The sequence below is a fragment of the Euphorbia lathyris genome, chromosome 3, assembly GCF_963576675.1.
Source record: "Euphorbia lathyris chromosome 3, ddEupLath1.1, whole genome shotgun sequence".
Classification (NCBI taxonomy): domain Eukaryota; kingdom Viridiplantae; phylum Streptophyta; class Magnoliopsida; order Malpighiales; family Euphorbiaceae; genus Euphorbia; species Euphorbia lathyris.
In genome coordinates, this window is record NC_088912.1 from 12,629,658 (window position 1) to 12,701,746 (window position 72,089).

General features: G+C 34.9%; 1 protein-coding gene and 1 long non-coding RNA gene across 4 annotated transcripts; one reads left to right on the forward strand and one right to left on the reverse strand.

Annotated features, from left to right (window-relative positions):
- Positions 1-33,402: 33,402 nt before the first annotated feature.
- Positions 33,403-35,596, reverse strand: LOC136223995 (uncharacterized). The gene is made up of 3 exons (XR_010686246.1): positions 35,234-35,596; positions 34,899-35,025; positions 33,403-33,870 (listed from the first exon to the last, which is right to left on the reverse strand). It is a non-coding gene; the product is annotated as an uncharacterized lncRNA (long non-coding RNA).
- Positions 33,864-56,719, forward strand: LOC136223994 (histone H2B-like). Of its 3 annotated transcripts, XR_010686245.1 has the most exons (3): positions 33,864-34,114; positions 38,350-38,464; positions 42,439-42,712. XR_010686245.1 is itself a non-coding variant. In XM_066012196.1 (2 exons), exon 2 carries the CDS (start codon positions 56,082-56,084, stop codon positions 56,514-56,516), a length of 435 nt encoding a protein of 144 aa, XP_065868268.1. In that variant the 5' UTR covers positions 33,864-34,114; positions 56,065-56,081; the 3' UTR covers positions 56,517-56,719. The 3 variants fall into 3 exon arrangements, 1 of the variants encoding a protein (XP_065868268.1); XR_010686244.1 differs by lacking the exon at positions 42,439-42,712 and having other exon boundaries at positions 38,350-38,870; XM_066012196.1 differs by lacking the exons at positions 38,350-38,464; positions 42,439-42,712 and adding an exon at positions 56,065-56,719.
- Positions 56,720-72,089: the final 15,370 nt, after the last annotated feature.

A 72,089-nucleotide genomic window follows, 5' to 3' on the forward strand; every position in this document is an offset into this window, starting at 1 on the left:
TGTAAGAAATAGATAAAAAGAGTGTATGGGTATTGAAAAATTAGATATAAATGCCAAATTTGCACTTAACCTTTTGGTTAAATAAAAATTTAGCTCTAACTTATGAAATTGTCAAAATTTAAGACTAAAGTTCCTGAGAAAGATCAATATTAGCTTTACGTTAAAGATTGACAGACCTTCTAAACACCAATTATGGTTAAGATATTTAATGTGTTACTAATACATTATAAAAAATATGTTAAACAAGATAACAACTAAGTCCACCACAAACATGTTAATCACAATTGTGAATATGTCTACTCTTTTGTTGTGTTACAAATATAATTGCAAATAACGAAAAGCGTATGAGAGTGTTTCAATTTATCAACAAACTTGTTTGGAATGTGTGATATGACAATTAAATAGTAGTCAAACCAGCTTTTTCAAATGTTTAGTAACTTAAAGGTAAAATTGATCTCGTTTGGAAATTTTATGATTAAATTTGATCTATTTCATAAGTTAAGGCCAAATTTGCAATTTTAAAAGAAATGTTAGGATCAAATTTCATCATTATCTTACAAAATTACAATTAAACCTAAGTGTTGATAAAGGAAATACATAAAAATCTATTAAATTAAATAAAAGAAGTTACTAAATTTTGAAATATATAAACAAAATTATTCATGTACAAAAACCGTAGCAAATAAAAGTTAATTACAAAAATGCCCTTTCAAATCTCATATATAAACAAAAGGATTGATGAACAAAAACCCTAGCATCCCAAATTTCATATATCCCCAACATCTCTCCATCAACATTCTCTTCTTTTATTAAGAAAGTCCCTTTTATTTTCTATCTCGGTCAATCACACTGATCTTTAGCAGTAATCTGATGAACTGTTGCTTTTCAATTATAGAAGAGTTGTTCCTTTTACTATGTTTTTGCAGGAAATGTTCGTATACTCTCTCCCGTTACTTGTTTAAATTTGTGTCCTTGCTTAGAGAGAGATATGTAAGGATATGGCTATTGAGTTCTTTACTAATTCGGATAGGCACAGAAGACACTTGGCTGATTCTGGAGCTTGCAGTAGATGCAGAGGCCATGTTGAGACTTTGTGCCATGCTCTTAGAGATTGCTCTAATAGTAAAGAGGTTTGGAGGAAAATTCTCCCACACCATATTTTCTCTTCCTTCATGGCACATTCTGAGGTCGACTGGTTCTCTAATGGTGTTAGAGGAAAGTTGCTTCCATACATGGAGCATGGTGACATTTTCTTTGCTATTATCTGTCACCAAGTTTGGAAATGGAGAAACGAGGAGATTTTTGGAGATAAAACTGTTTTTATGACAAACTTAGCTGATTTCTTCTCGAAAAAACTTTTCTCTATTATCGATAGTTTCAAAGGAGAGTCCCTTTCCAGAGCCTCTCAGTGTTGTGATCTCCATCTCGTGGGATGGAGCAGGCTAAGAGAGGGGGTTGTGAAGCTGAATACTGATGGTTCCTGCCTCAGTAACGGTAAGATTGCGGCTGGAGGTGTGCTTAGAGATGTAGGGGGCGCCTGGCTTTCTGGGTTCTCCCAGAATTTAGGGTTGGGTTCTTCCTTTTCTATAGAGCTCTGGGCTATTCTTACTGGAATAAATCTTGCTAAAAGGCTGGGTGTTAAGAGGCTCTCTGTGGAGTCTGATAATTTGGAAGCAATCAAAATGATTTCTTAGAATCATTCTATGGGTCTTAACAGTCGCAACCTCATCAAAGCTATTAAAAGGCTTTGCTCCTCCTTTGAGTTCGTAGAGTTCAGACACATTTTTAGAGAGCAGAATCGTGTTGCTGATCGCTTGGCGGCAGCGGGCCATGAAGGGACGTTAGGCGTTACTACCCTTCCTGTTTCCCCTAGTTTCATCTCTCCTCTTCTCTTATAAGATAGGATTGGGGTTAGCTTCCCTAGGCTAATTCATGGGTAGTTTGTTGTTGTTCGTTTTTCTTTTCCTTTTCTACCAAAAAAATAAAATTTATTTGTCACTTTATATGTTATATCATATTGGATTTTTTCCTAGACTAATGTTGTTTCTTGAGATATTCCCGTAAGACTTGGTTAAACTTATTTCCAGGAATAATGTTCGTTCCCCCATGAAGAAACAAGTGTATAAAGAATAAAAAAACGCAAGAATTGTGCAAGGCCATGAATACTAACAAATAACTCTCTTTATTCCGTCAGCCATGATAGTTTAAAGGCTAAGTTACAAACTTAGCCCAACTTATGGACATTTAGATATCCATTACAAGATTTCTTACCAAAATAAACACTATAATTTTGGAGTTTAATTTTCTACTCATTTAACTTTAGAAACTTATTATTTTGATTACAAAGAAAAAAATCTTCAAATGGTATTTTCTTGGAAGGGTGACAACAATTTCTTGATCAGTTGGACAATTGAACTTCTTCGAAATGGCCTTAAAAATGGACAAAAATTTCATAAAAGCACAATGATATATTGTTAATTACATACGATGATGCACAATATGTGAAATATGAGAGAAAATTGCCAAGAACGTAACAGTAACAACGGTGGGAGATAACAGAAATATGGAAGAGTGGAATGAAAATGGTGATTGATGATCAGATTATCGGATTTTGCATATTACTGTCATGCTGAAACAAGTAGAGGTAACTATTCTATCCGATTTTGTTGACATAGTTGCAGATTTTGTTACTTAATTTTCGACTTTTTTGGGTTGGTATCATGTTATGGTATCTTGTACATAATTGCCACCACTGGCAAAGCAAAGTTAATGTCTTAGCATTAATATAATTTAGGAGAGCACTAACAAGATGATTTTAACAATGATTTGTAGTTCATGAATTTGTTTTATTCAGTCATGTATGCTTGTGATGTATGAGTATTGCAATTTCTTCCATTTTGGTTGTCTTTCAATCCTTTTGCAAATGGTTCTTTCTGAAAATAATTTGAATCTTTGTATTATGAATTGGGATCAAATAAAAGAATGTCGATTATTTTTGGAATGTAGAGATCAATGTTGGAATTTAGAGATCAAAGTTGAAAATGTTGTTTTGTGCAATTTTGATTGAGAGTTCATATGGAGATATAATATTGTTATTGATGCAGACATCTTTTCGACAAATTCCAAGTCCAGGTTAAGGAAGTAGCAAGGTAACAAATTTCGTCAGGTATGTGGGGAAATGATTCAGAAGAGGAGGAAGACACACTTAAAGTTCTAGTATATCTTTTTCTTTTAAGTGTATCAACCTGGGCGGATCTCCCTTGAAGGATCTCCTTTGAAGGATCTCCTCTGATGGATCTCTTCGGCGGACCTCTTCGGCGGATCTCCTATGAAGGATCTCTTCGATAGATCTCTTCGGCGGATCTCCTCTGATGGATCTCTTCGGCGGACCTCTTCGGCAGATCTCCTTTTGAAGGATCTCTTCGATAGATCTCTTCGGCGGATCTCCTCTGATGGATCTCTTCGACGGACCTCTTCGGCGGATCTCCTTTGATGGATCTTTTCGGCGGATCTCCCTTGAAGGATCTCCTTTGATGGATCCCTTCGGCAGATCTCCTTTGAATGATCTCTTCGATGGATCTCTCCGATGGATCTCCTTCGACGGATCTCCTTTGAGGGATCTCTTCGATGGATCTCTCCGATGGATCTCCTTCGATGGATCTCCTTTGACGGATCTCCTTTGATGGATCTCCTTTGATGGATCTCTTCAGCGGATCTCCTTTGAAGGATCTCTTCGATGGATCTCTCCGATGGATCTCCTTTGACGGATCTCCTTTGAAGGATCTCTTCGATGGATCTCTTCGACGGATCTCTTCGACGGATCTGCTTCTGGGTACCTATCCGATGTGTCTCCTCATGTGTATCCTTTGGGGTTACTTGCTTACCAAGGAGGCTTGGGATTACTTACCCACTAAGGAGAATAGGGGATTACTTGCTCACCAAGGGGGGACAAGTCTAACACCAGCCTGTCCACTATATTTACTGTTTTGCCATTAATAATTGTTGTTTTGTCATTAGCCCTTATTTACTAGTTTGCCACTTGTTTTCCATTATCCCACCTTACCCCTTTAGGGTTTATCCATTTAGTTATAAGTGAACACCCTTTATTGTAATTTCATCTTTAGGTCTTGGATGATATAAATTCATCCTTTCCATTGTAAGAAAGACAACTTTTTATCAATCAAATTATATCTTCTCTTTGAGAGTGTTTTTAGGGTTCATCCCTCTTAACAATGGGGATTTCTAATTCCTTCAAGTTTAGCTTGTAAATCTGGGGGTTTCACGGCTCCTTCAAGTTTAGCTTGAGAATATCTTTGGTAGTTTACGATTGAAAACTATCGCCCGTTACCCGATCTGTATCAGTTATGCTAGGAGTATGTGATTGATTTTCTTAGTAACAACTTGCATGTTATTTGGTTTTTTCTAGGAAATGTTCGAAAACAATATTTTGGAAAATTTACATTTTGGTTCTATTGTATTTTTCAAATAATAATTCAAGTCTTTTGTATTTTAAGAATAAAAATGTTGTTTTCTGATATTTCCATAAATTCTCAAAAGTTATTCATTTAAATGAAAGAGTCCTTAATTAATCAATTTCTATAACAACATTGAAAAAGAAAAAAAAAAGTTGATTTGTGTTAAACATACCACATTGCTCAATTGCCAAATCACATGGTTCCTTAAATATTTGAGGCAATCATAACCATTCAAGATTCCTTTTGGGGTTGGTTACAATTTGAACAAGAAAATTTGGAGAAACAAATTATGGGTCTTTTATTAATAGAAATTAACAACCAAAGTTGACAAAGCTATAGGAAGATGATCAACCATATGCTTAATTTGTAGACATGAGAGTCCAGTCTGTATAAAAAACTAAGATACCAAGGTTACACATATTAATAAGTAATGCATTTTCTCCATATCTAGATTTTTAAATATGGATGAAACATAGATCTTTATGGAAATGTATATATAGCTGTGTAGGGGAAGATCAATTTCATGTCCATCAAAAACTCTTTGTGCATGATTGTGAGCAACTATTGGCGCAGCCTTCCACTTCATCCAAATCTGAACAAACATATAAATAAATATAAGTTTAGATAGGGATGAAACCAAAAATTCACACGAAAAAGAGACGTTCTAAACTGGTTTCATACTGTTTTGAGGGGGGCGGACTAAAACTTCCATGACCCCATAATTGGGAGAAAATTAAGAAAATTATATTTACCACAAAAAATACAGTCCCTAAATATTAAACATTTTACTTTCATAATTTCTCAAATCTGTGATAAATTGAACATGGCAACATATAACTCTAATCCCAAAAAAATATATGTATTTCTTACTAAACTTTTGACAATAGACACTGATTATTTGGTTATAATTCCATCACTTACTTATATGCTGATGTGGTACCAGCATTTGAACAAACCGGGTACCATAGTAGAAATTATGAAAAAGGTTGTAACCAAACCAATAAATTAATGGAGATATAAGAAACCAAAAGAGAAGAAAGAGATAAATATTTACTATAGTTGTCTTGGGTGATAAGTTTGGAGCAGAGTGTGGAAGCACAACCAGAGGTGCAAAACCGTTGGTTATCATTAGCAGTGGTTCCAGTCGCCCAGATTATGCACTTAGCAGTACAACTTGCAGGGTAAACGGCTGACCATGGCGGAATAGTACATTTAATTAAACAACCCTCCATGCATTTATGAAAACTCATTGCTTCTGATTTGCCAAATAATGACCCAATTACCACTACCATAATCAAAATTGTAGCTATTTTGTTTTCCATCTTTTTCCCCTGCAACTAAAAAAACCCGAGTGTATTTGAAAGAGAGAGGATTAAAGTTTGTAGGTAGTATTGGATGCATGACATGGTTTTGATGAGTTATATTTATAGGTAGCAGTATGCATGCATATAAGCATATATATGTGGAAATAATGCTTATATGGTACTTTAAATATAAGTGATCTCACCCTATATATATATATGGTGAGATCCAGTGAGACAAGTGGTTCTGGTGTGGCAAGGAGTGTGACATAAAAAAACTACGTCGTTTTGATGATAATTGAAAAGGGTAAGGTGACAAATTTGTAAATAAAATGGCAATGAGCAAATTGTTTTATTTCTTTTCGTTAAAATACATTTTCCTGATCTCTCTAACCTCATTTTTCTAAAAGTTTTATACTATTAGACTCGTCTAAATTAGACGGTCATTTTGAGATCCTCAGGTAAAAAAAATTCCGCTGAACGGAATCCGGGTGGTCGTTTTCCGGCGAGAAAAAAAGTGTCCTGAAAATTCTCAAAAGATTTTAGAAAAAACAAAACACTATTCTGAAAAACTTTAATTCTTGGGTCGAAGCCGGGTTTCTTACGGTTAAGTTCCAATAAAAAGTTTTTCTTAATTTTATCTATTTTACATACTTCAACAATTTGTTGTGTTAAAATCATAATGAGCCAAAAATTAAAGTTTCTTAAAATGATGTTTTACATGATTTGAAATTTTTTGAGCACGTTTTTGGTCTTACCTTTCAGCACTATGTGTTGGAAAAACCAGCACATATTGTTGGACGCCAGCACGTTGTTCTAAATTAGTGTAAAAATTATTCTAATTAATGTACCAATTGTTCCAAATCAGCGTATCAATTGTTCCAACAAATAATTATATGGTTCTAACAGAATTCTTAAATTATTCCAACAGAATACTTATATTGTTCCAACAGTGTACGAAATTGTTCCAAATCAGTGTACCATTTGTTCCAACATAATACTTATATTGTTCTAACCGAATAAATAAGTGTATCAATTGTTCCAACAAAATAGTTATATTGTTCCATCATAATACTTATATTGTTCCAACATAATAAATCTGTTTACCAATTCTTCCAAATCAATTTTATTATTTATCGTCTTCAATTTTATTTTTGTTTTTTAGTATTTAATATAGTATCTTCAAATTTATATTAGTTATATTATTTAGAAAATAATTTTAATCCTTAAAATTTATTGAAAATAAAAAAATTACCCTTAAAAATCAATAATTCATTTTCCTTAATTTTATCCATTTTACATATTTCAATAATTTATTGAGACTAAACTGCAAGGAACCTAATTTCGACACAAGAATTAAAGTTTTTCAGAATAATGTTTTACATTTTTTGGAGTTTTTTGAGAATTTTCTGGCCACTTTTGTTTTCTGGCCAGAAAATGCACACCTAATCGCCGTATTCCGTTGGTTTGGAACTAAACCGTAAAGAATCTCACTTTGAGTTAAGAATTAAATTTTTTTTTTACCCGAGCTTCTGGGATCTTAAAATGACCGTCTAATTAAGACGAGTCCAACGATATAAAAGTTTTTGAAAAATGAGGTTGGGAAAGTCGGGAAAATGCATTTTAATGAAAAGAAATAAAAAAAATTTCTCTTTCCTTTTATTTACAAATTTGTCACATTTCCCTACTTAATTACAAAATTGGTCATTGTCACACCATAAGAAATCTGTCAGACCCTCAATAATAGTAAAAATAAATCCCATGTGCAATAATGGTAAGAAAATTGTATAAAATAGAATATATATATATATATATATATATAGTAGTTAAGTAATAAAATGATTTTATTTCCTTTAAAGTAACTGAAGGATTTAGTATAAAAATAAGTTAGAAGAAGAGAAATTGATATGAATAGAGGCATTTAAGTGTAACTAACAGTGAACAAATGAGAGTTTTTGAAATATTTATTCTAATATGAATTATTATGGTTATAGTCCAAAGGTTGTGATGGGTGAAATAGTTTCTGCTCCTTTGTGTTGCAACAGTGATGGACCAAGATGCTCAGCTGATTCTGATTGCACAATCTATTGTTCTGACTGCACAAGTGGATTTTGCAAGCATTTCCAAAATCAAAAGGCTTACTGTCACTGCAATTGTTGATCAATTCATGAATCATCTATGTGATTTTACATTACTTATGTGTTTCATCTCTCATCATTAGCCTATTAAATAAAGATTAGGGTATTTTTTGTGTCGTTTTAACTTGTGATTTTGTTTTATTTTATTTCTTTAATAATATAAGGGTCCGGTTATTTTAAAAGTGTTTGAGCATGTCAATCTAATTTAAATGTTCATCACTTTAATTTTCTACTCTCAGTTTTCACTAAAAAAATATGATATTTCTAATATATGTAGATTTTCATAAGATATAATATTGTAGGAAATAGATAAGGGTTACCGAAAAAAACCGATTGGAATTTAAGAACAGAAATCGAACTGTGCCGTGACGGAGGCCACTGCCTTGAAAGCGATTTCGGCAGACCGAGGTGCAATCTGTAATTCCGGTCGCTCCCCAAGGTTAACACAGAAACCTTCGAACTTGTGCAGTCAAAGTCGAAGATGATGGAACAGCAAAAGCGTATTTTTAATTGCCGAGAAAGTTTGATTGAAGAGATAAAAAGGAAAAACTGTGTCTTCAAAGCTGGAGATAAATAAGGAAATTCGGGCCCAGTCTAGTCGGGACGGGCGGGCGTCGCGCGAACGAACGAGCGAGCGCGCGCGTGTGGTATATTTGCTAAAAACCACTTAACACAATTTAAAGGATTCTAAAGCCCAATTCTATATATACCCACTCAAAGTGTTGTATGTTTCCCATGTGGGATTGTAAAAGTGCTCTTGAGAGCAAAGTGCTTAAAGACAAATATACCCCACACTTTCAAAGCCATTTTTCTAACAATCCCCCACAAATGGCTTTATAAAAAACGATTTTAAAATAATACAAAGAAAATAATTTTCTGGGCAAATAAAAGGAGTAGGATAAGGTTATGAAAACTTAAGTATCAATGTCTTTCGATTGAATTGATACGTAGTGAGATGAGGCAACAGAGTGACGTTTTAAAAGTGAATTGCTCTTGAACTTCTAAAACTTCATCTAAGACCCCCACAACACGTAAATAACCTTAAAAAACTTTTGCTGTTCCGCGATAAAACATTACAATGCTTTTGAAGGTCATGCGTACACCTTGTGTCTCATGAGTGCTCTAGAAAGACTGCCTAAGTCTTTCATAGAAGGCGGCCCACCTCCACACTCAAATATGTGATCTCAATTTGAGATCATTAAGAGTTTCTCGTAACTCAACCTTCAAAACACATCCATCAAGTCCATGATCATGAACCACCATTTAATCGGGCTATGGATAACACACGCACTATTATTTGCCATAGGAATGGGAGAAGTATAGTGCATAGCAAGGACAATATGGCTTCGTTTGACCACGAATGGTTTCCACCATATTTCCTTTATTCAACAGGTTTTAGTCCCATTCCCCTCGACGACTCAAGTACAACTCTTCTAGGTAACCCTTTGGTAAAAGGATCTGCTAGATTATTTTCCGACCTCACATAGTCTAAGGCAATTACACCATTCTTCAAGAGTTGTTTCAAAATTCCATGTCTAATGCGAATATGTCTTCTCTTTCCATTGTAGACACTATTCTTCGCAGTACCGATAGCTGCATGTGAATCATAATGCATTGAAATGGGTGCAGAAGAATTCCCCCACAATGGAACATCTGCTACTAGAGCCCTCAACCATTCTACTTCTTGACTAGCCAATTCAAGAGGTATAAATTCTGATTCCATGGTTGATCAAGCAATACAGGTTTGCTTGGATGATTTCCAAGACACTGCACCACCACCTAGAGCAAACACATAGCCACTGGTGGAACTCACCTTATCATTGTTAGATACCCAATTTGCATCAGTATATCCTTCTAAAACAGCAGGAAATTTAGTAAAGTGCAAACAATAATTCATGGTACCTTTTAAGTGTTTCAGTAAGCGATAAAGTGCACTCCAGTGTTCATCATTTGGACAGTGAGTATATCTACTCAATCTACTAACAGCATAGGTTATGTCAGGTCTAGTATGGTTCATTAGGAACATTACACTACCTATGATCTTAGCGTATTCCTATTGGGAGACACTATTTCCTCCCTTATTACTTGTTAAATTTACACTTGGATCATAAGGAGTTCTAGCTGGAACTACATCAAAACTGTTAAATTTTTTCAACAGTTTTTCAACATAATGTGACTGTCCTAATGAGAACCCATTTTCTGTCTTAGTAATTTTTATGCCAAGAATTACATCCGCTTCTCCCATGTCTTTCATGTCAAAGTGAGAAGATAGAAAGGATTTTGTGTCATTAACCATATCTAAGCTTGTCCCTAAGATAAGCATGTCATCTACATATAGGCATATAATCACATAATTCGAATCACAAGACTTAGAATAGACACATGTATCCGATCCATTAACCACATACCCATTGGAAAGTAAAACACTATTAAATTTTTCATACCATTGCTTGGGTGCTTGTTTCAACCCATAGAGTGACTTTCTCAATTTGCACACTTTGTCCTCGTGTCCAGGTATGATGTGTCCTTTTGGTTGGTGTACATAGATCTCCTCTTCTAAATCCCCATTTAGAAATGTCGTCTTTACATCCATTTGATGTATCACCAGGTTATGAATTGCTGCAATTGCAATCAGAACTCTAATAGTAGAGATTTTAGTAACAGGAGAATAAGTATCAAAATAGTCAATTCCTTTCTTTTTACTATAACCCACTACAACTAATCTAGCCTTAAATTTTTCTATGGATCCGGTAGGCCTCAATTTTCGTTTAAATATCCATTTACACCTTATAGGTCTAGAGCCTTTTGGCAGATCAACTAATTCCCATGTATGGTTGGCCATAATGGAATCTATTTCACTCTTAATAGCTTCTTTCCAAAAATCAGCATCTATAGAAGTGACAGCTTCTTTATATGTTTTTGGGTCTTCTTCTATTAGATAGGCAGACATAATCTCATCAGTAATGTTATCTGGATTTTCTAATAGAAAGGCTGAAATGAAATCTAGTCCAAAGCTATTTTCTATTCTTCTTCTTTTGCTTCTCCTAGGTTCAAAAGCAACATCATTTTCATTCTCATCATGAGGTAGAGATGAAGTACACGCAATTGGAGTAGGAATAGGTAATGAAGTAGACAGCTTCTTTATATGTTTTTGGGTCTTCTTCTATTAGATAGGCAGACATAATCTCATCAGTAATGTTATCTGGATTTTCTAATAGAAAGGCTGAAATGAAATCTAGTCCAAAGCTATTTTCTATTCTTCTTCTTTTGCTTCTCCTAGGTTCAAAAGCAACATCATTTTCATTCTCATCATGAGGTAGAGATGAAGTAGACGCAATTGGAGTAGGAATAGGTAATGAAGTAGAAGCACTAGTTGCATCACACTGTTTGTCTTTCTTTAGGGGAAAGACGTTTTCAAAAAACACTACATCTCTAGATTCACATATGCTATAGTCGTTCAGATTCATGAACCTATAAGCGGCACTATTTGAGGCATAACCAATGAAAACACAATCAAAGGTCTTGGGTCCTATGTTTGGTTTTCTAAAGCATGGAAATGCAACTTTAGCAAGACAACCTCAAACTCTCAAAAAATTCAAATTGGGTGCAAAACCCTTCGACAGTTCATAAGGAGTTTTATCTAACTTTTTATGAGGAACCCTATTCAGAATATAACATGCAGATAAGACAGCTTCCCCCCACATGTTATCAGATAACCCACATGGCATTCATCATCTCTTTGAGAGTTCTATTTTTCCTTTCAGCTATACCGTTTTGTTGAGGTGTATACGGTGCACTAGTCTCATGTACAATGCCATTATTCTCACAAAAGGACTTAAGGAAAAAGGTTCCATACTCACCTCCCCTATCGGACCTAAGCCTTTTTATTTTCTTATCTAATTGATTTTCTACCTCTGATTTAAACTTAATAAACATATGCTCAGCCTCATCTTTTGATTTCAATAAATACACTTTGGTATATCTAGAGAAGTCATAAACAAAGGTAATGTAATATCTTTTGCCACCTTTGCTAACAAAATTTTTAAAATCAGCCAAATCAGAGTGAATTAAACCAAGTAGTTCTGCACTTCTACTGTCAACACGTAAGAAAGGTTTCTTTGCAAATTTTGCTTCCACACATATAGAGCATTTGGAATTAATTTCAGAATTAGTGACATTTATAACATGCATATTTCTCAATTTTTTTAATGGAAGCAAAATTTACATGTCCTAATCTACCATGCCACAAATCAATGGATTCACTCAAGTAAACTGAAGCAGATGTAGTTGCATTAATTCCAATAGAATTCACATGGACAGTGTTCAAAATAAAGAGGCCATCAGCTAGGTACCCTTTTTCCACAAAAGTCCCATTCCTAGTGAGAATAACCTTATCAGCCTCAAAAATAATTTTTAAACCAGCCTTATTTAGCAAGCTACCAGAAATAAGATTTCTACGAAATAACCCAGTCCGTTTTGTTTTCAACCAGATTAGCTTCAACCACAACAACAGCAATAATTTCTTCATTTTCATTGCCCAGAAAGTTTGATTGAAGAGATAAAAAGGAAAAACTGTGTCTTCAAAGCTGGAGATAAATAAGGTTCTGTTTTTTACTAATTAAAATGTTGAAGAAAAATTCAGAGAAGTTAAAACGGATAAAAAATAAAATAAAATTCGGGCCCAGTCCCGTCGGGACGGGCGGGCGTCGCGCGGACGAGCGAGCGCGCGCGTGTGTATATTTGCTAAAAACCACTTAACACAATTTAAAGGCTTCTAAAGCCCAATTCTATATATACCCACTCAAAGGGTTGTATGTTTCCCATGTGGGATTGTAAAAGTGCTCTTGAGAGCAAAGTGCTTAAAGACAAATATACCCCACACTTTCAAAGCCATTTTTATTCAACACCAAAGCCATTTTTCTAACAAATATTTCTAATTATACATTTATTTTCATACTGTAGATAAAAAATTTTTTTGGTAACAACAGATTATATATTTTGGATCAGATTTGGGTACCGAGATATAGGATTTCCAAGACATATTTCTAAAATGCATCAGTGTCGCCCCATTGCATAATGGAAAAGAAATATTTGTTTAACTTTATTTTTAATATTTTTTATTAGTTATTTTTTTAATTCCACATGCAATTTCTATCAAAAAAAAAAGTCCACATCATTTAATCCATATGTCATTTTTTTAGCATTTGCCACGTGTCCTGACCAAATACATGGTAACTTCCATGTGAGAAACGGAATTAAAGGCAATTAACTTTCCATTCAATTTGGGTAAACTTATAATTAGAATAGAACGAGAGCTACATGTGATTGCTTAATGTGTTATTTAGCCTATGCCAATTTACATTTTTATCATTTGGTCTCTGACTTATTATTCGGCCATATTTGACCCTGAACTATTACAATTGGTGAAATTTCATATATTTTGAATGAATACTTTGACACATCATACGTTTTAAAGTTTATTTATCACATAGTATTTTTTATGTGAAAATACTTAATTAGATTTAAAAGAATAAAAAATAAAAACAAATATGTAAACTAAAAGTCTAACTGTTAAAATAGTGTCACTTATTAATATAATACCATTTTTATTAAGTTTCATTTCAAATTGGACTTAAAGCACTTTTTGGCTCTTGACCTATCCAAAATTTATGCATTTGGCCCCTGATCTATTATTTGGTCACATTTGGCCCATGACCTATCAAATTAGATAAAATTCAACCCATATTGAATGGAAAATTAACTTTCTTGGAAAATTAACAGCAGTCACCAATACAAAAACCACACATGACACATAAATAAAATTAATTTTCAACTAGAGATGACAACAGTAACTATTTTACACAGTAAAAAAATCCTAAAAACTTTTTCTAGTGTTCCGATAGAGTGAAAATAATTTTATTTATGTGTCATGTGTCATTTTTGTATTGGTTACTGCTGTTAATTTTCCAACACAGTTAATTTTTCATTCAATATGGGTTGGATTTTATCTAATTTAATATGTTAGGGGCCAAATATGACCAAATAATAGGTCAGAGGCCAAATGCATAAATTTTAGATAGGTCAAGGGCCAAAAAGTGCTTTAAGCCTTTCAAATTGTGTGAATTGGGATAAGCAAAGACCAAGTGTAACTAAATAATAAATTGAAAGCGAAATAACAAAATATTGATAGGTTCGAGGGTGGTTTAAATCAAATATAACTAATATGTAAGGATGAAATGCATGAATGCTTTATACCTTACAAAATGATTAACTCAATATTAGGAGGTGAAAGAGCAAAGACTTGAGGAAGACTTAAAGGATCTTTCATCTATTGGTAACTTCTTACAAGATTTTTCTATGGGTTATTCATTGTCAGCCTATATTCTCATTTAGCCATGAGAATTTGAATAGCTTAAGCAATCTCATTATTGAAATCCCTTCGAGGTTCATTTCCACCAAAATCCTAACCTGAAATGTTAATTACTTAATTTCAAACCCGAAATCATCTGAACTTACTATGAGCTATGACACCAAACCAACTAAAGTAAATTCAACAAAAAACCAACATTTACCGATCTAAGTGCATAGGTCCCAGTATTGAAATTCAAATGAGCATTGTAATTAAATTTAGCTTATTCTTAAACTATGATAAACATAAGCAGTTATGATAAAGGATGAGCAAGACATGTGAGGAAACTAAAAGTCTTCTAAGTTATTTTTAGTGTTGTGACAATGCAAAAAATGAAAACTTTATGAAGTGGTATGATTAGGGAAAATCTCTAGTCTAGCCCAATCCCCTATGCTAAGTTATGATTAAAATTTTGATATAACCCTGTTATTTAAGGGGCAATTCTTAATTTCTCTAATAATTTGTGCTAAGTTATTTAACTAGCAGTGACAATGAGCTAAGACATATTAGAATATACATTTATCTGTTATTCATTTTGTATTCTTAATATAATCAGTTCTTTATCTATAGCCTAGAAGATAGGTTAGTTGTTACATGGTATCAGAGCCTAATCTATCTTCTTCCCTCCCTCAATCCGATCTCCCTTTTCTCTCTCTCCTCACTGCCGCCCACAAACCCTAATTCTGCCGCCGCCCACCATTACTGCCGCACAACCTAGCTGCCGCAACCCCAACTCACCACCAAATACAAACACACCGAACACCAAAAATTCCAACACAAATTCACCCAATGTCGATACACATATCACCACTCATCCCTCCCTCAACGTCTCTAATATTTCCACCTTCATCAAAATCACCCTGGATATTGAAAAGGGTCACTACCCAACCTGGGCCGCCTTGTTCAAACTCCATACTAAGGCTTTTCAGGTCTTAGACCACATCATTCCTACCTCCGATCCCGTTGATGATTCTCTTCAAAACACAAATCCTGAACTCTGGTCTCGAATTGATGTTGTAGTCCTCTAATGGATTTATAGCAAAATTTCAATTGATCTCTTCACACTGTTATTGAAGTTGATTCCTCCGCAGCCATAGCCTGGAACCGTCTACAGGACATATTCTCAGACAATAAGCCCTCCCATGCTCTTTTCCTCCAACAAGAATTCTCCAAAACCAAACTGGACAATTTTTCTGATATCTCCTCTTACTGTCAGCACCTCAAATTGCTTTCTGATCAACTATCCAATGTCGATTGCCCTGTTACTAATGATCAGATTGTTCTTCAACTCATCTCGGGCCTAACCGATGCCTATGATACAATTGGAACTCAGATTCGCCATGGGGACCCTCTTCCTCCCTTTCACAAAGCCAGGTCCATGTTAATTCTTGAAGAAACAGCCAAGTCCCGCAAAAATTCACCGTCAACAGAACCAATTACACTGATAGCCTCCTCCGTCGACCCTGCTGTCGCACCATCGCATCAACATACGGCAAGGCCTGCGCATCACCGTGCACCCTCGTCGTACCGTCGGTAGACACGGCGGGCGCTATTACCGAGGCACCATTATCGCCCATCGCCGCCGTACCACTACCGTCCCGCTGTCCCTCCACTATGGGCATACACCTACCCTTGGGCGACTCCTCCATGTCCATATCTTACATCCGACAGGCCATCATCTCAATTCGGAATTCTTAGACCTCGCCCTCAAATGCCGCAAGCACACCTCCACATGGAATCACCGTCATACATGCCCACTGATATTGCAGAAGCTATGCACACCATGACTATTGCACCACCCTCTGATCAATGGCACATGGACACAGGAGCGACAGCTCACATGACAGCCAACAAAGGTACACTCACTTCTTATTTTAATTCGAGCCTTAATGAGAATATAATTGTTGGTAATGGTCATTGTATGCTTGTTTGTGGATCTGGTATGCCTGTTTATTGGTTCTATATCTTTGTAGGATGGAATCCCTACAGATACTTTGGGATGCCCTCCTGGACGGAATACATATAAATTAATGGGATGCTTGATGTTCAAAGTGGATTGACCCATTCTGTAGAAATTGGCTGACCGAGACTAGGAGGGAAACTTAGCACCAAACCCGGCTTTCTTTGCTAATTTTTAAATTCATGAATTTCAATTGAGTTTCTAATGTGGATTTTGCTCGAAATTTGAAAAGATTGACCCAAGAATCTACAAATAGGAATCCATTACTCCTATCCTTAGATCTATTTCAAAAGCTGCTTTTGAACTTGGTGATTATTGTAGAATTATGGAGAGAGGAGATCGATGTTTGGGAACTTAATTGCAAAAAACCTTTTCAAATTCCTGCATGTTTTATTTCAATTATCGATCCATAGTGGTGAGCTGCATGAGTTCAACAGGTTCCACTTTTCCGAGTACTTTCTGACTTCATTTAACTCGCTGAAATCAAAATCTTAGTAAAAGCAATTGAAGGAAAATTCTATATATGCAGAATTTAATGCATATTTATACCTTCAAACTAGTTTATTTTAAAATAAATTCATATTTGTTATTCTAGTCTTTGGTTAAATTTTTTAATTTATATATATTAATTAATCATATAAAGAATATACCATTACTTTAGTTATTGTTTTTGTCCAAGTAAAAAAATCAAATATGTTAAATTTGTTCAAAAAATCTTTTAAATAATGTTTTTTTTATGGAATTTAAAATATTGTTTTAGTAATAGTCAAATTAAAAGAATGAGTCATTTTGATAAGCACATAGTATGCTGCCACTATGTTTTATAAGTTTGACAAATGAAGGTAACGTGTCACTTTCCTCTTATTTGATAGCAAACGACTTACACCTACAAATTCAAGACATTGATATCTCAAATTTGTATCTACCGGATTTAGGGGTTTTGAGGGGCGGCTTTTTGTTAAGTCACATGTCTTCTTGGTAGGTTCATTTGAAGTAGTCTTTGCTGTTAACAATAAGTTCCTAGAAAATAGAAATAAGTTAGAGTTTGATTCTATCTGTTTTGGTCTTTCCTATAATCACGTTTCCTGTAAATGTGGGATACGTTAGTTTCTCTTTTTGGATTTCTGTTCATTGTAAAGCTATTTAAAGCTTCCTCAGTTTACATTCTAAATAACAAATACTCTTTGCATTGTGTTGCAATTTGTCTATTCTGTTCAATATTTATCATTTGGTATCAGAGCCTGAACAGGCCTGATTGAGAGAGAAGAGTGTGAGAGAAACACGAGAGAAGAGTGTGAAGAGATGGCAGAAAGCAACAATAATAATGGTTTTGTGCAACCAGCTATCCCAAAATTTGATGGCTTCCATGAACATTGGGCAAAATTGATGGAGAATTTCCTTCGAGCAAAGGAATTCTGGAGCCTAGTAGAAGACGGAATAACAGAGATTCCAGCAGGAAGAGAGCCATCAGAAGCAGAGACTAAAGTTATTGAAGAACAGCAATTGAAAGATAAGAAGGTGAAGAATTATCTCTCTCAAGCCATTGACAGAGAAATTATGGAAACCATTCTGAACGATGATACATCCAAGCAGATTTGGGACTCGATGAAGCAGAAATTTAAAGGGTCAACAAGGGTTAAAATAGCACAACTTCAAACCCTAAAAACTGAATTCGAAATTCTGAAGATGAAAGAAGGGGAAAGTGTCAATGCCTATTTTGGAAGAACACTCTCAATTGCCAAGAGGATGAAATCATGTGGTGAAAGTGTCAAAGAAGCTGATATCACAGGAAAGATTCTTCGATCCTTAGTTCCAAAATTCAACTACGTGGTATGTTCAATTGAAGAATCAAATAGTATGAAACTAACCATTACCAAGTAAGTTATATATTTTTTTAATTTTAATAAAAAAATTTATTGGTTGAGAGATAATAAGTTATGGTCTTGAAATTTATTTTTTACATTTACAACTATTAATAAGTTTTTTTATATAAAGGAGTCGGCACTATTGGGGCTATTCTCATACTAGTGACTTGGTAAACTTTTTTAGTCATGCTCTGTCTTATAACCGTTTTGTGATTTGATTAGGATTGGGTAATACCGTATACTCGCGGGTATATCACCCGTTCCCATCCATAGTCTTAATAATAATATCCTTACATTGAGTTAAGGGTCAAAACGTCCCTATAGTTGGCAGCCAGAATTGATTTGGTCAAAATTAAAACATAGACATCAACTCAACCCTCATATTTTTAAATTTCAACCAATTGAATAGGATTAAATCAGTTTGAATACCAAAAAATTTAAAAAATCTGGCTCACTTTGTTAAAATTTGTTAATTTAAGGATTGAATTGATACCTAAACTTAAATTTGCACTAAATTAACCCTCATCCCAAGTTTAACCAATTTGATTCTCAATTCTCCTTACATTTAATATTTGTTTGTTTTTTTATAAATACATTTGATATTTGTTGAAATATTGACTAATAAGATAAGTACAGTAGGGTTTATATAATTCCTTTTATCTTCACATAGGTTTAATTGTACTTTTTTTAATACCCTCTAAAACCCAACTTGCAAAATACCCCAGTCCGATAACTTTTATTTGCTTAGTTATTCTAATTTGTAAGTTTTGTAGATAATCCAAATTATTTCAAGCCGTCTGTTTATCGCAATATATATATATATATATATATATATGGGAGGGATCAAGTGAGAACCCTCCCCTAAGTGAGAACTCACCTTAGGTGAGAACCACCCAAAACTACGTAGTTTTGAGTAGGAAAATTAAGAAAAAATGTTGCTGCTTATTAGGGGTTTCAAACCTACGACCTATTCATCTACACTCCATATTGTTTATCACTGAGCCAATTGCTCTTTTTGTATATTATTTCGCGTGCTGATTAATATACCATCTCCCTTTTAGCTTCTATTGTTTTTTTTTTGTTTAATATTTGACACATGCACTTATTAATATCGATTAAATATGCATAATAATGAATTATTAATAGAAAAAAGGAAATGTGCATAATAATGAATTATTAATAGAAAAAAAGAGAAATGTGCATAATAATGAATTATTAATAAAAAAAATCTAAGAACATGCTCTAATTTCTTATTTATTTAATTCCTTTATATTTTTGTAATTTATGTTACATAAGAAAATATATTTTTTAAAACATACGTTAGGACATATATTTTAACTTTTAAAACACGAACTATGAAGTTTAGAACGTACGACATATTTTTTAGAACATACGTTATGTTTTTTAGAACATGTGTTATGTTTTTTCGAACATGAGTTATAAATTATATTATAGAACAAATGAAAAAACGATCCAGATATCTACTGATTTTTTAGAACATTATACTTAATTTTTAGAACACAAACTATATATTTTTTAAAACATACGTTATAACATATATTTTAACTTTTAAAACACGAACTATGAAGTTAGAACGTACGACATATTTTTTAGAACATACGTTACGTTTTTTAGAACACGTGTTATGTTTTTTCGAACATGAGTTATAAATTATATTATAGAACAAGTGAAAAAACGATCGAAATATCTACTGATTTTTTTAGAACATTATACTTAATTTTTGGAACACAAACTATATATTTTTTAAAACAAACGTTAGAACATATATTTTAACTTTTAAAACACGAACTATGAAGTTTAGAACGTACGACATTTTTTAGAACATACGTTATGTTTTTTAGAACATACGTTATGTTTTTTAGAACACGTGTTATGTTTTTTCGAACATGAGTTATAAATTATATTATAGAACAAATGAAAAAACGATCGAGATATCTACTGATTTTTTTAGAACATTATACTTAATTTTTGGTACACAAAATATAAACTTTAGAACATGCGTTATGTTTTTTAGAACATACATTATGTTATTTAGAATATGAGTGTTATAAATTATATTATAGAACAAATGTAAAAATGGTCCATATATTTACTATTTTTTTAAACATTATACTTAATTTTTAGAACACAAATTATAAAGTTTAGAATATATGTAACAATATTTAGAACATCGTCCTTAACATTTTAAAATATAAATTACAAAAATATAGAGGAATTAAATAAATAAGAAATTAGAGCATGTTTTTGCATTTTTTTTCTATTAATAATTCATTATTATGCATATTTATTTTTTTATTAATAATTTATTATTATGCACATTTAATTGATATAATAAGTGCATGCATCAAATATTAAACAATGGAAGCTAAAAGGGTCATAATATATTAATCAGCGCGACACATAATACACAAGAAAGACAATTGGCTCAGTGGTAAGTAGTGTGGAGTATAGATGCAAGGTCCTAGGTTCGATCCCCTAGATAGCAGTGTTTTTTTTTAAATTTCCTTACCCAAAACTACGTAGTTTTGGGTGGTTCTCACCTAAGGTGAGTTCTCACCTAGGAAAGGGTTGTCACAAGAGCCCTCTCCTATATATATATATATATAATAATAATTTTCCTTCAACAGTGTTATCAATTTTTTTGCTAACATGGAAAATAATGTTACAATTTTATGATAAAAATAATTATATAATCCTTAAAATATGGGTAAATTTCATCAAAGGTTTATAATGTTTATAATGTTACAATTTTAATGTTCAACAGGTTCCACTTTTCCGAGTACTTTCTGACTTCATTTAACTCGCTGAAATCAAAATCTTGGTAAAAGCAATTGAAGGAAAATTTTATATATGCAGAATTTAATGCATATTTATACCTTCAAACTAGTTTATTTTAAAATAAATTCATATTTGTTATTATAGTCTTTGGTTAAATTTTTTAATTTATATATATTAATTAATCATATAAAGAATATATCATTATTTTAGTTATTGTTTTTGTCCAAGTAAAAAAAATCGAATAGATTAAATTTGTACAAAAAATCTTTTAAATAATGTTTTTTTATGGAATTTAAAATATTGTTTTAGTAATAGTTAAATTAAAAGAATGAGTCATTTTGATAAGCACATACTATGCTGCCACTACGTTTTATAAGTTTGACACATGAAGGTAACGTGTCACTTTCCTCTTATTTGATAGCAAACGGCTTACACCTACAAATTCAAGACATTGATATCTCAAATTTGTATCGACCGGATTTAGGGGTTTTGAGGGGCGGCTTTTTGTTAAGTCACGTGTCTTCTTGTTAGGTTTCTTTGAAGTAGTCTTTGCTGTTAACAATAAGTTCCTAGAAGATAGGAATAAGTTAGAGTTTGATTCTATCTGTTTTGGTCTTTCCTATAATTACGTTTCCTGTATATGTGGGATACGTTAGTTTCTCTTTTTGGATTTCTCTTCATTGTAAAGCTATTTAAAGCTTCCTCAGTTTACATTCTAAATAACAAATACTCTTTGCATTGTGTTGCAATTTGTCTATTGTGTTCAATATTTATCATTTGGTATCAGAGCCTGAACAGGCCTGATTGAGAGAGAAGAGTGTGAGAGAAACACGAGAGAATAGTGTGAAGAGATGGCAGAAAGCAACAATAATAATTGTTTTGTGCAACCAGCTATCCCAAAATTTGATGGCTTCCATGAACATTGGGCAAAATTGATGGAGAATTTCCTTCGAGCAAAGGAATTCTGGAGCCTAGTAGAAGACAGAATAACAGAGATTCCAACAGGAAGAGAGCCATCAGAAGCAGAGACTAAAGTTATTGCAGAACAACAATTGAAAGATAATAAGGTGAAGAATTATCTCTATCAAGCCATTGACAGAGAAATTATGGAAACCATTCTGAACGATGATACATCCAAGCAGATTTGGGACTCGATGAAGCAGAAATTTAAAGGGTCAACAAGGGTTAAAAGAGCACAACTTCAAACCCTAAAAACTGAATTCGAAATTCTGAAGATGAAAGAAGGGGAAAGTGTCAATGCCTATTTTGGAAGAACACTCTCAATTGCCAAGAGGATGAAATCATGTGGTGAAAGTCTCAAAGAAGCTGATATCACAGGAAAGATTCTTCGATCCTTAGTTCCAAAATTCAACTATGTGGTATGTTCAATTCAAGAATGAAATAATGTTGATGTTTTAACTGTGGATGAACTCTAAAGCAGCCTTTTAATTCACGAACAAAGGATGAAAGGATCTGTAGAAGAAGATCAAGTATTGAAAGTTACACATGAAGATCGAAGTGGACGAGGCAGAGGCACGTTTAGAGGTCGAGGAAGAGGCAGAGGCGGATCATTCTTTGACAAATCTGCTATTGAATGCTATAAATGTCACAATTTGGGACATTTTCAGTATGAATGTCAAAATTCAGAGAAACGGGCTCACTATGCCAAGATCGATGATGAAGATGAGATGTTGTTAATGGCACAAGTTGATCTCAAACAAGACAAAAGGAAAGGGATCTGGTTTCTTGATTCTGGATGTTCGAACCACATGTCAGGAAACAAAGAGTGGTTCACACGACTTGATGAAGTTTTTAAGCATTCTGTTAAATTTGGAATGATTCCAAGCTGATGGTGATGGGGAAAGGGAGTATCAAGCTCGAAGTTGGAGGCCAAATCCAAATTGTGAGTGATGTTTTTTATGTACCTGAATTGCGTAATAACCTGCTGAGTATAGGTCAATTACAAGAATGAGGAATCACCATTCTTATCAAACATGGAGTGTGCAAGTTATGTCATCCGACCCGTTGTGTTATTATGAAAAGTGAAATGACAGCAAACAAAATGTTTGTAGTTATTGCAAACATTCTCATGAAATCACCTTCTTGCTTTAATGCACAAATTGAAAAATCGAGTGAAATTTGGCATCAAAGATCTAGCATTGCTGCACAACAAAGAGATGGTTCGAGGGCTACCAAACATCAAAACCCCAACAAAAAAATGTACAAGTTGCATGATGGGAAAACAACACAGAGTAGCCATTTCAAAGAAGAGTAGTTGGAGAGCCATAAAGAAATTACAGCTCATACACTCAGACATTTGTGGTCCTATTTCGCCTGCCTCCTACAGTCAAAAGAGGTACATATTAACATTCATAGATGACTTTAGTCGAAAGATGTGGGTTTATTTTCTGAACGAAAAAGAGTGAAGCTTTTGTGACTTTCAAAAATTTCAAAATAATGGTGGAGAAAGAGTGTGGTCTATCAATGTGCAACTTAAGAACATATAGAGGAGGAGAATTCAACTCCAAAGAATTTTCAGAATTTTGCAAAACACAAGGCATAAGAAGACAGCTTACTACAGCGTATACGCCTCAGCAAAATGGAGTTGCGGAGCGTAAAAACTGTACAATCCTCAATATGGTGAGATGCTTGCTTGAAGAAAAACAAATGCCCAAAATGCTTTGGCCAGATGCTACAAAGTGGACATGTCACATTCTCAATCGGAGTCCCGTTGCCTCTGTGAAAAATAAAACTCCAGAGGAATGTTGGAGCGATTTGAAACCTAACATTGAATATTTAAGGGTCTTTGGCTGCATTGAAAATGTACATGTACTTGATGCTAAGAGATTGAAGTTAGACGCAAAAAGTCAGAAATTAGTCCTGATCGGCTACAGTGTGGAGTCCAAAGGATATAAGCTGATTAATCCTTTCACAAAGAAAGTAACCATCAGTAGAGATGTCATCTTTGAAGAAGATGAAAGATGGGATTGGGAAAAAACAAAAGAGGAGACTACTGATGTACTTGATTGGGGAGAAGAATATGAAGAAGCCCACAATCAAGGAGATGAAAGTGAAGAATAAGCAGATTTAGATGAAGAAAATACAGCAGATGTGGATGAACATCACCTCCAATGACGTAAAAAATTCAAGCTCCAACAGTGATGTTCCAAATTCAGCAAGTTCCAGCTCTAACTCACTAAATTCCAGCCCTAATAATACCTCTAATTCATCTTTCTCAATCAGAGAACGAAGAGCTCCTGCCTACTTAGAAGATTACACAAGTGGAGAAGGATTCTCTGAAGATGAGGTACAAAACTTTGCTCTATGTATATCTGCTGATCCCATTTTCTATGAACAAGCAGCAAAATTGAAGAAATGGAGGGATGCAATGGATCTTGAAATCGAAGCAATAAAGAAAAATCAAACTTGGGAACTTGTAAAGGCTCATTTGGAAGTGAAGGTGATAGGTGTCAAGTGGGTGTATCGAACCAAGCTGAACGAAAATGGAGAGATTGACAAAAGTAAAGCACGCCTCGTGGCCAAAGGGTATGCTCAAGAAAAGGGAATTGACGACAATGAGGTCTTTGCACCAGTAGCACGATAGGATATTATTCGCATGGTAATTGCAGTAGCAGCAAAAAATGGTTGGAAGTTGTTTCAACTAGACGTTAAAAGCGCATTTCTGCACGGAGAACTCAAAGAAGACGTCTACGTTGCTCAGCCACAAGGCTATGAAGTTAAGGGAGAGGAGAACAAAGTATACAAACTAAACAAAGCTCTTTATGGCTTAAAGCAAGCTCCAAGGGCGTGGTTTAGTAGAATTGAAGGATACTTCGTCAAAGAAGGGTTCGAAAGAAGCTGCTGTGATCCTACCTTTTAAAACAGGAGAACAACAAGATTCTAATTATAAGTCTCTATGTTGATGATCTTGTTTTTACAGGCAATGATTTGATTATGATACAAAATTTCAAAAACTCTATGAAGAATGAGTTCGAGATGACTGATCTAGGAGAAATCAAGTATTTCTTGGGAGTGGAAGTTCATCAAGGAGTAAATGGCATTTTCATCAGCTAGAAGAAATATGCCAGTGAAATGCTTGAAAAATTCGGGATGAAAAGGTGCAATGGAGTCAGAAATCCAATTGTTCCAGGAAACAAACTATCAAAGGAGGAGGAAGGCACTCAAGTAAATGGAACCTTATTCAAGCAGATCGTTGGAAGCTTGCTATATATGACTGTCACAAGACCAGATTTGATGTACAGTGTATGTCTTATAAGCAGATTTATGTCAAAACCAATGGAAATACATATGTTAGCAACTAAGAGAATCTTGAGATACATTCAAAGTACTGCTGATTTTGGCATTGTTTACAAACGAGGCTGCACAACTGAGTTAATGGCATCTACAGACAGTGATTATGCTGGTGATATAGATGATCGAAAGAGTACATCAGGGTATGTGTTCGTATTAAGTGGAGGAGCTGTAGCTTGGGCATCAAAGAAGCAACCTGTAGTGAGTTTGTCAACTACAGAGGCAGAATATATCGCTGCTGCCTCATGTGCGTGTCAATGTGTCTGGATGCAGAGAATTCTGAAACAAATTGAAGGTACAAAAATTGACTATGTGAAGGTTCTCTGTGACAATTCTTCTACTATTAAACTTGCAAAGAATCCGATACTTCATGGGAGAAGCAAACATATTGATGTAAGATTTCATTTCTTAAGAAATCTTGTAAATGATGGGTCAATTAAAATGGAATATTGTGGCACGAATGAGCAAGTTGCAGATATCATGACAAAACCTTTAAAGCTTGATCAATTTGAGAAGCTTAGAGAAGCACTTGGTGTTCGAAGCAGCTTGGGTATAAACTAACTTGTTGTAAGCAAGTTTAGTTTAGGGGAGAGTTTTGTTAAGTCACGTGTCTTCTTGTTAGATTTCTTTGAAGTAGTCTTTGCTGTTAACAATAAGCTCCTAGAAAATAGGAATAAGTTAGAGTTTGATTCTATCTGTTTTGGTCTTTCCTGTAATCATGTTTCCTGTATATGTGGGATATGTTAGTTTCTCTTTTTGGATTTCTGTTCATTGTAAAGCTATTTAAAGCTTCCTCAGTTTACATTCTAAATAACAAATACTTTTTGCATTGTGTTGCAATTTGTCTATTGTGTTCAATATTTATCACTTTTCTCGCCTGGGAACAACGAAGCATGGATCGATGGTAAATACATTGATATCTCAAGATGGAAAATGACACTACAAAAAATCACCACTTGCGCCACGATTAAAATCGTGGCACTAGTGTAATATTTCTGTGGCTATACTATTTAGCCACGGAAATTCAAACTAGATACTCTTGTGGCACAAGTGAGCGTGGCTAGGTAGTTGCCACGGAAAAATAATAGTTGTGGCATAAATTGATTTTTATGCCATAGAAAAATCCGTGGCTAGTCATATCCTTTTGCCACAAGCCAAATCGTGGTAAAAATAAAATACCCATGGCAAGATATAGCGACCCGTGGCAATCAACCCACCTAGCCACAAGCATAATCGTGGTAAAAATATAACAGTTTTTGCTAGGAACATTAGTTAGCCACGAGCATAACCGTGGCAAAAACAAATCATGGCAAGCTTGATAAATATTAATAATTTATATTTAATTAACTTTTAATTTCTTTAATTATTATTATTACTAGTCAAAGTTTAGTGTAATACAACAAAACATTTCATTGATATCCCAAATTTGAAAACTATCATCTTAACACTTAATTTATGTTGTTTGGCCACCTATACGTAGGACCAAATTACAAAGAAAATGAAATAGAATATGAGAAAATGGTACCAACGGGTAATTGTATAGAATTGTTTTACAATTTTCCAAAAACACTTCCAAAGATCAACAATAATATAATTATTATAAGCCACTTAAACCATGGAGTTCCAGCATGGTACTTTAAAACAGAGTGATTTAAGAAAGCTGTTTGTCCATCCGAGCAGCAACATGAACTGCCTGCAGAGAAATTAAAATTTAGATATCTGTTTGTCCAATACGAGCAGCAACATGAACAGCCTGCAGAGAAATTAAAATCTGAATGATGCATTTTTAGCATTAGATGACTGAAAATAAGCAAAACTAGGAAAATATGACCGCATATATGAATAATAATAATAATATTAAAATAAAATTATTATTAAGGTTGAATATTTGATAAGAAAGGCTTATCATAATGAGTGAAATAAAATCCAAGTTACAAGAGTCAAAAGTGCTTAAAATTACTATCTTGCTCCTCAGAACCAAATTAAAATACATTTCACTACATCAATTGAAGTATATCCAATCAGGTCAAGGGAGTTGATTTTCATTCCAGGGAAAATTGTTAATTCTTCTCAATTCTCATCATTCCAAAAGTTCAATTCATCATTAGACTCATTCCAATACACATAGAGGATTGAAATCGAGTCCTAATGGCTATATGTACAATTCAAATTTCTGAAAGTTTTATAATGTAAATAGATTTCAGAGAAACCCACCTCTTTGACTCCATAACATGGTTCAAGTAATTAATTCTAAGTCGCAATTGAAAGATCATTTCTGCAAAATTATTAAAAAGCATACTTTTAACACAAACCTAACCAAGTCGAACAAAAAAGAAAGAAAGCATAGGAAAAACACAATCGCACAAATTAGGGTTTTCAGTAGACCTGCAAATAACGCATAAGTATGTATCTAATAATAACATTTATACAAATAAACAATAAAATAGCTCAACTTTTGTTTGATTTGAGAACTAGAGAAACTCCGATTTTGAGGAGAAGAGTATAAAGGGCAACAATCTCATGCACAAGGGAGCTTACCAATTCTTGTTCCAGTCGATCGTGGGGTTCGTCCAATTGACTAGAGTGTGACAATAGAGGTGGACGACCATGGTTTCTAGAGCTAATTCGAGTAAGGGAATGATTTCCTTCCGGAGCTAATCAAAGAGAGAGACGAGAGAGAGAGAGAGAGAGTTTCGTATAGGAGAGAGATGGTCTGCAATATTTTATTTTCTCTTTTCTTTTAACACTACAAAGTATTTTTGATTTCTTTATTAGGGTAAAGTGGCTTTTGTTTTGGTGGGAATTTATCCCGCCCAAAATATTTAGCACTTATAATGAGCGTAATGTTAAAAAATTTAGTAAAGTTAAGTTTTTTATAATTAATAAGGGTTAATACACATCTTTGCCCTTGTGTTTTCTCGGAAAAACAGATTTGCCCTTAAATCAAATAAACCCACAAAACTATCCCTGAATTTTCCATTAACCTGCAATTATACCCTAATCTGACAGAGCTGCTAAACGGCGATGACATCAAACCTTCTTATCTCCAGAAAAACTTCAGATAAGAACAACCAATCACAAACAGAAAAAAATATGCACATTCAATTTCGATTAAAAGCAAGTTAGAAGAACAGATTGGTCAAAATTCATTTTCATAAAAGTTCAATCAACCTAATAAAATGGCGTCTAAACCTCCTAATTAATCCAAAAGCAATAGCAATAGAAAAAAATAAGAAACCAAATGAATTTTGATTGTCGTCATCCAATTTTTTGGAGACAAGAAGGTTTGATGTCATCCCCGTTTAGCAGCTCCGTCAGATTAGGGTATAATTGCAGGTTTATGGAAAATTCAGGGATAGTTTTGTGGGTTTATTTGATTTAAGGGTAAATCTGTTTTTCCACGAAAATACATTGGCAAATATATGTATTAACCGTAATTAATAATGACCTGCTTTTATTTCCACTCATTAAAATTACAGAAAATATACTTTTAATGATAGGTTTTTTCACCACTCATTATTTTTTGCTCATTATTGTTTGTTTTTCTTGTAGTGCTATCAATAGCATCACAACACCAAAGTCTAAAATCTATGGAAACTTGATCATTTCTGCTTATACAGCAACTTATCAAAAGAAATAGACTCAGTAAATTTCTCGACACTATGAGTCGTGCTCTCTTCGAACCTTCCACCCCAAAGTTTGGTCTCCTTAGTTTCAATTTGAGGTTGAGAGGAGCCACATTGGGTGCATTGTTGAAAAATGAGGCACCACATTTAATTATTCAACTACTTGGTTAATAATGGGTTCATTACATGGCTATAAATAGCCATGTAATATACTTCTCATAGTATTAAAAATTGTGGAAAAAAGAGAGAAAGGGAGTTAATAGAGAGAGGAAATGGAGAAAATGAGCAAGCAGTTGAGGGAATTTTTCTTGCTTGTTAAAAAAAATGAAATTCTTCAATGTGGTCATTGCAAAAAACATGGTCATGATGAGAAAATCTGCTGGCACAAGGGAAAGCCTAAATGTTTCAAGTGTAAGAAGTTTAGGAATTGCAGGAACAAGAAAGAAGAAAGTATCAATTTGGCACATCATGTTGAGAAAGAAGAATTTGTTTAATTTGGAGAGAAGTGCTGTTGAAGGTTGATAAGAAGTGCATTAACAATTCGATTCGGTGAGAAGTGCTCCGAGAAGTTGTTTGCGGAGAGAAGTGCTCTGTTTACAAGGTGATGATGGGAAAGTACATCATATATTAAAAAAAATGAAAGTTTTAAATTAATAGTTAAGGGGAAGATTGTTGAAAAAATGAAGCATTAATTTAAAATAAACAAAAAAACAAAAAGATAAATGAAAAAAATAATAAAAGAAAAATAAAAGTCTAAATTGGGTGCATTTATTGTTGAAAAACGAGGCACCACATTTAATTATTCAACTACTTGGTTGAATAATAATGGGTCATTACATGGCTATAAATAGCCATGTAATATACTTCTCATAGTATCAAAAATTGTGTGAAAAAAGAGAGAAAGGGAGTTAATAGAGAGAGGAATAATGTAGAGTGAGAGAGGCATAATTGTGCCTTGAGAGTTTGTGAGAGTTTATTTTAAAGGGTAGTCTAATTATTTTGGGGAGAGATAAAAATAGTAAAGATAATTATTTTGGGTATTTTTGGGAAACACCGACTGCTACTATTTTTGTTTTATCTCATTGTAACTCTAGAAAGTTTCTAGAGAACACCCTCTTGTAAACCTCATAAATTCAATAAAATTGAAATTTATTGCTTCTGCTAAATTGTCGTAATCTAGAAAAATTCCCAACAACCTGTAATAATGCATAAAGCTTCAAACTTTTCCTAGGCAATAGTGTTTGGAGGGCAACAAACAAAGGATTGAAGGGAATTTAATTTGGTTTGGGTAGAGAGGGAGGCCGTCCGATATGGGTATGGAGAAGATGATAGCATAAGAGAGTGTGATTTCATTGGGTTGCCATGGAGACGGCAGCGGAGAGGGGAGTGTCTAGTAGCACGGTTAGCTTCTTATTTTCTAGAGGAGGAAGAAAATACCGATCCTAGTTGTCTTGCCCCAAATTCCTACTTTATTTATTTTTTTGGTAAATTTACATTTTTTATTTTTCTATTTACTCTCTTTTTCTTTATATATTTTACCATTTAAGATGAGGTATGTATGCCTGTCATTATTTACATGTACAATTTAGGTTTTTTTGTCTTATGCAATATTTTAATATAATCATGTGTTTAGACTAAAATTCAGTAACTTCCATTGACTATTTTGGCAATTTTTGTTAATTTTAATCTATGACATTCAGATTTTAAGAGTGCAGTAAAAAAAATGGTGCTTTTCCGACTTGGGGTTTAAAAACTTATAAATAGGGATTTGAGGTTTGCGAAGTTTGCACTTAAATAATCTATGAGTCGAATTTCAACTAAACAATAATTGTGGTTCAGTTAATTTATAAAGTTAGACTTTATATATGGTGTAATTTGCAATGTCAATTTTTTTAATTACTCAAAATTGCACATTTTCTCGATAAATATAGTAATTACAATAATTTTTTACAAAATGTTCAATTTTGTGAAATGCAGAAAGTACAAACATATATTTATAAACTTTTTAATCAGATTATTGTTTTTACAAATCAATCAAACCGCAAATAAAAATTTACTGGTTTAATTTTTGCTCAAACTATTTTATCTTATAAGTAGTAATATTTGCTTAAAATTATTAGTATATGAACTCTATGCTTCTTCCATTTTTATATATGTTGGTGAACTATAGTGACTTTTCTAGAAATATACTTTAAGGGTGCATTTGGTACGTTGTAATGCAATGTAATGTAATCAATGTTGTAATGTAATCAAATGTGTAATCATCTATTTTGAAAAATACATTATAATATTCTTATCTCTTGTTAATATTAAGATTTTAGTTCTTCTATCTATTTTTTTAGATTTTTAACAGTTATATTTGGCATAAAGAGACAGGCAGAAACTAATATAATAACATGATCATTTTGTATCTACTATGGGCATGCTGAAAACTAAGATATATTCCATTAAAAATCTAAAAAAACTAGACAAAAAGAGCAAATGGTTAATATGAACAAAATCATAAACACCTTATAATATGTTTTTGAAAATAAAAAAACAAAAATATATATTAGGAACTAATAAATTATTTACCTTATATATTATTTGAAGTAAAAAACCAAATTGGGAAGCTTGGAGAATGATAATGATGTCATCCTCAATTAAAAAAAATTGATGTCATGAATTATCATTATTCGCTAAGAAATAATGCGACCATCAATCCCACATGTCTACTTTGTCTTACAGGAGGCTATATGCATAAGGGTAACATAGTAATTTTCTGTGTATTGTTGTATGTTATTAAGTTAAACCCATGTGCTTTAACATGTCACTTTTGTAAGGGTCACACAAGGGTTGTTTATCTAGACCATTCCATTTGGCTTTTCCAGAGGAAAATCGGGGTGCCTTTATTGGATGCCCTGAAATGTCGGTTTTACCTTTTGTTTTCATTAAATTTACATTTTGAGGATTGAATTTATTTATTGCTTGCACTTAAAATATGAATAAAAATCAATAAAAATGGTTTAAATCACTAAAGAAAGTCTTAATAGATTCTTTGTTCCTAAGGATGACAATTAGCAAAGTATTTGTGGATATATAGTATCAATCTTAAACTCTTACCTGTTTATTTTTTACCTGCCCATATCCGTCTCATTACCCTAACGAGTATACGCTTTACATATTGGTTCCATTTAATTCGTCGGTACCCTTGCCGGTTAAGAATAAAAAAAATAAAACAAAAAAATTACAAATTTAACAAAATATAAATTTAATAAATCACTCATCTAAAAATTGAACATGTTAAACCTTAATTAATAAGAATAAAAGAGTTTGGTGGTATCACACAATTGTTGAAGAATAAAATGTTGAGCTTCAAATCTCACATCTTATATATAAAAAAACAATAATATTTTTAAATATACCAAAAGAGTTATGATGGATACCGTGTACCGGGTACCTAGAGGCATTCTCATACTCGTCCCATTACCCTAACAGGTAGCGATTGTCTCATACCTTTTTATATAGTGTATGGATAGTCCGATTAGGATTAGGTAGTGTCGGGTACTCATGGGTACAGTACCAGTTGCCATCCCTACTAGTTTCCTATACTTGTAAAAAAACTTTATTTTCCCATATACTTTTAAAATATCTTATTTAGCTTTTGCATTTTTTTGAAGTGATCTATTAATTCATTGAAATCTGCGTGGCAAAGTAATGACAAATTTTGAAAAAGTAAAATTGTGTACGCTTTAAGAAAAGTGAGAAGGGCAAATAGATTACTTTAAGAAAATTCAAGAGGCTAATAGGTACGTTTAAGAGAGTTAACATATCACTTTAAACAAGTTCGGAAGGTAAATGGAAGCTTTCAAAATGAAAGAGGCAATTGAGTTTTTTGGACAAATAAAAATGGGCAAAGATGTATTAAGCCATAAGCAAAGATATAATTATATAAGGTACAAATTTAGGTCTATGGTTACTAGAGAGAGTTTATTGAGATTCCACATACATAGTAGTCCAATCTTAATATCTAACTTTCAATAAATGGTGCAATATCAAACCTTGATAAAAAAAAATATGAGTTTTTTCTGTGTAATTTCAAGTTTTGATCACCATTTTGTCCGGGGTAAATTTTTATTTTTTATAATTTTATCCTTTTAGCCAATTTATTTCATAAATATTCACATTGCATGTATGTACTAGATATACCGATATTTCGCTATATTTAGTACCTATATTTTGTTATAAATTGTTCTTAATTACATTTTACAAAAAGGAAAATTATATTCGTATAGTTCGTAAAATTAGCTAAATGTTTATATCATAAAGATAAAATCAATTATTAATTTTTAAAAAAATGTTACTTATGTGTTTAACTAGGTATGTTTGAAATAATATTGTATTTTATTTTACAGGGTTATATTAAAAATGTAGACATGTGTAGACTAGTTATAATAATTAATTTTTGGTTGTGAACCCTTGATCAAGTAATAAAAACATAATTGAGTTTCAAAATAAAATAGAGGAAAACAAAAAGAATAAAAAGGAAATAGAAAAATATGATTTTTATTAATAAATTTCAGCAATTACAAATGAAATCCCAACCGGCCCCAAACCCATTCTAATAGGCCCTTAAGATCCAGGATCCATACAACCAATAAACACATCACAAATACAACCTAAAATACAATAAAATGAATAGATCTTGGTGGGCAAACAGATGCCACACCACGTTGCTTGGCCACCACTTGGCCACTGAATAAGCTTTGTTGTACAAATTAATAGAGAGCCACGCCACTAGAACGAATCTGTTGGCTCTCTATTAGAGCCAAGAACAGACAGCAAAAGGGGACTTCGAGGGGGAACTTCAGGTTCTTTCCTCTGGATCTGGACCTCTTCACTTCTTATTAAACTGCAACAGGAGGATTTTTGGACACTTCTCCAATGTAGACCTTCCTATTTTTCTTCTTCATCTTCATCATCTTTACTTCTTAAAACTTCAAAACCCTGTCAAACGAAGGCGTTTTCAACATCAATAAGCAAGGCCAGTAATAACGAAGGAGAGAATTCAGCCAGAATTATCAAATAAAAAACAATATCAGCAATAACCAGGCAGAGAATCCAACCGGATTCATCAAACAGAAAAAACAATAGAAAGAAGAAGGCGGGGAACACAAGCGGTCCTTGAGTAAAAAAGGGGTCACAGACAAAAGAAACAAGGGACGGACTGCGTTTGTTCTCTTGTCTTCAGGTAAAATTTCTTCTTTTATATACAAATCTAAGTCTCTGTAACATTAGTCCATCACCTATCACTAAGAAAACACATGGTAGAGGAGCTTTGGGGAGTGCCTATGCTATAGGGATAAACCGACTTTTCTATCATTTCATTTGTATTGTCCTCTGAGGATTTTTGGGGAGTTCCTATGCTATAGGAACAAACCAACTTCGCTCAGAAGGTCTTTAAATCATCTGTATTGTCATTAAGAAACACAGTATAGAGGATTTTGGGGAGTCCCTATGCTATAGGGACAAACTAAGTTTTCTCTTTTAGGAGGACGGTAAATGAATGGAAGGATATGCTATATTCTTTCGCATCATTTTAAGTCCTCCAACTGTGCATTCAAAACACCAACAATACATTTTACAGATTCATGTCTTATCTAATATGAAATGAAAACTTTTAGCTACTGATGTAATCCTGAACCAAATGTTAACTATCTATTTTACACTTACAACTCAAATCCCCTCACCATATTCGGACTTAAGGAAAGTCAAAAAATACCCCTAATGAATCATATATGAGCCACAGAAATTTAGCATATTAATTACTAATTTCCATTGCAAAAATATCATCCCACAAAAGCATACAGAAGTGTGCAAGCAATCTGCCACAGTCAAATTTCCAAGCCTAAAACTATCCCAATGGTAAACATAAAATTCTATTTAAATATCATCCTGCTGTCAATTTGCTTTCACAGACGAACAAAGGACTTAATATCCCAAATTGTATGCTTTAAATTAGATGGAAAAGGAACCGTATCAAACAGACGGTAGCACTTGAAATCAGCGAGTCATCTAGAGAACGATGCGCGAGCCATTCAAATGGTGACCGCAATCAGGCCCTTTGGGTTTTTCTTTTCAGTTGATGAATCTGTCCAGGTCCTAGCATTCACAAAAAGAAAGCTAGATTAAAAGAAATGAAATCAAATAAACAAATAGAAATCAACCATGAAAATCACTAACAACGAAACAGATTCTTAAAACACAACCAAATCTAAGCGAATTCTAGGAAAAGAAAAAAGAGAAATCAGAAAGCATAAGAGGAAATAAAGAACAGGGATATAGAAATCGGACAGATAGGAACTTATACCTCTGGGAACCACGGTTGATTTCCGAGGAGCCTGCATGTTCAGATCATAAGAGTACCAGGCACCGATTTAAACGAGAGAGAGAGAGAGAGTAGAACGGCGACCACTAGGAGGGGTAGGCGTCGTTAGAATCACCATCACCGTTCAAGAGGAACCCACTGTTAATCCGCGCCGTCGCCGTCCAAAGAGCAGACGCCATGGGTAAGAGCTCTAGGTTTTTCGGCCCTGGATGAAGAAGAAAAGTGGCTGGAAAATAGGAAGGAGAGTTATAATTTGGGGGTTAGGTTTAAAAGATTAAGGTGAATCCTATATGAGAAAATGAGACTCAAAATGTTAGGCAAGTGGGCTTTGGATTGAATTAAATTTAGTCCACGAATTCGTTTAAGTTTATTACTTGATCCTTTTTTTTAAATAATTTGTTTGGGACAAACTAGTAGTTGCAGCAGAAAATGAAATTTTTTTTTATATAGCTCAATTAATGGTTGGATAAAATTATAAAAATGATGAAAGCTAAAAAAACAAATCAAATAAAGGTTTTGAAATTGTTAAGAAATTTAAAATCGATCCAAATTAATAACAAAAACGGCTCAATTCATACGTCTATGCTATAGGGGTATGAAAGCGGTTAAAATCAAATTATCGAAATGAGACGACTTACTTTATACGTCTATGTTATAGGGGTATAAAGTCGGTCAAAATAAATAAATAATTTAGAACGGTTCAATTCGTACCTCTATGTCATAGAGGTATGAAATGAACCAAAATAAAATTAAACGACTCAATTCATACGTCTATGCTATAGGGGTATGAAAGCGGTCAAAATCAAGTTAATTAAAATAAAACGGCTCAATCCATACCTTTATGTTATAGAGGTATGGAACCGGTCAAAATTAAAATTAAAATTAATGAAATGGCTCCGATTTATACGCCTATGCTATTGGGGTATGAAAGTAGTCAAAATGTAACTAACTCAAATTAAATGGTCCAAACCCATACGCCTTTATTATAAAAATATATATATAAAAGAGAAATGAATCGAATAAATCAAATAAGTTTAATGCCAAAAAAATCACATCTTTTAGTACCAATTTTGGGCGGGGTAGGGTGATTACTCAAAGTTTTCTTCCCTACACGTAACCGACAAACGAACTTAAAATCTCTATTTCGCAGACCCCCTTATCCATTAAAATATATCTAATTCCGGCGTCCAATCACGCCTTAATTTTGATTGGTGGCGACTCTAAAAACTAGTCTAAAAAACGTAAAATTATTAACTAGTTAAATTTTAACGCCCCGGCGCACGCGCCCGGAAAAATCCCGGTTGCGACACTCATGATTGTCATTTCCTACTTTCTAATTGACCCCACTGTTTGGTGTCTTTCTCTCCTCGTTCAGCGAATAGGGTTGCACATGCTGTTGCACGACATACCCTTTCCAATGCTAATGAGTTTGATTCTTTTATTATTCCAAGCTGGCTAACAGCTGCCATTTCTAAGGATCTCGATCCTTTTAATTAGTAAGTTGAAGTATTTTCCTCAAAAAATAAAATTCACTTTCCATTACTTTTTAGTCTCAACAGCAATGTGAAAGGAACATTCTATTTTCGCATGCACGTGCAAAAATTAAATAGGACCAATTTTAAATAAAGAGAGTCGAAGAGTTTAAATTATTCTCGAATTAAGGCCAAAAATATTTTAAATACAAGAAAAATTGTGACTGAGCTTACTCTTTTTGTTGGAGAACTTCTACGGCTGAATTGAGTGTAGGTAATTGAGTAGTGTAATAAAGGACAAGATGAAGAATATAGATTTGGTTAGCTATTTATTATTAATTAATGAACATAAAACTAAAGGAAGCACACAAACACCGAGCAAATATACCGTAAATGCTGAGACACTGAGCAAATATACGGTAAATGCTGAGACCTTCTTTATTGTTAAAATCACACAAACTCTTAGCAAACATACAGAAAATGCTGATACCTTATTTATAATTACAATCACAGCCTTTTTAGCTAGAACTGAAGCATTTTTAGAGCACTGGCAGCAACTTTTCCACAGCTTTTTCAACAAAGATTTCCCCAAATCTTTCTTGTCCAACTGTTCTTCCAGATCATTTGCAGAGCAAGATTGAAATATCTGGTTTAACTTGTGCAACAGTCAATACATTGTATTTAGTACCGTTAGCATATTCCAATGTGACTGGTGTTTTAAAATTTCCACTGGTACCAGATAGTTGGATTTGTGTAGAAAGAGCAGCCCATGAGTTTTCGAGACTAATAGTGTCGCTTTTCGGCTTATACCCCTCTACTAAGCCATTCTCTATCTGTCTCTGTATGTATTTGAATCTTCCAGCTTCTGCAACCATTTGTATAACAATAAGAAGACTGTTTTTAAAAGCAGGGGTAACCGCACCATTGAAGCTATAAAGTGTATCAATTGCTTTTCTTAATGGTCCGATTCCTAGTCCAACTGTCGATCTATCTCCCAAAATGTTATAATTGGTACTGACTGTTAGTTTTTGTGGCTTTGTTCCATGAAAGAGGAGACTTGTTGCATCAGAAGGAGCATCACTTAAGAAGAAGGAATTGCTGCCGGATTTAAACCCAATCACATATACATTAACAACAGTTATTGCTAATGTAACATTGAACTTGGATTCGTAATTTATCAGATTTACCAGAAGATACTGATTAGCTTTTGTGATTTCTGTTGACTTTCGCAGTATTGGGATATCATGGCTTTTAGAGCCACTGTCTAACTCTCTTCGTAAAGAGGACATTAAGTCCCTGTAGCTTCCATCACTGGCAAGATGGGTAGTAAATGTAACACTTGGGTAGTTAATTGGTGTTTGCAGTAAAACTGGGCTAGTGAAAACTGTTGATACAATTTTAATGAACTATGAAATTTCATTAAACTAAATATCGATAAAATCTCAATCAAATTGAAGAAGAGCTATACCCAACTTCTGTTGCAGCATTTTGCAATAATGGGGAAGCCATAGATTTTTAAATCTATAGAGGTTTTTTCTTATTCAGTCAGGATATATAGAGATCTACATGTGTTTTGATTTTATAAAAATAAAAATGAATACCAAATTTACCTTTATAAATTTGCAGCTTAATGAACACCACTATTCAAGACCAACCATGATCACTCTCTCTCTCTCAAAATAGCAAAATGGTTTCGATATCTTCTACGAATGTTGATGATGTTGATGATGTCAATAAGGAGGTATGACACTTATATAAACTTATAAGAGAATCTAATACATGGTGGTGATTTCATAAATTTCTGTGCCCAAATTTTACCTTGATTTTACAGTTTACATATGCACTCACCAAATTACATTCAAAGTGGGTATATAAAAAATCATGTGTTATCTAAGTAATACATTTTTGTATGTCAATTTTAGTTTTACTTTTTACTTGGAATGTAAATCCAATGATGAGACATTCTTAATATTTCGGATGACAATTGGTTTTTTGGACCAAGTTCAAAGGATTTATAAAATACTCGTACAAGGGAGGGGCAATTTTACCCTTAACGTCTAAAATAGGGCAATTTTATCCATAACATTAAGAGTCAATAGCAATTTTACTACTGAATTTAGCAAATTGGATCAAGTTCAAACATTATTATTAGACATATTTGTTCATTATTCTGCACCAATGTAAGTTGATTCTAAAAAAAAGATTTAATGTTTTTGTAATTTAATAATACAATTGAAGATGAATATTTTGGAATTTGGTAAAATATTTGAATTTTTTTTTGTCTAACTCGTACAAAATACAATTTATTTTTAAAATTTTTATTTAAAAAAATCATTGTTTAATCATATATTTGTGATCTGTTGCTAATGAGTGATAAAATAACGAACACGTTTAAGTGTAGATGACAAGATTTATGACCGAGAAAATAATTTGATAAATAATTTTTTCAATTGACCCAACTTGTCAAAGTTAGGAGTAAAATTACTCTTTGCTTTCAACCTTAAGGGGCAAATTGCATCATTTTAGATGTTATGAGTAAAATTGCTCTTACTATAAACGTTAGGAGTGTTTTTAAACCCTATCCCTTTTATAAATTTTCAAAGCAAAAGTTCTGAAATCTAATTAACAAAAAGGAGCTGCGACCTTCCTAATTGAGAGGTTAGGCCAATACTTCCTACGTCCTCGAACACTACCAAATAATATTTCACGAAGCAAATATTACAATAGAGAAAAGAAGAGAAAACAACTAAGTCTGAATTTCATTTGTGAAAATTTCATATTTCTTAATTAGTGACTAAGACTGTACTGCACATTAAAGTAATGATATCACAAAAATATTTATGTTTTATAATAGTGTCTGAAATTCACCCAAATTATCAACTTTAGGGGTAAAATCGTCCGATGAATATCTTCCAAGTGGCTCACGGTCTCGGCAACATAACCCTCGGGTGCATTTGCGTCAACGTTTTCATCTTGACCCCCATTCTGATTTTCATCAGACTCCGGTATGGGTAGTTCTCGACCTGTATTTTTCCTTGGTGGCATCTTAAACAACATATGGTATTAGAAAAGTTTGGAAATAAATTGCCAAAACAGAATATCAAAGCCAAAAATACCATAAAAAAACACTTAGTAAATAAAATCGGTATTCACAAAAAGTTATTAAAATTTTGGTAAAACTTAAGAAACCGTAGTTTTGGTACTAATAAAAAAAACGTTTTTAGGTCCCACTGGGCGTGCCAAAAATTGTTGGCGATATTTTTGAAATATCCCAATTTTCAACCTTGATACGCGTTTGCGGGGATTAAAAATGGTAAAAATAATACGGGCGTGCCAGAGAAGCTAATTCTCAAAGGGTAAAATGGTAATTGAATAAAGTAAATAAATAAAATGCGCCTAAATTACTTGAATTCTAAACAAAAAGCGATTGACGACCGTTACAAGGACTGAAAATAAAAACAACGGTCTTGGGTCCCGACGTTACTTGAGAGGTCGGTCGGAAAAACAATTTTTTAAGATAAGTACTAAAATAAAGATAATAAAACAACACAAAGATATAAATTTTTTAATTTTCTTTTATATTTTTATTGATTTTGTAAATATTTTTCAAGGTTTTTTTTTGTATTACAAATAATAATAAAGCATGAAAATTACAACTTAAAAAGAAATAATAACTTTAAAGATAGAAACGCAAATAAATCACAAAAACAAATATGTACGGGATGAAATAAAATTAACCGATCTCTTTGATGTCATTGGGATGCGTGAAATTGAGGATTAGAACTCTGGAAAATCGGCTCGAGAGCTGTTGCGTTGTCCGGGTAATACTGGGCGAATTCGGAGCAGTTCGGAGAGTTCAGGGACTTAGACAGAAATTTACCACCAAGCTAATAAATCAGCAGTACTTTGTGGACCAAAAACAGTGATTTCTTAGGACTTTCTGGCTCAATTTCGGGAGCTGTTGCGTTGTCCGGGTAGTGCTGGGCGAATTTGAAGTAATTCGGAGAGTTCAGGGACTTGAGCAGAAATTTACCACCAAGTCAACAACAAAATGGGACTAAATTGATGCTTTTGTGGGACTTTAGGACTCAATTTCGGGAGCTGTAGAGGTCGGATTATAGCGAGACGAAGGCTAATATCTAAAGTTAGTGTGCGAAGGAAGGATTTAGAACTGGAATTTCACAAAAAGATCGACTAAATTAGTCGGAATAAATTATTGAAAATTGGACGACAGAATAATTGTATGATGGTTGAAAAAACCAAAAGCTTGATTCTGTTTCGTGGAGGGTACTTTAGAGGCGATTTAGAAGGCTATAGGATGTCGTTTTTTACGAAATAAAAATTGAGAGTTGAAGAATTGATGTAAATAAAGACATTAAAATTAATTTGGGCTAAAACGATCGACTAACGAACTCTAAATAAAATTTGGAAAACAGCTCACCAGAAAGGTTGTTTGATGAATTTTTCAATGATGAAAAACCCAAAAGCTTGTTTCTGGGTCTTTTTAAGAATGACTCGAAAATGGGGTTTCGGTGATCTTGGTTTCACGGGAAATGCTTGAAGCTTTGAAGAACTTAACAATGGCAAAATTTGGTTTAGACTAAGAAAGCTTGAACCGAGGATTGGGTAATGATTTTACTGACGAGATTGCAAAAAAACGATTTGATTAAACTAAGAGAATTTTGGATTTGAAGTTTCTGAAAATTGAAAGCTTTTCTGAGGAACTGAAGATTAAAGAACTAATTCTGGGAATTGCGACCTTGTTTAGACTAATTAGATGCTAAAGAACGATTTCTACGAATCTAAGGATTGATAAAGATGCCGACTTTGGCAGAGAATTTGAGAGAAAAATTTGAGTTGTCTGTGTTTGATTGATTTTTGAGTGGGGTTGATTGATTTTTGAGTGGGGGTTGGAATTAAAGATTTGAGCTCTATTTATAGGATTTTGAGCAACAAATCCCATGTTAGTGGCCCTTATTTTTCTCAAACATGATCCCACTACCTTCCCATGAGTTAGAGAAAGAAAATGGGTGAGTGGGGAGTTGGAAATATGGAGGTAATGCCGTTGAATATGTCCTGGTATGTGAAGACAAGTTCAAACCCGTTTTTCTGCACTACTTCTCTTTGAAAAATTCTACTGGCTTCGTTTTAGCTCCGTTTTGCTCCGTTTTTGACATTCCGGAAAGCTAACATCCCGAGCTTTCTGAAACAAATAATAGTTGTCTGATATCTTGCTGTTTCGGAGTCCGTTTTCATCGTTGAAGTTGCTGGACGGGTTACTGAAAAAATGGTGCAAATTTACCCCTGATTTTTATTACTTCTTTTTCTTTTCTTTTTATTTCTATTTTCTTTTTATAATAATCTTTTGATATTATTTTCTATTTTTATCACATTTTTATTTGATTGCAAAATGAATTTAATTAAAATAAAATAACTATAGACTAAAAATTATAACCTATGCTAAAATACAAAAATTTAATTAGCCCCCAACAATTGCCCCCCTATTTTATGTGTAAAAGATTTGAAAATGAATTTTGCACATAAAATAAGTCTTTTATTTATTTTTATTTTTCTTTACCCGTCAGTACCGATTTGTTGAAGCTGAAATTTGTTTAACTCCGTCTATGAATTCGCGACTTCACTTCCATTGTTAATAAACTTCTTTGAGCTACTGACTGGCGGAAATAAATTGAATTGTCACTTCTTTTTCACAAGAATCATGATTGGGTAATATCCGTCTTGAACCTCTTGAGCTTGGAGTTGAGAATCCATTTGATGATATGGATATATCGTACATGACGGAACCTGCCCCCCGATGTCTTCGAGCTTGGATGCTATCAGTGTTGCACATGTTGTTGTCTCGTATTTGATGGGGACAAAACTGAGCGAGTGGACGGTGGATCAGGTGAAAAAGGCTACACCGAGCTTCTTTGTAGCGATTGCTTTTTTTTATCTCTCACAACTTTTTTTATTCTTTTTTTTTTGACATGTAAATGGACTTTTATTGTTTTTCTTTATTTTTATTTTTCTTTTCGTTTATGTCTTTTGTCATTTCATTTTTTTTACGCTTCTATTTTTTTTTTTTTTAGAATACTTTATTATCTCTAAGCATGCTAAAAAATATCAATGATGCTAATTAACAGCTTAAAAGAAAAACTAAAATGTAAAATGATGCAAAAATAAAACAAAACAAAAAATAAAAGGCACCTCGTACCTTATCGCATCCTTATATTTTCTATAGCGGCTGATGCCACCGCTTTGTCCTTCGGATGTGACAGAATCATTGAACCTTTTCGATGAGAGGCTCATTGCCAATCGGCCTACGGTAAGGCACAATGGTGTTTGACTTTTTCTTGCCTTTGGTCTTGATTTTGATTGGGCCAATGCTATCTTCGTATAATTGAGACTCCACCATATCCAAATGTGTCTCAAATGGTTTTTCATTTGCCTTAATCACCTCGATGTCGTTTCCTTTCCAACGTAATAAAAGTTGGTGCAAGGATGACGGAATACACGAGTTGGAGTGGATCTAATCTCGTCCAAGCAATGCTTGGTAACTCGTCGTTGAATTGACTATAAAGAATGCCGAAGTTGTGGTCTGATTACCGACGGTAAGTTGCACAGGTAAAACACCATAGGTTTTAGCAATTTCGCCAGTAAAAGCCGAGACAGAAATTTCTAAGGTCATTATATCGCCTACGGATTTCCCGAGAGCTAGTGCCATCTTTAATGACATAATATTAACGGCTGATCCATTATCAACTAGAACTCTCGATAAAGGCTTGCCATCAACGTGTGCTTTGACGTATAATGGCTTAATGTGTCGTGTCATCTTTAGAGTGGGTTTGTCAAAATAAACCCGCTTCATCCGATCTTCCGATGAAGCTTTTGTTGTAACTCCACTTCGCCGGTCTTCTTGAATCTCGTGTACCTCCTCGTTTGGATCTTTTTTTCTAAAATTTATTGGTAAAATTAAAGAAGTAGCAACACACCTAGCTTGGATAATGAAATCTCCAACGCGAATTTTCACATTTTCCTTTTCTTTTATTTTTTCTTTCGAAACGTTGCTAGAATCGACACTAGACAACTCCATTTCACTTTTCCTTCTTTTTTCTGCCTCTCTCTTTCTTATTCTTATTTTTGCATTTTTTTGAGAGAGGTTGTGGAAATTTTTTATGTCGGTTGACGAACCATTTTTCGAGGGGAACTTGCGCTGGTGGAGTGACGAAACGCGACTGGCCTTGGTTTGTGCCATTTTTATCCTTCGGCTTTTGCTTTCTCCAAGGCTTTTCTTCCTTCTCCTCGATGGGTTGAAAGGTGCCTTTTGGTACCCAAATTTGTTTTTTCTTTGGATGGTCGGGGCGCCCTTTTCTCTGACTCGAGGTGTTGCTATGGACATTACGCTTAGGAGGTGGCATCTCGATGGACGTTGCATTTATCATTGTAGCGGCCGGAAATGGATCCTTATCAATCAACATGCTCTCTTTCTTTTCAGGAAATTTAAGCACGCCTTTGTTTATTCTATCCTGCACCGCATTCTTAAAAACAAAGCAAGATTGTATGTCGTGGCTCCAACTATCATGATATTTACAATAAGTTTTTCCACTGGTGTCATCTCTCGATGGAATGATGTGTCCATGTGGTAAGGTGATAAAACCTTCTTAACAAATAGTCAAAAAGTTTCTCGGTTTTAGAAACATCAAATGTGTATTGCACATTTGTATTTCGTCTAAACACTTCGGGAGCTTTTGGAATTTTTGCTAGCATTGGACAAACGCGGGATCATGTTCTAGTTATTTCGGCTATAGCTACCTCATGTGCCTCATTGGTTTCTATATCCTGATGGTAACTACCTATAGAGTTTTTCTTCCTACGATTATCCTCACCCATTAATTCTTCATATTCTGACACTTTAGCAACAAGTTCGTAATAATCACAAAAATCAATACCCTGGAATTTCTTCCTATTTTCAAACTCTAAACCACGTTGAGCAATTTTAACAAATTCTATTTTAGGAATATTAACTCGACATCTATGCCTCATTTTCTTGAAACGATTAATAAAACTTTCAACGGACTCACCTGAACGCTGAACCATACGAGATAGTTCGGTGACACATACCTCGGGCTCAGTTCGATAGAACTGAGCATGAAATAATTGTTCCATGCGACCCCAGCTTCTGACGGATTCAGGTTGTAATGTCGTATACCATGTGAAAGCTGGTCCAGTTAGTGATCCGGGGAATAAACGCAAACGAAGCATATCGAAGTCTTGCTCCGCACTAATCCCGCTGCATTGGAATGAAAATCGGGCAACGTGCTCGATGGTAGATTGTCCATTTTCACATGAAAATAAAGAAAAATCTAGAATTCTAAAATGGTGAGGAAATGGGTATTGTTGGTCGTATTCCCTTGGGTAGGCTTTCTGAAACTCCGGACGGTATATTTCACGGACCGTAGGTCCATAAATTTCTTGCACGATGTTCCGAATACGTTGCCTATCCTCCGCTTCATTACAGATTTCGCTCCTCACACCTGAAACACGAGATACGTTGTTATTATCACGAGAATTCTCACGAGTAGATTCCCGGGTATGATCACGGTCTTGATTTCTCCACGTGCCCCCCGAACCACGGACGTTGATGTCACTATAGTGCTCCGAGTGGGTATTAGGTCCGATGTTTGACCTGAAATGAGGCGCATTTAGGGATATTGAAAATTGTTCCGAGGTTCTTCGATCTCCTCGCTCATTGAATCTCATGTTTTCCTCCCGACTAGACGGTGGCCTATATCGGTAGCCTTGGGGAGTGCCTTCCCTTATGTTATCTGAAACATTGTGAGAATTCAAATTTTTAGCATAAATTTCAGCACACCTATCTGGGATTCTATTCATCTCATCGGTGAGATTATTAATCCTGTTTTCCAAATTGGGTTGTCTCTAAGGTTGCATCATCTCAGTTTGAGCTTTAACATTTTGCGACATCTCGGCTACAAGCCTTTCCATGTTGCGGATGTGGGCCTCTTGTCTCGTAAAAAATGCGTTGAAGTCCGGTTGTGGCATTGACGTCCCATGAATATCTTCCAAGTGGCTCACGGTCTCGGCAACATAACCCTCGGGTGCATTTGCGTCAACGTTTTCATCTTGACCCCTATTCTGATTTTCATCAGACTCCGGAATGGGTAGTTCTCGACCTGTATTTTTCCTTGGTGGCATCTTAAACAACAAATGGTATTAGAAAAGTTTGGAAATAAATTGCCAAAACAGAATATCAAAGCAAAAAATACCACAAAAAAAAACACTTAGTAAATAAAATCGGTATTCACAAAAAGTTATTAAAATTTTGGTAAAACATAAGAAACTGTAGTTTTGGTACTAATAAAAAAACGTTTTTAGGTCCCACTGGGCGTGCCAAAAATTGTTGGCAATATTTTCGAAATATCCCAATTTTCAACCTTCATACGCGTTTGCGGGGATTAAAAATGGTAAAAATAATGCGGGCCTGCCAGAGAAGCTAATTCTCAAAGGGTAAAATGGTAATTGAATAAAGTAAATAAAAAAAATGCGCCTAAATTACTTGAATTCTAAACGAAAAGCGAATGATGACCGTTACAAGGACTGAAAATAAAAACAACGGTCTTGGACCCCGACGTTACTTGACAGGTCGGTCGGAAAAACAATTTTTTAAGATAAGTACTAAAATAAAGACAATAAAACAACACAAAGATATAAATTTTTTAATTTTCTTTTATATTTTTATTGATTTTGTAAATATTTTTCAATGTTTTTTTTTGTATTACAAATAATAATAAAGCATGAAAATTACAACTTAAAAAGAAATAATAACTTTAAAGCTAGAAATGCAAATAAATCACAAAAACAAATATGTACGGGATGAAATGAAATTAACCGATCTCTTTGATGTCGTTGGGATGCGTGAAATTGAGGATTGGAACTCTGGAAAATCGGCTCGGGAGCTGTTGCGTTGTCCGTGTAATACTGGGCGAATTCGGAGCAGTTCGGAGAGTTCAGGGACTTAGGCAGAAATTTACCACCAAGCTAATAAATCAGCAGTACTTTGTGGACCAAAAACAGTGATTTCTTAGGACTTTCTGGCTCAATTTCGGGAGATGTTGCGTTGTCCGGGTAGTGCTGGGCGAATTTGAGGTAATTCGGAGAGTTCAGGGACTTGAGCTAATATCTAAAGTTAGTGTGCGAAGGAAGGATTTAGAACTGGAATTTCAGAAAAAGATCGACTAAATGAGTCGGAATAAATTATTGAAAATTGGGCGACAGAATAATTGTTTGATGGTTGAAAAAACCAAAAGCTTGATTCTGTTTCGTAGAGGGTACTTTAGGGGCGATTTAGAAGGCTATAGGATGTCGTTTTTTACGAAATAAAAATTGAGAGTTGAAGAATTGATGTCAATAAAGAGATTAAAATTAATTTGAGCTAAAACGATCGACTAACAAACTCTAAATAAAATTTGGAAAACAGCTCACCAGAAAGGTTGTTTGATGAATTTTTAGATGATGAAAATCCCAAAAGCTTGTTTATGGGTCTTTTTAATTCATTGAGATCAATAAAAAGTTCCCAAATATGATTTGGAATAGATGTGTAAACTAAGAATGACTCGAAAATGGGGTTTCGGTGATCTTGGTTTCACGGAAAATGCCTGAAGCTTTGAAGAACTTAACAATGGCAAAATTTGGTTTAGACTAAGAAAGCTTGAACCGAGGATTGGGTAATGATTTTACTGACTTAACTAAGAGATTGCAAAAAACGATTTGAGAATTGGTTGATTAAACTAAGAGAATTTTGCATTTGAAGTTTCTGAAAATTGAAAGCTTTTCTGAGGAACTGAAGATTAAAGAACTAATTCTGGGAATTGAGACATTGTTTAGACTAATTAGATGCTAAAGAACGATTTCTACGAATCTAAGGATTGATAAAGAGGCTGATTTTGGCAGAGAATTTGAGAGAAAAATTTGAGTTGTCTGTGTTTGATTGATTTTTGAGTGGGGTTGATTGATTTTTGAGTGGGGGTTGGAATGAAAGATTTGAGCTCTATTTATAGGATTTTGAGCAACAAATCCCATGTTAGTGGCCCTTATTTTTCTCAAACATGATCCCACTACCTTCCCATGAGTTAGAGAAAGAAAATGGGTGAGTGGGGAGTTGGAAATATGGAGGTAATGCCGTTGAATATGTCCTAGGATGTCAAGACAAGTTCAAACCCGTTTTTCTGCACTACTTCTCTTTGAAAAATTCTACCGGCTTCGTTTTAGCTCCGTTTTGCTCCGTTTTTGACATTCGGGAAAGAGCTTTCTGAAAAAAATAATAGCTGTCTGATATCTTGCTGTTTTGGGGTCCGTTTTCATCGTTGAAGTTGCTGGACGGGTTACTGAAAAAATGGTGCAAATTTACCCCTGATTTTTATTATTTCTTTTTCTTTTCTTTTTATTTCTATTTTCTTTTTATAATAATCTTTTGATATTATTTTCTATTTTTATCACATTTTTATTTGATTGCAAAATGAATTTAATTAAAATAAAATAACTATAGACTAAAAATTATAACCTATGCTAAAATACAAAAACCTAATTAACCCCTAGGGGTGGCAACGGTGCGGGGCGGGGACGGTTATGCAATTACCACTCCGTCCCCAAATGTTTACGGGACGGTTTCGGGGAATCCCCATTAAGTGATTCGGGGATTTTTTTCATCCCCATCCCCTCCCCATACGGTTTCGGTACGGTTTCGGGGAATCCCCATACCCAATAAATTAATAGCACTATTTGTAATCGACAATTAAAATAAACCTAATTTAAATAAACTAATTATATTCCGTTGAAATTAGCTAGTTCTCAAAACAAAATAAACCCAATTAAAATTAATAATACCTGTGGCAGAATTTAAATCACAAATCTATGTGAGCTAGAAGAATTTAAAATATAAAATGGTAAACCTAATAATACTCTGTGTAAAGTCTAATATGAGTTAGAAGAATTTAAATCACAAATCCGAGTTAGAAGAATCTAAACAATCACAAACCATAAACATAAAATTTGATATGAGTTAGAAGAATCCAATGTATGATCAAGTAAAGTTTAATATTTTTCCTATTATATATATATATATATATATATATATATATATATATATATATATATGAAAGTCCGTGTATATATTATGTCATCCTCTTACTAATTTATATGATACATTGATATAAAAATAATAGTTAGAAATTAAAATTAATAATTTTATTCGGGGATCCCTACGGGAATTTACACGGTAACGGGGCGGTGATCCCCACGGGGCGGATATAGCAATCCCCATCCCCATCCCCATTTAGATTTCGGGGAAAAAAATTTCCCCGTCCCCATCCCCATCCCCAATTTTTACGGTTTTTCCCCATCCCCGTCGGTTCGGATACCCACGGTTTTCGGATAATCCCCTCCCCATTGCCACCCCTATTAACCCCCAACAGATTGTTACCATTATTATCACAATTCTCTCCTATAACTACTGCAATAAAACATTTTCTAAGAAAAAGATAGCAGACAGCAAATATAAATGAACATTGCTGAATGCAAAAACTAAAGAGAAAGACTAAGATTTGTATGAGGAATGTATTTCCTCCTAAACAATAAAAAGAAATCAACTGAAGAGAGAAATATGAAAGAGTATTAGATTTAGAGTTGTTGTACAAGATACAGTCTAGGGCTTTATATAGCCTTAATGTTGTTTCTAAACTTATCCAGAGCACTCCACATTTTCCATTATAATGTATGTGCTCATCACATGTACATGTCTCACTGCATGAATTTATAAATATCCACACTACTCCACATCTGTCTTCTCATGGCAAAACTTCTTCACCACCTGTCTACCTAAAGATACCCAAATCACCTACTAATAATGGATTTAGATCCTCTCCTTTTTATCAATAAATTTTCAAAGGCTGAGATTTCACAAATTAATTAATCTCAAATATTAAAAATTAAAACACATTTAAACAATAACCATAATATTATTAGTTCTAGAACTCAACACATCGACTCAACTCTAATATAAATATGGAGACTGACCGCAATTTATTTGAGTGAATCAAGTTTACCTCCTCCTAATTCCATCCTAATTCCATCCCTTGATTCCATCATAATCCATAATTAAAATTGATGTATAAAGTGTCGATAGGAAATAGATGTTGGGAATTGGAGTATGTATATTTTTATGTGCATATTAAATAAAACCATAATGTCAAGAAGATGAAGGGGTTATGCTTTGAACCTAGTCAAGAAGATAAAAGGTTATCTTGATCTCTACAACATATTAATTGAAGGTAGAGTTGACGAAGCATTACACCCTTTGGTATGCTTCTTTATTTCCTATAAATAGAGGCTCCATATTTCTGGAGAAAATGAGTTGTGAGTCTTTGCTTAGAAGTATTACCGGAATTCTCACTCTGCACACTTGTGCAAATTGTGTATGATCAAAATTGAGTAGGGTGTACTTGGGTTTTGGGTTGTGAGTGAGTGATTGAGTGTTGTAGTACTTGTACTCCATTCTCCTATAGTGCAAAGAGCTTCTTGCAGTAGCTCCAAGGATTAGCCACAGTTTTTATGGTGATATGTACAACATTTACCTATTTTCACACTTTGGTGTATAACCTTTGATTTTAGTTGCACAATAAAGTGTACAACTTTTTGGTAACCTCCCACTAAAGTGTATAACAGGTAATTGTGACCGGTCAACTCGAAGTCAACGCGCCACATCACCATTTTTTATCCCATACATTTAAAAAAATAGGAACCACAAATTATTAAAAAAATTAATTCCATTTTACCCCTATTCTTTCCCCTCCTCATCTTCTTCACTCTTAACAGTTGAAATTTATTTCTTTTTCTCCCTAACTCTAGTTCATGGATCTGGTCGTGTTTTTACTCCGGCGTTGATCTGACTCCTCCGCCGCCGCCACCACAATATCTCCACCTAGGTTTTCCGTTCAATGAGGTGTAAAAAGCACCCCGCTGACCTCACTACAACTGTCGGTGACTGCGCTTCTTGCCTCCGTGAACGTCTTCTTACTATCGTCGTTGCACAGAATCATCCGCACCATCCTCAATTAGCTAGGCACCACTTAATCGCTACTGCCTTTGATGATAGCCGGAAGCCTCCGTGAACATCTTCTTCACGCTTCTTGCTCGTCGGAAATCAGATGACGCATCTCAACATCATCACCTCTGATTCTACAGTACTCCTCAACTTGGCTCGTCTTCTACCGGTGTAGCTGCTTTAATAACTCATGAAACTTCAGAAACAAACAAGGGAGGTTCTCTCTTCTATGTGAGCTATTTAGGTCTAGATCCGAGAAGTTTAATCCCGATCCTTCTGCTTCTGCTCCTGGAATTCCTTCTCATAATTCATGATAAACATATCTTCTTATCTGAAACAGTAAAATTAACACCAAATTATCAGAAATTACGAACAAATTTTGAATTTGAATTTTGAGAAATGAAGGAAGAACACCTGCAAGAGGTGGTGAGAGGTGTGAGGAGAAAGAGACTGAGGGCAAATACTGATACAACAGTCCAAACATAATTTTCTATCTGGTTCTTCTTAGCTTCTTCGTGAATTATACAATCGTTGAAGAACTTTTCAGTGAGAAGAACTTGAAGCCAGTGAGAACTGATTAGAAAAGAGTTACTGGAAATTGAAAAAACCCACCATGATTTTGGTTTCTACCTGTTCCATTATTTGAAAGTTGTGGAGAGAGAGATGAGTTAGAGGGAGAAAGGATTTAGTGAGAGAAAGGAAGAGAGTGGGAGAGATGAGTTCAAAAAAGGGGATGAGGTTATTTTAGTAATTTCATAATAGGTGTTAATTTTTTACTTTTGGAGTGGTCAAATTGTTGATGTGGCGCGTTGACTTCGAGTTGACCGGTCATAATTACCTGCTATACATTTTAGTGGGAGGTTACCAAAAGGTTGTACACTTTAGTGTGCAAAATCAAAGGTTATACACCAAAGTGTGAAAATAGGTAAAGGTTGTACACCATGTATGTAATTAACCCGTGAACCTTGTAAAATTATTGTGTTCTTTCTTATTTGTTTATTTCATGTATTTCGTGTTTTATTTCTGCGTTGTGCCGTTGTGTCCTAGAAGAGGAATTTGGTATCAGAGCAATCTGGTTTGGACAATGGTATGGTTAGATTGAATAAGTTCTTGAATAAGCAAGTTTGATGGAACTGACTTTTCATTTTGGAGCTTACAGATTATAGACTATCTGTATAGCAAAAAGCTGTACTTGCGGCTTTCAGAAGTGAAACCAGCAGACATGAGCCAAGAGGATTTGGGAACTTCTCGATCTACAAGTGTTTGGCGTAATCAGATTGACGCTAACATGGAATGTCACTCATAACATAGCAGAAACCAAGTCAACAGCCGAAATGATGAGACTTTTATCAGATATGTACAAGAAGCCTTCTGTAAATAATAAGGTACATCTGATGAAAAAGTTATTCAATTTAAGAATGGGTGATAGCGCCTCAGTTGCAGAACATATAAACGAGTTCAATACCATTGTTACTCAACTAACGTCTGTTGATATTATCTTTGATGATGAGGTACATGCTTTAATTCTTTTGGCTTTATTACCTAATAGTTGGGAGCCTAAGAGGGATGCAATTAGTAATTCTGTTGGCAAGGGAAATTTTTCATTTAGTGATGTCAGGGATCGAATTCTTGCTGATGAAGTGCGAAGGATTGATTCCGGTGTAGGTACATCGACAAGTTCTGCATTAAATGTTGAAAATAGAGGTAGAAGCAATGAAAGAAATTCTAACCGAGGACGAGGTAAATCGAAGTCAAGGAATGGTAGATCCAAATCAAGAAATGGATGGAAATTGGAGTGCTGTAATTTGTGGAAACCCCGGACATATAAAGGCTAAATGCAGACTTCCAAAGCAGGAAGACAATAAGAAAGCGGCAAATGTTGTAGCTGATGAGGTACAAGATGCCTTACTTTTATCTCTTGATTGTTCCATTGAGTCTTAGCTATTAGACTCAGGTGCTTCTTTTCATTCGATATCAAACCGTGAAATCATAGAGAACTATTTAGTTGGAAACTACGGGAAGGTGTATCTCGCAGATGGTGGGCCGTTGGAGATAGCCGGAATAGGTGATGTTCATTTGAAGTTAAAAAATGGAACGGTGTGGAAAATCAACCAAGTAAGACATGTGCCTAGGTTAACAAAGAATCTTATTTCAGTTGGACAGCTTGATGAAGCATGTCACAGTGTGCATTTTTTAATAATGGATCTTGGAAAGTCAGCAAAGGAGCAATCGTTATTGCTCGAGGTAATAAAACTGGTACTTTGTACATGACCACTAATTGTAATGATACTTTGGCAGCTATTGATGCAGGTGTAAACTGAAGTCTATGGCACTGTAGACTTGGTCACATGAGTGAGAAAGGAATGAAGTTGATGATATCAAAAGATAAACTCCCTGACTTAAAAGGTGTAGAACATTGCATATGTGAAAGCTGCATTTTTGGCAAATAGAAAAAAGTGAGTTTCTTGAATGGTGGAAGAAAGCCTAGAGAAACAAAGTTGGAGCTGGTTCATACAGACGTTTGGGGCCATCTCTTGTGCCATCCCTTGGAGGCTCTAAATATTGTGTTACATTCATAGATGACTCAAGCAAAAAGGTATGGGTTAACTTTTTCAAAAATAAGTCTGATGTGTTTGATACCTTCGGGAAATGGAAAGCTCTAGTAGAAAATGAGACGAATTTGAAGGTGAAGTGCCTGAGATCTGATAATGGTGGAGAATATGAAAATAGTGAATTCAAGAAGTATTGTGCACAAATGGGCATCAAGATGGAGAAAATTATTCCAGGCACACCTCAAGGTTGCATGCAGGTTTACCAAAATACTTTTGGGCAGATGCACTTAACATTGCAGCTTACTTGATAAACAATGGTCCCTCAAGCCCGTTTGATTTCAAGATACCGGAGGAAGTATGGAGTGGGAAAAAGGTAAACCTTTCTTTTCTGAAAGTGTTTGGTTGTTTATCTTACATTCATGTGGATTCTGCAGATAGGTCTAAGCTTAACCCTAAATCCAAGAAGTGTTATTTCATTGGCTATAATGAAATTGAGTTTGGTAATTGTTTTTAGGATAACGAAAATCAAAAGATCATAAGGAGTAAGGATGTGATCTTCAATGAACAAGTCTTGTACAAGGACAGCTTGGCAGAAGCTGTACAAACTGATTCTAAAGTTAAAAAGTCAGAAATAATTCTCCATGAAATTCAAGTTAGTATGCCAAGGTAAGAAAATGAAGAAATGATCATAGAAGAGGAGCCACATACTCCTGAGGTTACCTTAAGAAGATCTTCTAGAACCATCAGACAATCTCAGAGGTATTCTCCTGCACTTAATTACATCTCATTGACTGACAAAGGTGAGCCAGAAACCTTTGATGAGGCAGTGCGGGTGGATGATTCTAGGAAGTGGGAGTTAGCCATGAAAGAAATCAATTTTCTGTTGTCTAATCATACGTGGAAGTTGACAGAACTACCACGAGGAAAGAAAGTCTTACAAAACAGATGGTTATTTCGGTTGAAAGAAGAACATGATGGTTCTACAAGGTACAAAGCTTGTAAAAGGATATCAGCAAAAGGAAGATGTTGACTTCAAAGAAATCTTTGCTCCAGTGGTGAAGCTGAACATAATCAGACTTGTGTTTTCTCTTGTAGCAAAAGAAGATCTGTACCTGGAACAAATGGATGTGAAGACAACATTTTTTCATGGTGAACTAGGGGAAGAGATTTACATGAAGCAACCATAGGGTTTCGTAGTGCATGGCCATGAGACGATGGTGTGCGAACTGCAGAAAAACCTTTATGGGCTTAAACAAGCTCCGAGATAGTGGTATAAGAAGTTTGAGGGTTTTATGATTGACAATGGTTTCTTGAGATGTCAAGCTGTTATATTAAAAAAATTGGAAGTCATTACATAATTTTGTTATTGTATGTAGATGACATGTTAATTCTCCACTATTAGAAGTCTCATGTATGTATGTTATGGTAGGCACAAGGCCAGATTTAGCCCATGCAGTGGGAGTTGTGAGCAGGTACATGAGTAAACCACGGAAACAACATTGGGAAGCATTGAAATGGATTTTGAGGTACTTGTAAGGTACTTCTGATTATTGTCTAGGTTTCAAAAAATCAGATATAGGTCTGCAAGGTTACAAAGATGCAGATATGGCTCGTGATTTAGATAGCAGAAAAAGTACTTTTGGTGGTGTTTTCACACTTGGTGCCACAACTGTGAGTTGGTTCTCAAAACTACAGAAGATAGTTGCACTATCAACTACAAAAGCAGAGTATGTTGCTATTACGGAAGCTAGCAATAGGAGATGATTTGGTTACAATCATTTCTTGAAGAGTTGGGACAGAAACATGAGACAAATATTTTACATTGCGACAGTCAAAGTGCTATTCACTTAGCAAAGAATCCAACTTTTCATGGAAGAACAAAGCACATTCAGGTGCGATACCATTTTATTAGATCAGCATTAGAAGATGGAGTTTTTATGCTCGATAGGATTCTTGGAAGTAAGAATCCTGCTGACATGTTAACAAAGACTGTGACTGTTGATAAGTTAAAGTTGTGCGCAACTTCAGTTGGCCTCAATGCATGAAGAGGTTGTTTCAGCGACTGCTTTAATTCGTTGAGTGTGTCTCCCATTTTATGTATCCAACAAATTTAATTAAGAAATAGGGGGTTGTTGAATGCAATTGGACAAGATCGGGAGGGCAGTTGAAGTTTTTAGACCAATTTTATACTTTCAATTGGTTATTAACTGTAAAAAGAAGAAAATATAAAGGGATAATAAGATGCAAAAATACCCTAATGTTGACGGTCACAGGCAATTTTATTCCTAAAGTTTAAAATGAAGCAATTTTATTCCTAACGTCTATTAGATGGATGATTTATTAAATTTTGAATTGGTTAAATTTGTAATGGTTTTTGTTTTATATCTTAACGGTTAATGGTTTTTATTGAATAACTCAGTATTTCAAAAAGAAATAAAAAAATTGAATAACTCAAAAATTAAAAAGCTCCTTGGCCTTAGAAAATAAAAACCGTTCAATATTGTCCTTTCCCAATCCACGGTCATTAAGTTATCCAAGTCATCAATTTTTGCCTCACTTATCCAGCGAATCATATCTCATCTCTCTATCTTATATATGTACATTCTTTATTCTCAAACTTACCCAACTCGCTGACATATTTTTTTTTCCCTCGGTCCTATCATCCCTCTTTAGTCTCTTCACTATTTCCAATGGCACCTAAGGCAGCAGAAAAGAAGCCGGCAGAGAAGAAACCGGCAGAGGAGAAGAACGCTGAGAAAGCACCGGCAGAGAAAAAGCAGAGAGCAGGGAAGAAATTGTCCAAGGAAAGTGGAGCTGCTGACAAGAAGAAGAAGCCATCCAAGAAGAGCGTTGAGAGTTACAAGATGTACATCTCCAAGGTTCTGAAGCAGGTTCATCCTGATATCGGAATCTCGAGCAAGGCTATGGGGATTATGAACAGCTTCATCAATGATATCTTCCAGAACCTGGCTCAGGAATCTTCTCGTCTGGCTATGTACAACAAGAAGCCGACAATTACCTCTCGGGAGATCGAGACGGCCGCTAGACTTGTTTTGCCTCGAGAATTGGCTAGGCATGCCGTATCACAATGTACCAAGGCTGTTACCAAGTTCACAAATTCTTAGCTTTTCCTTTGATAACCTAATTTGATGTTAGTTCGCTGTTATGTTTGATTTAGGGTTTTCATGATGTCTCCTTTAGTTCAGTGTAACTACAGTAATTTAGGGTTTTTAGGATGTCTCAGTTTTTGTTCAATGTAACTACAGTAATTTTATTGCGTTCAATTTCATTTCTTTGACTTCTCTAAGTGTGATGTATTTGTTTTGATTATGTGAATTTTAATGTTTGATTTGTGTTTCTGCTGGTGCTTTTTTGAATTAGGTACTTTTGTATCTGATTTAGTTTCATTGGCTTTATTTTGATATGCATTAGATGTAAAGAGGAAGCTTTTGCACACAAATAAATTTGGTATTAATCGAATTAAAGGTTACAACTTCATGTCTGGTTTAGGGTTGTTTAATTGCTGTATTAGCAATTGGTACTTGTTAAATCACTTTAAAAATTGACTGAGTTGTATGAAATTGAATCAAATTATAGTTTTGCTCATTTTTATCTCGCTCTCTTTTATTGTTGTAAGCTTTTGTTTGGGAGATTGGCAGTCAATGAGGTAGAGAGTTAAATGAGATAATTGTTAAACATCCCACATTGCTAAATGAGGAAGCTATATGGCTCCTTAAATATGTGAGGCAATCCTCACCCTTTGAGGTACCTTTTGGGGTGAGTTAGGCCTTTGTTCACATGGTATCAGAGCCATGGTTCAATGTTGGGGCTCCCGCTGATATTAGCGTCACGCACCAAATGAATTGGGCGTGAGGGGGGCGTGTTAAACATCCCACATTGCTAAATGAGGAAGCTATATGGCTCCTTAAATATGTGAGGCAATCCTCACCCTTTGAGGTACATTTTGGGGTGAGTTAGGCCTTTGTTCACAATAATAGAAAGGAATATAAAGTGATTGAGTGTGTTTCAATTCGTTCATTCTCTGTCATATCTTCTTTCAAGAACATCCTCCATCATTTCTCCACATCTCTTCAACTGATTCACAGTTACTAAGGTTCTATTAAAGAACTCATCAATTGTCTTTGACTTCTTCATCTTCAGTTTCTCATAATTTTCAAGATTCTTCCATCCATCCCTCAATGTTGTTGCAGAGAACTTTTCATGAATATAATCTCATCCAGACACACATGGATGAGAGAGAATGTTTGTTGGTCATTCTTCTCTGATTTCTTTAAATTTAATTCCTCCTCATTCTCTGGCTGATCATATTCGGTTTGTACCATATCCCATACTTTTTGGGAACCCTTGCCAAATCCTAGGGTTAGTTAGATATTGTTTGTTGAGATATTGTTTGTTGAGATACTTCCTTTTGGTTTGACAAATTAGACTGCCTTTTTTGTCTCAAAACCAGCCCATCAGTAGCAATATATTTAAATGTTACCAAAGAAACCTTTTGTTCTAAATAACTACATCTAATTAGAAACCTTTTCAATTATAAATGTCAAATATTCATTTCTTATGGTCATCTTTGGTAGATCTTGTTTTTCTTGGTGAAAATTGAAGAGCTAGCCTACAAAATGTTTTGTAAAACTGAACAAGGCCTTAGTTGTGAACCAATTTTCAAACTTTCGGGTTCTTTCTTATTCTCATTGTTTCAGTTTTTACAATTTCCGATGTGGGATGTGAAGATAGTGTGCGCATGCTTCCGAGGGCAAAAAAGAAATTGTCCTTTAGTAAAAAAATCCATCCCACATCTCCTACTTTCAAATGCAAGAATTTTTTTGTCCTTTATAAATATGCAAGTGAGGATGAATAAACAACAACATGAGTTGTATCGTGTGTTTTATTAAGCCATCATGAAGTATATTAAATCCACTATGGATTTGTTTCAAGTTTTGTTTTTATATTTTCACTTAACTCGTTTTAAACATATTGTAGAAAAATAAATGACCACCTCGCGAGCTCGTGAATAATCAAGCTGCTAAACGAGCCGAGCTCCAATAACATATTGAGATCGAACCAAGCTCGAAGCTCAGCTAGAGCTTGATAAGAAACTGCCGAACGGAGCTCAAGTAGGTCAAAGCTTGGCTCGGCTCGGCTCGGCTCGTTTACAGCCCTACTCCCAAAAGTCTTTCTCCTTGACAAACCTCATTAGACTATTTGTAACGTGAAGCATCTACATACAACCTCATATCTTCATTTCCTTAGGAGAATAAGGGCACAAAGTGATAAAAATAAAAGAAAGCTTTTCAAGTTGAAAATTTGGAAGCAAAAGGAAAACTGGACAGTTATGGTCTAATATTACCATGGACAGTTGAAAGTCTACTCATTTGGCAACAGATGAACCGAAGTTATCGGACAAACAAAAGTCCATTTGCACAACTAACATTCATTGCTACAGAACTTTCTATTCAGCTCACGGATGTTGGGATATGATCAAAATTCTCATTGATAAAGTAATGAAAATAATGAACAAAAGAAGGATATAACTTATTTTCAAAAGATTTATTAACATATGTTCCTTTAATATTCAAAATCTATAGTTAGTCCTACTTTTATACCAAATAAAAGTGATTTTCTAAGTGATTTTCAATAAGAAGGACAACTTAAGTAGCAAATATAGATAAACATAAACACATATATAATCCTCTAATTCACAAATGTTCATCTATGAATTCACTTTTGTTTACTCGGAAACAATGTAGCTAACAAGAGTTGTCAAAATTCAGGAAAAATGGCCTTTCTAAAATTGGAACAGGTTTTTAAAATCATAGAAAATTCTCTCAGTTAATGAAAGAAAAACAGGTAGGCAAATCAGAGAATGATACATAAGATGAGAGTAAAACCAAAAATTTCAGATAACCTTACCAGAAAAATGAACTCCTATATCCCTACTTTTAACTAAAGAGTTTCATGCTATAGTTGAAACTTTTTTATAATAGGTGATAATGAGTACCAATATATTTACTCATTGTTTTGTAGTGACTCACTGCAAACCTAACATCTAGTTGATTAGTTGATTATTGACACCAGCCAGAACTCTGAGTTACTCATACTGACGTGTTAGCCATGATATCTTTATAATGTCTTTTAACCACTGAAATTATCAGAGTGATCTAATTGAAAACAAACTCAAAGTTGAGTGATTTTATTGAGACAAATTTAAGTTTAGTGACCAACGGTGCATGTAACCCTTTTTACTTGTCCAAAAAATTTAATTCCATGTACTTTTAAAATGTCATATTTGTCCTCATAAACTTGCTTAAAGTGACATGTTGACCCAACTTATCAATGTCAGAAGTAAAATTGACCAAACTTGACAACGTTAGGGAAATTTTTAAAAGTAAGGAGCAAAGTTAACGATAAAATTACTCCTAATTATAAACTTTTTTATGCCTGGTTGCAGGGAAGCCCGACACACCGGAACTGGTGTCACTTTGTCTGGAAGCCATATATCCCGCCTTCTCGCTCTATGGCGTGCTGGAAGTCGATTCTGGGCTATTTGGCAACTCATAACAAACTTCAGCAAAGAGGCTGTTGTATTGTCTCACGGTGCAGCCTTTGCAAGAGGGAAATGGAAACCGACACGCATATTCTTGTAACGTGTTATTTTTCTGTGCAGGTTTGGAGATCAATCGAGTCGCTGTTTGGCCGATCAATATACACTTCGGGTTCAGTTGCTGGCCTGATACAAGAGGATCTTAAGCAGAGATTCAGCACCCAAATTGGTGCGCTATGGAATTCAGCGATTGTTAATGGGATGTGGACCCTTTAGACTACTAGAAACAGGGCAATTTTTGAAGGAGAGGATCCCCAAATCTCGCTAACTCTTTGCAGGATCTGGCAAGCTGTTCATGAAACGGGCAGACTCGGTCATGGAGCAATGTGGAAATCAACAACGGAGCAGCATATTTTGACAGAGCTACAGCTTCCAATTCGATTGCACGGCGCTCCCATGATAATTCTGGTGCGTTGGCAGCCTCTGCCGGCCTTCTGGATGAAGGTGAACACGGATGGCTCAGTTACTGGCTGCCCGGGTCCGGCCGTCTGCGGTGGCGTGTTCAGATCAGCAAACGGCATGTTCACTGGGGCGTATCAGCGGCCATATCAGCGGTCAATATGGCTCATGATAGAGGTTGGTTGCGTCTTTGGATTGAAAGCGACTCAACTTTTGTCGTTCATTCGATTTGGAATGGAGTTGGGCTAGTGCCCTAGTCTCTTAGGCAGGACTGGCTAACATGCCTAAAAAATCTTGAATCAATGACGGTTGTGGTCTCTCACATCTATAGAGAAGGTAATCAAGTAACTGATCTCCTAGCAAACTATGGTAGAATGAACTCAAATTTAACTTGGTGGACGGAAATTCTCCTGCTGTGTATCTCAGCTTCCTTTGTAATTTAGGAGGTTGGCAGGTCTACAGATTTGCTTAGTTTTTCTTTCTGCTAGTGATGTATTTTGTAATTCTTTCATTTCTTCTTAATAAATTTGGTTCAGGGATCGGGTGTTTTGAGTAGGGATGCCAACATAGTTGGGATGCCTATGATTTAAAAAAAAAATCCATATAATTACACTTTTTATTAATTACATGTTTGTATTTTTTTTAAATGGGAACTGAGGTTGTTTTTCGATTGCTGATGTTTTTCTACACTATAAAAATGACAATTAACTATATCAGAGTGAAAATTTCAATAAGGAGATAAAAATCAGTGGTACTAATTAGAGATGAAAATAGAATAATAATGACATTGTTTAGAGTTTAATTATAAAGTCTCCTACCTATCTTTATTTGGGATCAAATGTGAAGTTTAAACTCATAATATTACTGTAAAGATGATAATCTTGCGATGAAGTAAAACCAAACTAATTACACCACAAACTAAAATTCACTTTTTACAAATGTTTGCCACCTATGTATCACATTCACTCATTTCATTAAACTTGATAATCAATTAATATTCACTTAACCATGATGTGATACTCACAATTATTATAAAAAAAAAATCATGTGATGTAACACACATGATAAACATTACTATCAATTGTAAGACCTATTTTAGCGCTTAACTGCTAGTTCCATTCCAACAAGGGATGCAAGCAAGGAATCCAATCCAGGAAAGTCAACAATCATCGATAGGGGTACCACCAAGCGGCTATTGTCCATTCCTGATAGCCTATGCCCGTTCCCTATTCCAAACAAGAATGAATGGGAATTGATCTGACAACGGCTGGGCAAAATCCATCTCTCAATTTACCACCCGGCTAACAGAGGAAGCTAACTACGCGTAATGAAAGAGCCCTTCCTCACTGACAATTTCCTGCCTGGGTTCCAACCCAGGTACATACATATGCCATAAAGGGGACACCGGCCGGCCCAGCCCTGCTGCTTGGTTGTATCGCCCCGTACACCTCTTTTAACTAACTAAAAGCTTCGGCTTCTTTTTAAAGTTCATCGTTTTTTCTTCTCAATTTCATTGAGCGCCACATCATCAACACATGAAAGTCATTTAATGGGAAATTCGATGAAATAATCCAATGTTGTATGTAGATGGTAAGGGTTTGACAGAAAACAGTCCTTAATTTTCCATATAGAGAAGTTCGGTTGAAATTGCTCGATCTATACAATATTAAGTTTAATAATGGACGGTTTTAAAGGACATGTCTTAATTTGCTATTCACCAATAATGATAAAACTAAACTAATTAGTTATTTTCTATATATATAAGAAATCTAAAAATTCCAAAATAATAACTTTCAACGTTAATAATTGTGATTTAATAATATTAATTTTAGCTCACTTTTTCTTTAAAGAATTTCACCTACCTTAATCTTATTATATTTTTTGATTTAATAGTATTAATTTTAGCTCACTTTTTCTTTAAATATTTGGGTTCTTCTTTTTATGTAAAGCCCAACATAATGTGGGGCTTTGGCTTTTGTGGTTTTCTCTGTCAACTAATTCCATAAAACCCTAATTGCATCTCTTTAAATTCATACTCTCCAGCCATCATATTCACTGTCTTTGAAAACCAGCCCCATAGAGCTTCTCATCTCATTGAAATTGTTTGCTGGAAGCGGACCAGGTCAGCATCTTGTTTTCATCTTTGTCTCTCATTCATAATTAGTTCTATTTTTCAGACATTTCATGGACATAATACATAAATATATTGTTCAAAATATGATCGATTTTAGATTCAAACAGATCTAATTTTGATTATGGTATTGTTCAGACCTCAGTTCAACAAAAAGGCTACTAGGAATTAAGCTGGAAACATAGACAATTGCGAAATCTGAGTTAATATTAATTCCTATCTCAAGAGTTTTTGTATTTACCCATATTATTAGATTATCAGATGTGTTTGTTTTTTTTATCAAAACCAATTGCGAAATCTGAACAGATCTAGTTTGGAATGTTTAATTACATATCTAGACTATATTCTTATCAGGTCTACCTCTATAAATTAATAATGTTGGGACCATAGAATTTTATTAATTTATAAAGTTATTAATTAATGGATAAATTAATAATTATTAATTTATAGAGTGATTTTAATTTTTTTAAAAATAAATTTTAAATTACTAATTTAAATAAAGTTTTTGTCTAAAATCAATGAACAAATCAAATTAAATGTGCATTATGTAATAAATCTTGCAGTCTCATCTTGGAAAATAGATATCAAACAAGAGACAATAGCAAATTGTTTCAAACATTCTAAAATTCGTACATGGGATGAATCTGTGACAACGAATTTAGAGGAAGCAACCACTAAAGAATATATTCATGAACTTGAGGGAATGTTTGGTCAACTTGGTTACCGCAATCTAATGGATGTCAATCAAATATTGGATTATCTAGGTGAAAACAATGAATACTCACAAGTCCAAAGTTTAGAAGAAATTGTGTTGAGTGTTATGCAAAATTCAATTGAGGATGAAGCTATGATGATTCGGTACCTTTGAAACCAGTCACAAGAAAGGAAGCAATTATAACATCATCCACTCTTTACAATTTTTTGTTACAATTTGACAAGGATACACAGGGACTTTTGAATGCACTCAGAATAGTTAGGGATGAAATTCAACTAGATTTAAGTTTCAAGAAAAAACAAAATACTATAGATTCATATTTTGTTAATTTATCCTAAGTACATATCTATATATATTTTGCATATGTATTTGAGAAATTATTAATTTATAGAGGTAATAATACAAGGTATTTATAAAGGGTTGTTCTACAAAATTATTATCTTATTAATTTATTAAAATTGATCATTTTTTGAACTGGCCCAAGTCGGGACGGGAAGAAATTATTATTTTAAAGAGTTTATTAATTTATCGAGTATTAATTTATAGAGGTTTTAAAGTATATGAATAAGATCTAGATTGCAACCTTTAATAAACTAAAAGAAATCCGAACATGTTCGGTTGATGATGATCATTCCAACATGATTTGGTGCATGAAAAATTATTAGGGAGAAATTTGAATAGACCTAGCCATCTCTCCAAACCCTAGATGTGCTAATTTTGATTCATGTGATGATTTAACGGAAAAGAAGGTTAATTTTAATTTAATAATTCATATGATAATTTTAATTTTCTACAGGAAAACCAATGGTCAAGAAATTAGAAGAAAATCCATGTCTAGATAAGAATGGACATTCTAGCAATGATTGCAGAAGGTCGCCCACGAATTAACTCCCAAGTAAGTTGAGGTTTAGAATAACAAATCTCTTATTACGGTTAACCTACTAAATCTGCATTATTTAAAGTGAAAAATATGATGTTTTTGTATTGGTTCATGTTTTCAAGTTGCTTGATCAAATGTCATATTCAAATGGTGTTTGTTTTCAGAACAATTTACAATCTTAATAGAAAGAAATTCATTCTACTTATTAACATATGAGGTTTGTGTTCTTAAGTTGAATATCAAATTTGACAAGGATGAACTTTCATGACTAATGGCTTCTATACATCAATACTTGAAAAGAATGATTCAGTAATTTATGATGCAATTCTTAGGTATTTGATATGTTACAGGCATATGTGTTTCATGATCTTCAGAACTTATGTGCATTATTATATGAAAAATAAGCAAAAATAGAAGCATGGTCAGGCAAAAATAGAATTCATGGACTGTTGGCCAAAAATAGAATGCATGGACATTAGTATACAAACAACAAATGGGTGGCACAAAATTTATATTTGCCTTGTACACCACAAGCAATAGAGGATCTCTACAATCATAATAAGTTTTAAAGATTGGTATAACATGTGACAACATTAATATTCATCTTTACATAAACCACAAATGTTGCCTTGTAGCTTGCATATAGTAGTTTTGTTGTTAATCATGTTGCTATAAATGAGTTTTGAAGCTTACTCATACTGAAATTTCTCTATTCTAGTATCACTCTAATGTTTTTGCTTATTAAAAGTAAAATTTTGGTCAATTGTATGGTTTCCTGCTAATATGACATTAATTTGGTTGTTTAAAGCTGGATAAATTATAAAATTGATCTTTGTAGTTATTGATGAGCCTAAAGCTAATTTACAATTCATTGACTCTAATGTTTATTTTGCTTCTTCGGCAGATTTTATTATGTGCATGGGGGATGACAGATTTGACCAAGATATCTTTGAGAGCATAGAAAAAACATGTAGATGATATAGCTGATGTACTAGTATTGCTTCAAAGTCTGGCAACTCCTCCACGTTCCAAATCGAGAAGCGACATAGAAAAGCAAGTCTCTTTCGACAATGACCTTTAGAAAAGCATAAATTGTTTGCCATTTCATTGCATAAACACAGGGTAAAGAAAGTATGCAGTGTAGAAGAAGGACGATTTTTTATCATCTGTTGATATAGGGTAGGATGGTATTCGTGGTAGATTGTTATGTTTTTAGTGTATAGTGAAGAAGGATGAGGAGTGGTGTAAGTAAGTTTTGTGGAAAGTATGTGCTTGTGCTGTTCAGAAAATATAGATGTTTATCTACATAAGTAGTAGTAGCCAATAATAGTTAGGAGAGAATTTCTTTTGTTTACATGAAAAATGGCGGTTGCTTCTAAATTAAAAAGCATTCTTACTGGTCAGTTTCTCAGAATTTGTGCTTTGCTTCAAGTTAAATAAGTATCCATAAGTACACCCGTCAAAAGACTATGTTCTACAACCTAATGACACAAGACTTTCAAGACAAACAATTGACTATTCCAATAACAACCCATGTAAATTGTAATCCAAGACTTTCAACTCTGCTCCAAGACCTTTCCTTTTAATGTCATACCAAACAATATGATCTATATTAAGATGACTCTTATCTCCTCTTTTTGAATATCTCAAAAGTTTCACATTTTCAAACCAATTACTGGACAAACTCGGATTTGTAATAGAGTATAACTTTGTCCAAGTATACTTATCAAGTTCATCCTTCTTCATATAAAATTCTGCGTCAAACTGTCATTCTCTGACGAAATAGTTAATGCAAAGATAGCCTTCTAAAAAATGCAATTTCATTGAAACTTCATCCATTGAGTTGATTAAGTAAACAGGTTGAAGCATTATGCAGAATGTCTCTTTGCTCGTAATAAAAGCCACAATCTCTAGTTTCCATCCATTTTGGTTTAATGTGCATTACCAGTGCACACTACCATGTGTAAAGTGACTACTTCTGGGAACAAAACCATGTACATCTATGTTGTAATCGAGGTAAGGGAAATCCTGAGAAGCCCTTCTCCAATTATTTGATTTCAATCCATAAATCCAAACTTGAAATTCTAATTTAGGTTCAAGTTTTTGCTGAATTTATAGGATATGAAAAGCCTTGGAGTCACCAATAAAGTCGTTATAGCCCAAAACCCAACCATTTATTCTCTTTAATTCAACATCAAGGAATGAAGTCTATAATATCATAAATTAATAAGTGCAACTTTAATGTTTAAATTCTGGTGTATAGTATAAGAATACTTCTAACTTTGACATTCAAAAGTATTTTTACCCTTAATGGTTAAAATGATACAATTTTACCCTGATAAGAATATCAGGGTACATTCATCACCAGCAACAAGTTATTAGTGAAAGCAATTTCAATTGCAAACACATGTTATTAGTGAAAGCAACAAGTTGACAAAAATAAAGCTTGAAGCTAACTAAATAATTATAAATTTACTCACAAATAGTGAGTAAATAAGAAATACCCTTTCAAGAGCTAGGTTCGTACTTTCCCTTTTTGAAATACATTTACGGTGTTTTCTACTCATGCCATGTATATTTCTTTTCAAATTGAATTTTCTGAAAAGTTTAAAATATTTTATTTTATTTATTGAGCCCTTCATCTTGACCGTGGCCGCGCAAAGATCTTCGTACTTTTGGACCTCCTCCTCGAGTAGGTGATGAAAAGGAGCCCGGTATTGGCGGGTGAGTGGTGGAGTTCCCTCCCGTTCGGATGATGGTGGTTGTTCATTTTGGTTATGGGCGGAACGGGTCTGAGTGGACCGTGGGGGACGCATGTTGGCGGTTTGTAGTGGGTGATTGAGAAGGAGTAGAAGAGGAGTTGGGGAAGTAGGAGTAAGTTGTGGGGGAGAGAAAGAGGGAGAAGGGGGAGTATTTATAGGAGAGGGATGGGAATCCAAGTAAAACTCGGATTCCCAGGGGGTACGCGAGGCGTGAAGGGTCCACGCCACGTGTATCCCACCTCCTGACCATTATTATTCGCAAAAGGGGTAAGGTACGCGGGGCGTGAAAGGGCGCACGCCTAGCGTATTACACCTCCTGCCCCTTTTTGATGGTAAAAAGGGGGAGGATGCGGGCCGTCCATGGGGGTACGCCCCGCGTAAAAGGAAGAAGTTGAAGAATTTTTTCGGTTTTAGTAGTTTTATGATTTTTAATTTGGTGGTTTATGGTTTATTAGTGAGTATTTAATGATTTTTATGATTTTTAAGTTTATTTAGGAAGGTGGTTTAGATAGAATTAATGTGGAGGGAAGGTGAAAGGATTTGAATTTGAAAGGATGGGATGTGATTGGAGAGAAGAAGAGGTGGATTGTGGAAGTGGGAAAGATATATGGGGAAGTGGGAAGAGTAATTGAAGAGTGGAGAAAAAAAAGCTGCCATGGGGAGTTGTGACAACTCCCCGAGGATACGCGATGCGTGCCCTAGGGCACGTCTCGCGTGTCCTCCCACGTGGCATTTATTAAAAAGGGAGGTTAATTGCCACAGGTGACGCGAGGCGCGGTAGGAGGGGCGCCCCGCGTAACGTGTCTTTTATTGAGAGAGATAAGTCAGAAACGCAAATGCGCGGGGCGTACTGGGTTGTACGTCACGCGTGTTTAAGAATTTTTTGGATTATCAATGGGATTTGTTTTTCTTTCAATTTATGAAAAATGACAAAAATAAAAATAAAAATAAAAATAAAAAAATAAAAATAAAAATGAAATGAAAATAAAAGCAAAAACAAAAATAGAAATAAAAGTGAAAATAAAAATTTAAAATTTAAAAAAATAACAATTACTCAAAGGGGAAAACTAAGACGACATAAAAGGGTAAATAAATAAAACAAGTCTATGATACATATACATAAGGGGTTCGAGAAATTCAAACCAATGCTACGTTTAGAGTCAAAATAGCTTGACTTTCTCGTGCGGCGGCTCAATGTAAGTTGTCCGTGTTGGAACTTGACGGGTCCGAACTTCCACTATTCAGGAGCATTATCGCCTGCCCGGATTCCCGATTTTTGCCCCGCAGATTTTGTTCGGTGTTTGCCGGGAGGGTTCCTAGCGGCCTTTCTTGTTGCTGACGATTCAGATGGGCTACTTGGCGGCTAAGGTCCCTGCAAAACACCTCACTATCGGAAAGAAGGGTTAATATATCCTTCAACAAAGACGTGACCGATTGGCCATGTACATTGTCAAGAGGTGGAGCGTTTCGATTACCGGGCATGGTTTGTGATTGCCCTAGCCCGTTTTCCCGATATTCTTGCTCAAAGCCGGATGGGGGCCTCAACACATTATTATTATTACCATATCACAAATTTGGGTGTTGGTACCGAGGCCGCCAACCGCTGTTATTATTATTGTGATGGTGATAGGAGTTCGGATTAGGATTATACCTTGGATTGCCTCCTACATAACTTACACTCTCGATGTCGCCGGCGAAAGGGCTACCGGCTTGGCAATTGAGTCTGTCGTGGTCTCCACCACAGTGATTGCACATCAGGACCTGTGCACTTTTATTGAGGCTCAATTGAGCTATTAACGCGTCAAGTTTCTTATTCATCTCCGCTATGGAACTTTTCGGAGCCTCTTTCTCCACAGCGAACATTTGATTTCACGACGGTCTGGCAAGACAATCCTCTTTCCACTACACACTTTTTCTCGCGAGCTCGTGAATGAGCTCGTAGGCCTCACTTGCTGACTTCCGAAATAGATCCCCACCTGCAGCGGAATCAACAGTCGCATGATTAGTGGGAGTTAAACCGTGGTAAAAGGTGCTTACCAAGTCGTGCTTTGGAATGTCATGGTGGGGGCTGTTCCGGAGCAACTTGCGGAACCTAGCCCAAGCTGCATGAAGGGCCTTGCATTCCAGTTGCCTAAAAGACGTGATATCAGTCCGTAACTTGACCGTTTTGGACGGTGGGAAATAGTAGGGAAGGAACTCCTTCTCGAGCTCCTCCCATGACGTGATGGATCCCGCCTCCAACGAGTGTAGCCACTCCAACGCATGTCCTGTTAAAGAAAAAGGAAACAACTTTAGTCTCACAGCCTCAACGGGAACACCATTTTGCCGAGAGGTGTTGGCACACATAAGGAATTTATCGAGATGTTCGTTGGGGTTCTTATGGAGTTCCCCGCCGAATTGGCCACATTGTTGTATCAGCTGGATCATGTCGGTGTTTATCTCGTACGTGTTGGCCGGTATCGTGGGGGCAACAATTCCGTTACGGTTTTGGGGACGATGCGGAGCAAGGATCTCCATCATCGAACGTGTGTCGTTTCCCCCGCAGATGTTGTTCACATGCGGCCTTTGGTTTCCTTCGGGCTAGTTGACCTCGGCGTTGGGGTTTGCCATTTTTGCTCTCCGAATCCTACAAAGAGTACCTTCAATTTCGAGATCAATAGGAACGAGAGGACAACTTCGAGATCGGGTGTGCATAAAAAGAATGAAATAAAATACAATATCAACAAGAAAGAATGATGTTAGTAAAAGTATATATAAACAGTTTATACAAAAAGAATGCTTAAACTAACAATAAATCGCTTTTCTCTAATATTGCAAGATATTATAAATCCCCGGCAACGGCGCCAAAAACTTGATGTCAGTTTCGTCTAGTGGTGTAAATATGAAATGTATATTATGATTAGTGTGTTACGACTATGGATGTGATCTTTCTAAATGCTCTATCTTTACTAGACGTCACTACTTAGGGGCAAGTGTACCCCGTCGTATCAAGTAATAATCCGGTTAAGACCGGGTATCGAATCCACGGGATTTATAACTGCAAGTATTAAACTACTCGGTTTTATACATTATTTAAGCGGTGAATACTTTGAGGTTGATATGGGGACCAACTACAAACTACTCCTAACTACGGGTGAGGCGAATTTATATAACAAAACTCTATGAAGTGATGCGGATGCGATAAGATATAAATATGACAAATAACGACTTCTAAGTTTATACGGTGGATGGTTTGTTCGTGCAATGACGACTACGTGTAGTGTGACCGACCCGTGAAGTACTTAGACTACGTGGTTCCTAGTAAAGCCATGTCTAATGCTCGGGATCAGAAATTAGGGCACGTAAGTTCCGTGGCTTGTCAATTCCTACGGTTTCCGGTTTGTCACTTCCGGTAAGGCAACACCTATATGAATCCCTAAAGATAGTCCGAATGGCGTCGGAAATCGCGTTCTCCTACACAATAATAAATTATGTATATCAAAACAAGTAACAAACATCAACACATATATAGAAAAGAAGATTATGAATCATAAATTATAAATATGGAGAATGTAAATATGAATTACAACCAAGCCTGGTACATAGGATGAGTGCAAGCTAATTAGCAAGTGTAAAGGGAAGAATCCACCCTCGGAACTAGCTAACCGGACTCAAAGCCGTCTCTTAGGACTTGGATGGTGGAGCTTTCGAGCTTGGTGCACGAAGATGGAGCGGACAACGAACAAGCTCTCAAGGTGGAAGAGTTTGGCTATATAAAGCCTAAAACAAAATCTAAAACTACAAGAATCTAATCTCAAGAGTTTCTTTTCTATGCAAAAAAGAGTATCTCAAATGAGTGCTAGTCACTCCTATTTATACACATCAAGCTAGGGTAGGTTTGTAATTTCACAAAGTACAAGCATGGAGCAACATTATTTTGTGCAGAAATCCCATAATACGCCTCGCGTAGGGTGTGGAACGCTCCGCGTGTTTGCCCATTCGCGTGTTTGAGTTTCTGAGTTTTTATTGCTTGAATTGGGTCTTTTACACCGTGCGTAGCTGAAGCACGCCCCGCGTAAATGTGTCTCTGAGCTTTTTGCATTGAAGAACTTCCTTACACGCCCCGCGTGTAAGGTGGTACGTCCCGCGTATGGATAGTTGACTCATGGAGACCGTGCAGTCTGACTTTCAGGATTGAGTTAATCATTTCTGACATATGTTCCACGCCTCGCGTATTGATGACTAGATCCCACGTGGTGCCTGCGGATAAGTCAATTATTTCTGATCCAATGTTTCACGCCTCGCGTGAGGAGTGATGTGCCTCGCGTGTATGGGTGGATTTTCACTTCTTGCTCGTACCTGAAATACAATTCTCGGGAGCCGAGTTAGCTTGATATTTTATTTACTAATATTAATAAAAAATACGGAAAATTAACCGAAAGTATGGAATTTATTTTTATTTCGTTATTTTATTAAAACACTCTATTTTTGTAATTAAACTTATTTATTTCTTCTAAAATTGAACCGTAAATCACGCTGAAAGATAGGGGTAAAATACCCCTATCAGTACTCTTCACAACCCAAAGATGAGGGCATCCCTTCCCTAAGTCCAAGCCCGGAACCAAGAGCTGAGAACAACGAGAGTCAGGCCACACAACTAAGCACGCGAGGCGTGCTCACCAAGGCGTGAGGCTTAGAGGACTCTTTTACCGAACAATTGTCCAGTACCCAAGTCACGTGGGGCATATCTCCTAGTACGCGGGGCGTAAGAACAGAGTCCGGAGTGAAGAGTGCCCGGGAGATCAAGCACGCGGAGCACAACAGCGGGGACGCCACGCGTAAAGCCCACCAAGGAAAATCATCACGACCAGAAGCTACAATATGCGAAGCGTGACTCTAGGAACGCTGCGCGTACAATCCCTTCTTGTTTATGTTAACCCTCAAGTTTTTGTTTAATAACAGTTCGTTTTATTTATGGGTACGTGTAAGCAATGATCTTTACAATTATATCATTTGTTTTATTTTTTTTTAACTGTGCCATTATAATCCCAGCCCAGGTAGATTCTTGTGTTGTGCAAATGACTGATTTGATAGAGTATTTTTGTGCAAATTATCAACACCAATGAACCAAGCGCAGACAGTTGAAACACATTTTATTCATTTCCAATCTCAACTTAACCAGCATGAAATGCCTTCTACATACTTCATAAAGT

Bases quoted from the DNA above. Each gene is read 5' to 3' on its own strand.
- LOC136223994 (XM_066012196.1), top strand. From the start codon at position 56,082: ATGGCACCTAAGGCAGCAGAAAAGAAGCCGGCAGAGAAGAAACCGGCA.